General features: G+C 41.6%; 3 protein-coding genes across 4 annotated transcripts in view; 1 reads left to right on the plus strand and 2 right to left on the minus strand.

The window, feature by feature from the left end:
- The first annotated feature begins 1,866 nt into the window (after positions 1-1,866).
- On the plus strand, positions 1,867-23,689 carry LOC137274790 (protein mono-ADP-ribosyltransferase PARP15-like). The gene is made up of 14 exons (XM_067808124.1): positions 1,867-2,113; positions 3,010-3,270; positions 3,487-3,539; positions 4,616-4,852; positions 5,249-5,464; positions 5,725-5,776; positions 6,383-6,478; positions 12,731-12,877; positions 13,376-13,570; positions 15,948-16,120; positions 17,152-17,515; positions 18,239-18,384; positions 19,015-19,192; positions 22,529-23,689. The coding sequence occupies exons 1-14, from the start codon at positions 1,867-1,869 to the stop codon at positions 22,819-22,821; spliced, it is 2,658 nt and encodes an 885-aa protein (XP_067664225.1). The 3' UTR covers positions 22,822-23,689.
- Positions 23,690-30,227: 6,538 nt separating this feature from the next.
- Positions 30,228-47,074, minus strand: LOC137273194 (dipeptidase 1-like). The gene is made up of 11 exons (XM_067805692.1): positions 46,800-47,074; positions 42,811-42,922; positions 42,351-42,507; positions 40,971-41,103; positions 40,530-40,680; positions 39,818-39,884; positions 37,867-38,043; positions 37,009-37,120; positions 34,195-34,267; positions 31,057-31,192; positions 30,228-30,372 (listed from the first exon to the last, which is right to left on the minus strand). The coding sequence occupies exons 1-11, from the start codon at positions 46,834-46,836 to the stop codon at positions 30,271-30,273; spliced, it is 1,257 nt and encodes a 418-aa protein (XP_067661793.1). The 5' UTR covers positions 46,837-47,074; the 3' UTR covers positions 30,228-30,270.
- Positions 47,075-48,705: 1,631 nt separating this feature from the next.
- LOC137273195 (ADAMTS-like protein 2) overlaps positions 48,706-72,089 on the minus strand; it is a 27,779-nt gene continuing 4,395 nt past the window's right edge. The window contains exons 3-18 of one of the 2 annotated variants that reach the window (XM_067805693.1): positions 67,943-68,015; positions 65,250-65,352; positions 63,536-63,684; positions 63,188-63,308; positions 62,625-62,705; positions 62,173-62,339; positions 60,882-61,938; positions 60,579-60,644; positions 59,957-60,055; positions 58,752-58,878; positions 58,196-58,406; positions 57,906-58,061; positions 56,865-57,023; positions 51,967-52,146; positions 51,225-51,360; positions 48,706-49,215 (exon numbers count right to left, since the gene is read on the minus strand). In XM_067805693.1, coding sequence (XP_067661794.1) covers positions 49,100-49,215; positions 51,225-51,360; positions 51,967-52,146; positions 56,865-57,023; positions 57,906-58,061; positions 58,196-58,406; positions 58,752-58,878; positions 59,957-60,055; positions 60,579-60,644; positions 60,882-61,938; positions 62,173-62,339; positions 62,625-62,705; positions 63,188-63,308; positions 63,536-63,684; positions 65,250-65,352; positions 67,943-68,015 — 3,001 coding nt within the window. In that variant the 3' untranslated portion in view covers positions 48,706-49,099. The remainder of the gene's footprint in view (positions 49,216-51,224; positions 51,361-51,966; positions 52,147-56,864; positions 57,024-57,905; positions 58,062-58,195; positions 58,407-58,751; positions 58,879-59,956; positions 60,056-60,578; positions 60,645-60,881; positions 61,939-62,172; positions 62,340-62,624; positions 62,706-63,187; positions 63,309-63,535; positions 63,685-65,249; positions 65,353-67,942; positions 68,016-72,089) is intronic. The other variant, XM_067805694.1, reaches the window with a different exon arrangement.

Here is a 72,089-nt window from a genome sequence, read left to right on the forward strand (position 1 = left end):
CCACATGCCTCCTATGGATAGTAACTTTTGAACCCTAATCACAACACACTGGCATCCTACGTCAAGTTAATACCAAATGTAACTGGTACACGGACAAACTTATTCATTACGGTAAGGCAATCAATGTTCATACCAAAACACAGTCTGGATTCCCTGTAGAAAAATGCACAGTCGTAATGGCAAAACAATAATGAATGAATATCACCACAAATCAACGGCTTCCCACGAAAAGTGGGTGGTGGAGTAGAGTAGTGCTTAAAACGTTCGTTCCTCGTCTTACCGATGACCCGAGTTCGATTCCCCACATGGGTACAATGAGTGAAACCCATTTGAGGTATCCCCCGCCGTGATATTGCTGAAATATCGCTAAAAACGGTGTAAAAGTATACTCAGTCACACTGAGAAATATGAACGCATGTCCCGTTTTACTGAGAGCACAAGTTGCTTTAAATGAGTTAATGGTTGTTGCCAAATGCTGCACAGCAATGCTCGTGCTTTAAGACAAAACCCTGTGAACAATCGATTCTAGACGAGACCATAGTTGAAGCTAAAAACATTTATTTTTTTTACAAGTGAAGAGATTCTGAGAAACTATGTGCGTGTGTGTTAATGCTTAGGAAACGTCTGAGATACAAATGTATCATCACAAAATCCGAAACAACAGCTTATAGCAGCATTCGAAATACACGCCTGCCCAACTGTCCGGGATGGGTTATTTTCAACGCGGACTGCCAGACTCACCTCCCGGGGTACGGGTTAACATTTAGTCATGTATATAAAGATAATCATCATATTTCAGGGTAAACCTCATTTTAATTCACTCGTAAAAATAAATAATAAGTCCAGTTTAAGGATAAACTACGTTGTTTATCAAACCTAAATTATTAACGGGCAGGTAAGGTTTGGTCAGGACTGGCAAATTTTACATCTAACCAAGTATGGCTGAAATTTTTGGGAGTTTCATATCCTGCCACCTTTACCCAGGGAATCTATTAATGGCGGGAGATATCACTGTCTCTGCCTCCCCCATATACTGACTAAAATTATATCTGAAATTGACGTAACTAAGTACACAAGTATAAACAAGTTTGATATCGTGCTTCCTATTTGCTGACTCAAATAATCGTTAGTGGGAATTCCTGCGATAACACCATGAGATAACACTAGATATGTAGTTGAACGGTGCGTTGGCAATAAATAGTTATAGTTTCGCATCGTCAGCCCCAATATATTGAATTCAACCATGATTTAAACAGTAGAAATGGCAACTCATTATTAAGTTACCCATAATCATATTATTATACTGATATACACATCGACTATCATTGAGATCACTAGATCACTGAGAAAGCTTCAAAGGAAAACAAGAACCAGCTGTGCCTGTCTGTGAGGGGTGTGTGGGGGTGTGTGGGGTGGGGTGTGTGGGGTGAGTGTTTGTGCTTTGGTTTGGTTTTTTGGGGTTTTTTTGGTATTTACTTTTTGTGGTCGACACACTATCGATCGAGCAGTTAATCTGAACGGACATCTCATTATGAACTAATTGATCTGTGTCATAAATTGTAACTGATTACATGGTGTATGTGTATGACAAATTTGGCATACTGACGTTTTTAGATGTAAATAATATTATATTGATGAAATCTGTTCATACAAAAGAATCTCTCTTTTTTGTACTTAAGATCAATCTATGTAAATGTGTCGCCTTGGTCTCGTCGATATGTGGCTGATATGAATTTTAACTCACTCACTCACCAAAATAGCAAGTAAAGGAGTACATTGCTGCTAACACATAACATGAATAATCATATTTCAGACAACGTTTCCCCCGTGTGTTGAATCATGATACAGCAACCTATCCATTCCAAGATGGCAGCCGGAAGTAGTAGAACCGTCCACGAGCATGACCCTGGAGATGAAACTGAGTTCCTACTGCTGTCTCGGCTGACCTCACCTGAAGACCACAAATTCCCCTCTCGTTGTGCAACTGGCCCTTTTGATTGTTCCAATGATTGTCACACGTGGCTCAACCAGCATGACACTCTTCCGAGGGTTCAAACCAACACTGCAGCAACATCAAGGCTGTATCCAGACTTACAGCTTCTCAGCAGAAACGGTTGGTGTTCATATCATCATGTGGTACTTTATATGAACGGTGTTTCAGTATATTATTGATATATATTGCTGGAAGAGTGTGACAGAATGAAACAGAATACCCCATATAGTACAAATAAATATGGATCATCCACAATAGCCACAAACAGTCTTGCCGTGGTGAAACTAGGACGATATATGCATCAGAGAGCCTCGGTAAATTATGTAACAGCGATAACGGATTGGTCTGTAAGAAAGTGCTTGTGCATAGAATTTGTCAGTAAAGACAGACTTCATCACTGGAGAAAGCGGGATATAGCAAGTCATCGCCAAATCTTCCACATGGTTAATCTTGTAACAATGTATCAGTGTACATTTGCGCAACTATGTAAACCAGTTATACTCCTTGGCGAAGGCTGAGTGGTCTGTACTGGTTACAGAAAGAATACTTCAAACTGAGGAAGCATATGTTGCTATTGTGACGATATCAAGACTTAATCCTGAAAGATATCTCACTATAAGATATCCTAAAATGTTCACACTCTGGTCTGCATGTTATGAAATGCCAGAATGTTTGTGTAATAATCAACGGAACTTAACGAAGATAATGGGGTTGACAAACCTTCACAAATGTTTAGGGCGTTGTTGGGATTTGAAGTACGATCCCGGGCTTTTGGCACTCAAATCTATACAGCACACTGTAGCCTTTTTAACGACCGTGCTATCCGCGGCCCTTCGATCATAAACTGGCCATAAAAGTCGAATACTACAAGATAAACTTTGTAAGACTTTAGTACATATAAAGGCTTTCTTTTGAACACCCTTTTCTAGCTAGCATCTTGATTTACGTTCCATTTGGTGGAACGTGAATCAGATACATGTATTCATTTTTGGGCAATATCAACCTTTACCCACCAGGAATTAAACCAGCTGAACTACGACAGGTGCCAACAGCACCCCCTTATCATATGGCAGAAGCATCCTCTCAGCAGTTGCCACCGTATATGCCGATGGATGTACTTGATGATAGGATGACGGAAGTACAGACCCATCTGGCCACCTACCCACTCACAGGACCTGGTCTGAGAGACATAGTGAAGTCATCTGAGGTTCATCAGTTTTTTCAAAAGATTCAGCTGGAACACCAATGTCACATCAGTATCGAAGAAGTTGTCAGAGGTTTGTGTCGGTTCACTTGGAGTGTCTCATACTGAGCCCCGTTTTATTCCTGTTTATTCAGGCTATCAGCACACCATTCTTGTGTAGATGATATAGTTGAACTACCGCTGAGTGAGACGTTAAACAACAAGCAATTCAAACTAACCTTACGGTGCATTGTTAAAGAGAAAATAACACAATATGCAGGAATGATATATCAAGAGATTTTCTTTCCAGGTAAACAAAAATTCAAGGTATACTTGCTGAGCGGAAACATCATAAATACAAAGGTATGAAACCAACAATGTGTGATGCATTGAAAATGACTATATATGCAGTTCTGGGTAACGACTGAACATTACTCTTCTTAAATTGAGCCCTTTTGGTGTATATGTCAAACTGCATATATCTCTTTTTACAAGGTAACAATGCTGACATTCAGATGACATTCAGCTAACATATCCTTTTAGTTTTAAAGAAATAAGTAAATGGACTCTCCAGTGAAAGGATGGTCTGGTTATTATCACTTGATTGTTTGGTTCGTACCCCTGTCGCAGTCGTATTGCAGGAGGAATACTGTGTGACGTTCGGCAACAGACATATGTCTTTCTGTGCGAATTGTGATGTTTATTCGAAATGTTTCCAGACGAACAGCTGTTAAAAAAACCACGAATTAATCATTCTTTGAATAAGCTCCAATATTTTTTGTTTTTTAAGATGTTTTCGTGGAGGGTCATATATATTATAACTCCACCCTGGCCAACACTTACCTAATTGGAAATTTCACGTCTCAAGTCAAATTTTGCTTGTTCCATAACTATCAACAAAATGTCTTGTGAATTGTTTCAGATAATTTCGCTTTTATTCAGTTCGATTATTATGTATAGGTGGCCAAACGGCCTATAGAACAATATATTCAAAATTCCACATGTTCCTAGCTGCATAAAATAAATAATAACCATCCTGAGAATTGTCGACAATTCAGTAACACCATATATGGATGACATTGAGCATTATAGCCATGTAACGTTTCTAAATATTCATCATCTATCTTTCGATCAGCTGATATTTCAAGCACAAAAGAATACTTTCTTTATAGTAGTTCCTTAGTTTATCACCTTTCCTGCCTGATTACCTTAATGCAAATGTGGCATATTCTATGAGCATACATGTCCAAGCCTCCAAATGAGTTTGCAATTTCAGCGAATTGTGCAGAGAGCTGCAGAACTCAAACGTAAAAATTCTTCGAAAACTAAAGTATGAACTTCCTGGATTCAAAGCACACAGGAAATTTGTCAAATGATATACGTATTAAGATGTGTTCCTGACTAAATGTATTCTCACCCTTGTCAACTATCATGCAAAGGCGGATGTCGTATTCACATCGGTGTCTCCCGATCTTGATCTGAACAAAGACGCCGTCTCCCGTGTCGTCTCGGCCATGGCGGGGCCTGACCTACAAACAAGCCTAGATGGGCGGTACCCCCGCGGGGCTCGAGTCGGTGATGTCGTAGAGGGCGTTCCGGGACATCTACATTATTCTCTGATCTTGCATGCCTGCCTCTCTCGCTTTGACGGAGATTACGCTGAAAACTGTATATCAGTGAGAACGTGTTTTATCATCTTATTTTCACAGTTTCCGTTTATTATTTATTGACAGACATAATGATTGAAACCTGTCTGTGGTTTCCCTTTCCATTTAATTCCAGTATATATATATATTCACTTCTCGTGTAATTACTCCTTAAGAATCAAAGTAAGCAAAACTTAGGTTTGGATAGGTTCCTTTGTTTTGAAAGAGGTGACACACTGGCAAAATGATGGAAAATGATGGATGTTACGACTTGGTATCTATCTATCTATCTATCTATCTATCTATCTATCTATCTATCTATCTATCTAACTAACTAACTAACTCCTAACTAACTAACTAACTCTGTGTATGTGTCAGTATGCAAAGTAGGGCAGGTAATTGAAAAATCACTCTTACTTTCAACAGATACTAAGGACAGTTCTCCTGAAAGGTCTCCAGATGACTTTACAGCGCGGCTTCAAGTCTATAGCACTTCCAGCCCTATGTACCGGTCAGCTGAGTTACCCCCCTTCCACGATGGCGGAGCTGTTGATGGAGGTGTACACGGAGATCGCCTCTGACACAAACTCAGATCTTGAGCTGTTTGTTGTTGTTGAACCGTCCAAACACCGCATCTTTCAGGTAAGTATATCAGCAGAATTGACAATCTAACACTCAGATTCAAAATACGGAAATGTTTGCTGAAGAAGAAATGGGTTACAAAGTTCCCTAGAAGTCCAAATTGCATATTTAACCAGAAGTCATGTAGTAGAAGTTATATATAGGTGTTCCTCAGTACCTTGCACATTACTCGAAGGTCATCGGCTCATACTGAGGGTACGTACTTCCTGTTATTGAGAAGGGCAAATACCCTAATCGTAGATTATGCACTCTACTTGCAGACAATTAAAGAAAAAATGCAAGACATGGATCACATTTTCATCGGACGTGAAGGTAAATGCATTTTTCTCACAGTTCTCAGAATGTATATCTGGATTCACTGCTTAAACTGAGAAGACGTAGATAAATTGTAGCGCATGCATGATTGTTCACAAGTTTTAAAATGATAGCGCATAGTTTGCAAATCAGCGTCTTTGACCCATCCCATTTGTTCTGGTTGACGCTCATACTGTCAGTAACTGGATTGTCTGGTCCAGACTCGATTATCAACAGTCTGCCGTCATTTATGCAGATTCGGATTTATTCGTGCAGCGTTAAAGAACAAACGGCCATGGGAATGAAGAAGTGAATTTGGCTTGTGCCCTAACATGCCATTAATAGCACGGTGGGGGACACCAGAAATGGGCTTCACATATTGTACCTATCTAGGAATTCGAGCCTGGACCTTTGGAGTGACGAAAGAACGTTTTAACTTTTATGCTTCCCCACTGCCCCGTATGTGCTTAAGGCAATATATGCGGAGTATTGGTTCATTGCTGACCATTGTCTCTTAAGAGACGCTTTCTATCAGGTTGTCGTCATCGAGAGGGAATATTGTTAAGTGTATCGTTAAACAACAAACCAATGTAGAATGAAGTGTCCTTCTCATTTCGTTCACAGCTGTCCTGATAGGAACTATTCAGCTGCAGGTTGTACTCGGTGAGGCGAAACTGGAAGATGTTGACGTGATTGTCTACATCACACAGCCACAACCAGGTGAGTCTGATGTCTGAAACTGGAAGGTGTTGACGTGATTGTCTACATCACACAGCCACGACCAGGTGAGTCCGATGTCTCACACTGGAAGATGTTGACGTGATTGTCTACATCACACAGCCACGACCAGGTGAGTCTGCTGTCTGAAAGTGGAAGATGTTGACGTGATTGTCTACATCACACAGCCACGACCAGGTGAGTCCGATGTCTCAACCTGGAAGACGTTAATGTGATTGTCTACATCACACAGCCACGACCAGGTGAGTCCGATGTCTCAACCTGGAAGACGTTAATGTGATTGTCTACATCACACAGCCACGACCAGGTGAGTCCGATGTCTCACACTGGAAGATGTTGACGTGATTGTCTACATCACACAGCCACGACCAGGTGAGTCTGATGTCTGAAACTGGAAGGTGTTGACGTGATTGTCTACATCACACAGCCACGACCAGGTGAGTCCGATGTCTCAACCTGGAAGACGTTAATGTGATTGTCTACATCACACAGCCACGACCAGGTGAGTCCGATGTCTCACACTGGAAGATGTTGACGTGATTGTCTACATCACACAGCCACGACCAGGTGAGTCTGCTGTCTGAAAGTGGAAGATGTTGACGTGATTGTCTACATCACACAGCCACGACCAGGTGAGTCCGATGTCTCAACCTGGAAGACGTTAATGTGATTGTCTACATCACACAGCCACGACCAGGTGAGTCCGATGTCTCAACCTGGAAGACGTTAATGTGATTGTCTACATCACACAGCCACGACCAGGTGAGTCCGATGTCTCACACTGGAAGATGTTGACGTGATTGTCTACATCACACAGCCACGACCAGGTGAGTCTGATGTCTGAAACTGGAAGGTGTTGACGTGATTGTCTACATCACACAGCCACGACCAGGTGAGTCCGATGTCTGAAACTGGAAGATGTTGACGTGATTGTCTACATCACACAGCCACGACCAGGTGAGTCCGATGTCTGAAACTGGAAGATGTTGACGTGATTGTCTACATCACACAGTCACGACCAGGTGAGTCTGCTGTCTGAAACTGGAAGATGTTGACGTGATTGTCTACATCAGACAACCACGACCAGGTGAGTCTGCTGTCTGAAACTGGAAGATGTTGACGTGATTGTCTACATCACACAGCCACGACCAGGTGAGTCTGATGTCTCAACCTGGAAGACGTTGACGTGATTGTCTACATCACACAGCCACGACCAGGTGAGTCCGATGTCTCAACCTGGAAGACGTTGACGTGATTGTCTACATCACACAGCCACGACCAGGTGAGTCCGATGTCTCAACCTGGAAGACGTTAATGTGATTGTCTACATCACACAGCCACGACCAGGTGAGTCCGATGTCTCACACTGGAAGATGTTGACGTGATTGTCTACATCACACAGCCACGACCAGGTGAGTCTGATGTCTGAAACTGGAAGATGTTGACGTGATTGTCTACATCACACAGCCACGACCAGGTGAGTCTGCTGTCTGAAACTGGAAGATGTTGACGTGATTGTCTACATCACACAGTCACGACCAGGTGAGTCTGATGTCTGAAACTGGAAGATGTTGACGTGATTGTCTACATCAGACAACCACGACCAGGTGAGTCTGCTGTCTGAAACTGGAAGATGTTGACGTGATTGTCTACATCACACAGCCACGACCAGGTGAGTCTGATGTCTCAACCTGGAAGACGTTGACGTGATTGTCTACATCACACAGCCACGACCAGGTGAGTCCGATGTCTCAACCTGGAAGACGTTAATGTGATTGTCTATATCACACAGCCACGACCAGGTGAGTCTGATGTCTGAAACTGGAAGATGTTGACGTGATTGTCTACATCAGACAACCACGACCAGGTGAGTCTGCTGTCTGAAACTGGAAGATGTTGACGTGATTGTCTACATCACACAGCCACGACCAGGTGAGTCCGATGTCTCACACTGGAAGACGTTAATGTGATTGTCTACATCACACAGCCACGACCAGGTGACTCCGATGTCTCACACTGGAAGACGTTGACGTGATTGTCTACATCACACAGCCACGACCAGGTGAGTCCGATGTCTCAAACTGGAAGACGTTGACGTGATTGTCTACATCACACAGCCACGACCAGGTGAGTCCGATGTCTCAAACTGGAAGACGTTAATGTGATTGTCTACATCACACAGCCACGACCAGGTGAGTCCGATGTCTCACACTGGAAGATGTTGACGTGATTGTCTACATCACACAGCCACGACCAGGTGAGTCCGATGTCTGAAACTGGAAGATGTTGGTCAACGTGATTGTCTACATCACACAGCCACGACCAGGTGTGTCCGATGTCTGAAACTGGAAGATGTTGACGTGATTGTCTACATCACACAGCCACGACCAGGTGACTCCGATGTCTCACACTGGAAGACGTTAATGTGATTGTCTACATCACACAGCCACGACCAGGTGAGTCCGATGTCTCAAACTGGAAGACGTTAATGTGATTGTCTACATCACACAGCCACGACCAGGTGAGTCCGATGTCTCAACCTGGAAGACGTTAATGTGATTGTCTACATCACACAGCCACGACCAGGTGAGTCCGATGTCTCACACTGGAAGATGTTGACGTGATTGTCTACATCACACAGCCACGACCAGGTGAGTCCGATGTCTGAAACTGGAAGATGTTGGTCAACGTGATTGTCTACATCACACAGCCACGACCAGGTGAGTCCGATGTCTGAAACTGGAAGATGTTGACGTGATTGTCTACATCACACAGCCACACACCAGAAATGGGCTTCACATATTGTACCTATCTAGGAATTAATCAGCCCATATATACAAATACACGCACAAGTGAACACATGGAATTTATATATGTCCGTATGATGTGTTCAACTGTAAGATACACCCAACCAATATTTCACAAAGAAAATATAGACTAAGTGCATATGTACTTTCACTACCACTTTTCAAGTTTTATCTCAGGTAAGATACAGAAGACAGTGATGATACAATTAATAACGTGATACCTGCAGCACGTGTTGCCATGTATATCGGTTGCCAGTTACCCGGTCTCGTGACCTCTTTCTGTTGTCATTCTAACGTTTGTCTCTGATGCACTCCGCGATGGAGGTAAAGATCTTGTTTTATTGATATTGGATACAGTTCATAACCCAAAAGAAAAAGTTAAGTCGATGGCTTGAGTCCTTGTTAAGTCAATTACATAGAGTCAGTGCAAAATAATTTAGTATCCAGTTTAAAGTGTCCTCCCACAGCCTGCTTCAGGTGGAATTGTTGCCCAATCTAGTCGAGAAGTCGAGAAGTTACTGAACATTCGTTAAGGGTAATGTAGCAAGCGAAAGTACAATTTATCAACAGATAAAAAAAAGACATAAATATGCAACACGGGAATATCAAGCAGTACATTCAGAATACATGGGATTATCTGGCGTCGTGCTTCCGTTTTTATGCTGAATTATCTTGCCCGCAAGCTCGTACTCCACACAATCTGGGCAGTTGTAAGAACTAACTTACAATGGTCTTGTCAAAAGTAGGTCCTTATACTGTCAGTTGTGACATCTTTCAGGATCACTGTCTTGGTTGACCAGTGTCATCGTATCCCTATTTCGTAGATCGATGCCCATGCAGTTGATCACTGGACATTCTAGTCCAGTCTGGATTATTAACAGACCGCCGTCATATAGCTGGAATATTGCTGAGTGCGGCGTTAAACTAAACTCACTCACTGAGGATGATTTCAGACGTTGCTCTGATGTTGACATTCCTTTAGTTGAACAACAGATAGGTGAACGTTAATGCATCATTTTGATCTTTCGGTCTTCACTTCTGCCTTACCCACAGTCCCCATCAAGCCATTGCCCTCTAGTTCGTGTACCAGAACTACTACTACCGATTTCAACCCGGAAACACCCCGCAGCTTGTTTATAGTGCTTGTAAATAAATCTACATTTTCATTAGTATTGATCATTTCCTTTATTAAATATTTCTTGCTTAAGATTAAGGAACATACCTATATGTGACAACTATAACCGCAGTATCACCAGCATGCCGGCCTTTCTGGTTGTCTGATGACAGTTTATCAACGTCTTTACATTAAAACGAGAAATCTGTAAAATACGTTGCGTTGTTACCTCAGACTGACGAAGCCATGTCAACAAACCAGACAATCAGACAAACCAGAAACCCAGCTTTCTCGCTCACTAAATGACTCACTCATCCACTCGAGTGACTCCATTACATACAGACAAGCGTCACACAGCTGGACTATTTCTGTGAGAGGCGTTAAACAAGTGACGTATTTTTTAATAAAGTCTTCCCAATATCAGAATAACTTAACTGTATCTATTCAGTAATCAGACCTTCGAACGCCTACTTTTTCATTGTTGGAATGAGCACGCAACGTCTCAGCCGAGTTAGGGTTTCTGTGAACAACGTGCCTGAGTAAAAAATATAGACATTGTATTAAAGGTATCACGTTACTACGTTAATGTAGGAATAAAAACTAGACTTTGTGCTTTGCGTTATTTTAAACAGAACTATATAAGTGAAGTTAAATAGAACCAAAGTCCCGGTTAGATATTTTCAGGAAACATTTCACCGTCCAGTTTCCAACCTCAAACCTCACTTGGACACTTCCTGTATCGGTGATCATCAAGCGGACGTCCTTCACAACAATTATATCATGCAGCCATCAGTTTGTTCCTGATCGTCATAGTATGCAGTTGACAATGTAGACGTCACACTGATAACACACTTTGTGATATACAATTTTGTATTGTGTTCCGTGATAACAGGTGACCTCCTTGACTAATTACTTAGTGTCTACAGTGCATGTACTGAAGTGATCGTGATGGTTTGGTCCCTCTATCACTTGGTCGTCACGTTTGTTCACAAGCTGCCAGTATCATGTCAAATATCGCCCTCACTGACTTCAGTTTTCAAATTGTGTTAATTGCAGACTCTGTCTGTAAAGGTTGGGTAGGTTTCCTCACCATTTAGTCAATGCCTGATTTTCGATGATCTGTTACTACTATTTTCATACTTGCTGTGCCATTTACACCAAACTGAATCTGTTTCTAGGGAAAATCAAGACTTGCCATCATTTAAAGAGCTGCTGCGTTATTTTCATCTGTTATAATGACCTATGGTAGGACAGGGATGCAAGGATAATTTACAATCAAGAAACAGAATGAACATTATATTTTCCATAATCATAAAATAACCTCAACTAAATGCAGAATTCATTGTACGATTCCGTCTATATCATTAGCATGGATATGTGTTCGACAATCGCTATCGAATGTTGAAGGCAACGTGACTAAAACTCTCTACTGTTTCACTGCAGTTGATTGCAGGTTCCCTAGTAGGAGTTCCCTGTCGTGTTTCACTGACTAAATAGTGACTGAGTATGGTTTTACGCCGATTTTAACAATGTTCCAGCAACATCCAGGCGGGGGACACCTGAAATCAGATTGTAATCAGATTGTAAATATGTCTGAAGAACATTGGTTCCCTTGTGCTCTAAACCGCCAGTTCGCAGTGCACAATTTCATCTCTCGGGCATGCCAATAAATAATTATCCTGACTCCGATATCCACATTATCCTGCTATATACAGTGTTATATCTAATATGTCACAAGATACGCGTCTTAACATCATAGCTTTAACATCAGGTGAATAACATCATTATGACACATCATATTGTCTATATCGATATGTCTGGCCTATCATGTATATTGCATAATGTCCAAACATATCTTATTGTATGTTGCATTACATCTGATCTATCATGTTCTATAAACCATAATGCATCACAGCCAGCATATGTTATACATAATTGCAAATACAACTGACATATTATGTTGTTGATATCGCCTCCTGTAACATGTCATGTTGTATATTGCAAAAGCATCTGATATATTGCGTTGCTTTATACAGCACTACACCCAACATACCATGTGCACTTAGTATCACATCTGACATATCATGTTGTATATAGCACAACATCCGACACACCAAGTAGTATATACAGTCACGTCCAAGCAACCATGTTATACATCGTGTATTATCTGACAGATATTACTTATAGGTCTTATGAAACATATGTTATATATAGTACCACATCTGATATATCATGTTGTATAGAGCATATAAGTTGATACCTCGTACATTTTATCGGAAATACTGACTCTGCCTTGCATTACATCTGTAAAAGGTACCGACAGAAAAATACAGTTTGAACGTATTCCTGGAGGCAAGTCTACACAGATCTATCTTGATGATCCTGAGAGTATCTGGTCCTGTCTCGTAGAGGCAAAGAAAAGGAAGGCACAGACAGTTGTGATATCGTATACCAGACCAGGTAGGGGAGAGCATTGCGATGGCGATCAGTTAGGGACCGTTCGTATTTGACGGCTGGGGTAGGGTGACTTGTACATTCACATTGTACGTTTGTACGTGCTTCTCCATAACATCACCATTGCCCCTACATTGGTTTAGCATCAAAGGTATTCATAAACACAAGCTCGTATCAAATCGAGCACATACTTCACACAATTGTACAATTATTTGCGTTTCGTTTCTGGGGTGTTGTTGTAGTTGTTGTAGTTGCTGCTGTTCAGACCGTGGTTGGTGGGTTCTAGCGGTAGAGCACGACTGGCTAACGCCGTGGGCAACTGTTGTCACCAATGATCATCAGTGGACCAGTCGTTGTTCCACAACTAGTTTACCATTCACTCTCAGATCAGTTTGTGTCGGCAGATAATCGGGACTCGTTAGTCTCTGGCATTGACGTCTTATGATCTTGCGTGGCAAATGTATTTACACCCTCCTGATGTATTCCCATGTAATACCGTTGCAGCTGACAGACGTGCCGTAGACTTGTGGGCCAAGTCCCTGTATCATGGTATAGTGAAGTACGCAGACGAAAGGGGAAGGGCAGGTCCTCCACTTAATGACATCAGACTGGCTGTAGAGGACATAGAGGACTTTGTCCAGGTCCTGCTTCATCTGAAGACAATGGAGCAGATGGGCGAGACAGATGAACTCATCTCATGTGAGTCGACATATGGAAAAAACTAAATCATCATCATCGTCATCGTCGTCACCATCATCATCATCATCATCATCATCATCATCATTTTATATCACTATTCATCCTCTTTTACTGGAAACACACCATTTCTTATTTGTGAACGTGACTAACGCCCGTTTTGGTCAATCGTCTAGCTCGCCTCATATCCCTGTCCAGGAATACATCCATGTAATGTGTCAGAGTTCGAATCCACAATTCTACTCATATTGGGGTTTGTCAGCACCATATCCGTACTCGTCAGTTTCAATATATAACTGAGGGAGTCTAGTTTTGTGCCACTTTTAGTAATGTTCCATTAAGATCAAGGAGAGGGATACCAGAAATGTGCTTCACACATTGCACCCACGTGAGGAATCGAACCCGGACGCGCGAAAGCTCTAACCACTAGGCTACCCAACATCCCTTCGATAAATAAGACATGCATTACTTCAGGTTTACCTACCACGTCAGACTGATACACGGGGATGTGACAAAGATTCAAATATAAACTCCTCTAAATACCTGACTCACTTTCAACTAGTTATTACCTATATTGACAAGCATAATATCTTCATTCGGGTACACCGATGTTAGAGTATTTTTGCAGTGTGATAATCACAACAATAGACAGTCTGACGCCATCGCGGTATTGCACTTTCTCATTCAATTAGCGGCCACCCCAGTTGTTCATAGTTGACACTGATGCAATGCAGATTGGACAAGGATGTTGATATTCACGTACGGGGAAGTTTATTATCTAAAGCATGTAAAGGCCGAGCGGGTTAGTGCTTGGCAGACAGGGAAGTCTGAATGATCTCGAGGGTGTGAACAAAGTTCAAATTCTATATGAACAAAGGCTATCAAGACAGTCATCGAAGAATATTTAGACCGACAGTTTTGAAACTATATATCAGCAAATATGACAGGTAAGCATGATCACCCATTGACACAAATAAGATATGATAGCATGCATCAACCACGTCCACGGACCTGAGAACTTCATCCTTGTCATGTGTCTAACAACAGGCATAGATTGCTCAATATCAATTCTAACCTCAATCCCCACTGGTTCATATTGAAAGGCTGGTATAATGCAAACCCATATCTGCACTAGGTATTGTTAAAACGCATCACGCTAAACAAGCAGCATATCAGATTTTCCATCCTAAATTGGGTTACCAAAAGCGAATACCAATGCCCTTCTGAAATGGCACCTGGAGCGTATGTTGTCCGTTACGAGCAAGACCATTACACAGTGGACCAGATGATGGTCAACAGCGGAACACATTTTCCTAACGAGCTATATGGAAACGCAACACCGATCTACATGGAGCCACAAGTACGGAATAAAAGGGACCTTTTCTTTCTGGAATCTCCTTAGTTAGACAGGCGTGGGATACCGGGGACCTTTTCTTTCTGGCATCTCCTTAATTAGACAGGCGTGGGATACCGGGGACCTTTTCTTTCTGGAATCTCCTTAGTTAGACAGGCGTGGGATACCGGGGACCTTTTCTTTCTGGAATCTCCTTAGTTAGACAGGCGTGGGATACCGGGGACCTTTTCTTTCTGGAATCTCCTTAGTTAGACAGGCGTGGGATACCGGCGACCTTTTCTTTCTGAAATCTCCTTAGTTAGACAGGCGTGGGATACCGGGGACCTTTTCTTTCTGGAATCTCCTTAGTTAGACAGGCGTGGGATACCGGCGACCTTTTCTTTCTGAAATCTCCTTAGTTAGACAGGCGTGGGATACCGGGGACCTTTTCTTTCTGGCATCTCCTTAGTTAGACAGGCGTGGGATACCGCGGACCTTTTCTTTCTGAAATCTCCTTAGGGAGACAAGCCTGGGATACTGGGGACCTTTTCTGTCTGAAATCTCCTTATGGAGACAGGCATGGGATACTTTGGACCTTTTTTTCTTTTGAATCTCGTTAGGGAAACACTCATGGGATACTGGGGACCTGTTCTTTCTGAAATCTCCTCAGGGAGACAAGCCTGGGATACTGGGGACCTGTTCTTTCTGAAATCTCCCTATTCAGACAAGCCTGGGATACTTTGGGCCTTTTCTTCTGAAATCTCCACAGGGAGACCGGCATTGGATACTGGGGACCTCTTTTTTCTGGAATCTCCTCATAGTGACGGGCATGGGATAGTGGGGTCTCTTTTTCTGAAATATCCTCAGGGAGACTGGCATTCGTTACTGGGGACATATTCTTTGTGGGATATTCTCAGGGAGACAAGCATGGGACACTGGACAATATTCCTCCTCGTATAATTCTCTGGTGGTGGAAGTTTGCTTCAGATGAGGCAACACAATAAACACCAACAGCCTAGAGCTTCACTCTGTTGTGTGTTATTCCAGTGAGGAACCGACTACAGACACCAGAGGACGAGACCCAAGAGTTCACTGTGTCTGTTACGTCACCTGATCAGGACGATGTTGATCGATGCATCGAACATCTACAGTCCACGTGGAATTTCCTGATCACAAGAAGAACGCTCAAGCTATGTCCGAGTGATATCACTTACGATCAGGTGAGATCCATAGCATACGAATTCGCTTTTCCAAACTGAATTCTTAAACGTATGAATATAAGCAAGTTATATCATAAGTGTATATCGTCTACCAAATATGTAGTGGCGTCCTTGTTAATGCTGGACGATAAACCCGGTGTAAACTCCATTCACTCAGTCAGTCTCCAAATGATAATTATGAGACACGACTTATTAATATTCCCGATCTGATTCTATAGAAAATGCCATTCCTCGTGTTCTATTGTGTTCTATAAGTTTTATTGAAACACAATCGACTTTTCACAAACATCGGGCGTTGTTGCTGATATGGAGTGGTTCACTTTTCACAGCTATTGCACCCTTTTTGACAAATGGAATCGGTCCAGGCTAGTTCTTAACACGTGTTTCCCAGGCAACAATTTCACATTCTCACAACGTTATGCTGTCGGTGTTACAACGTTATTCTCCCATTTAGTTGTCACGTTGTGGCCTGACGTTGTGATACGTCATTTTAGGGTTTTGTTAATTGATGCTAGCTTTTTTTATATTGTCTTAACGTTTAGCTGACTCAATAGTTGAATAGTTTTTCCAGTAGAGAACACTACATAAGAAACAAAGCAAAAATTCACTTCAATGTTTATCCGTCAAATTGTTTGTTGTGTATTTTCTAACGCTGTAGCTGAATAGTGAAGAAATATCTCTAAAACGGTTTACAGAAATCTTTATCGTGACGTCAAGTTATAAGAAACGCTGTTATGACGTTGTGAGGATCCCAACGGTTCATCAACGTAAATTTGCTAACGTTGTGACAACGTTGTGTCTTGACGTTTCCAATCTACCACCTTCCCACAACTTTGCAAAAACGTTGTTTAGATGTACATGGGAACCTTTTTCACGTCCATTAGAAATCTTCGCTAAGAGCAGATTCTTTTGTACAATTGTGACGATATCATGAGCATATTAATTTGTTGTAGCAATATTACAGCTGTGCGATGTTGTCAACAAATCGAGTCCAGACAATTCAGTGATTACGAAACGACCTGTGATTTCAGAAACAAGACCTCAAAGAACTGGCGGCCATGCATAACGTGTGTCTTAGCACCAGCAAAAGACACTTGACCATCACTGGAACAGAGAACTGCGTGCTGAAAGCTGAAGCGGCTGTATTCGACCGATTGACCAACTTCAAGTCTGGCAGAACCGGATGTACGTGGTTCTGGCATAAGTCCTCCAGGCTGGTTCCTTGTGGCGAGTCCTGCAGCAGAATGTTAGAAGCAGCTTCGCGAGCATCACTCTCTTTAGCCGTGGTCAAGGACGACTCGGGCAAGTGCTTCACAGCAAATCTGGCAGCAGTCCCTCCAGTAATTTACCTGTTTGGCCAACCAGAAAGCAAAGCAGAGCTCGTCCGTTCAAGAGGCAAGTAAACAGAATACTCACAGCAATGTGTAACAAGAGAATAGGTAGCACAAACATCCTTATACAAGAATATTCTTCTTTTAATCACCTTAATTCCAAAGGTTCTGCAACTTCTTATCCGCACCAGAGCTTTTGATTGATAAGGATATGTGGAATAGCGGCATCTTACCTGTGATCTAGTTAATAGTCCTTCGCTGCTTGTGATGGCAATCGCTGGGTTGTGTGGTCCAAACTGTAATGTCTACAGACTATCATGCAGACTGAGAGGCTGTAACAGGGAGATGCTGTAACATGGAAATACTGTAACAGGGAGACGCTGCAACATGGAGACGTTGTAACAAGGAGACGCTGTAACATGGAGACGTTGTAACAGGGAGGCGCTGTAACAGAGAGACGCTGTAACCAACTTACCTTACTTTGGTTGCATCTCAACACACTTTGTTCTACCGAAAGTCATCGAGTAAAGGCAAGAGATTGGAAGACCTGAAGTAACGTGATCTGAGTATATAAAATGGAATTGTCTTTGGTTTGATGACTGTCTTTAAAACTACTGTGGGTAGCATAGTGGTTAAAGAGTTCGGTTATCATGCCAAAGACCCGGGTTCGTGCCTGACGGGTACAATGTGTGAAGTCCTATTCGGATGTCCCTCGCGGTGATACTGCTGGAATATTGTTAAAAGCAACGTTAAACCATACTCACTCACTTTAAAACTATATTCGCAGATAGCCGAGGGAGCAAACTGCCTGCATTCTGGAGCCACCCACATCGTGAAGATGGTTGCTGTGTGAGGCTTGTGAAAGGATTTGAATATGACAATGTTGTGGACAACTTTAAACGTACCCTCGGACATAACTGTAAAGTGAAAAAGGTAATGTGGTGTATTAAGAAATATCGTAATAAATTATTAGTCATTTGCATCGCAAGCGATTTATTTATTTATTTATTTATTTATTTATTTATTTATTTATTTATTTATTTATTTATTTATTTATTTATTTATTTATTTATTTATTTATTTATTTATTTTCTTTTGATATTCGTTGAATCCCTCTGTATGTTGACAATGCATTCATCATCGGTCATGGCGTTTCTGTATGATTATCAGGGAAATATTTCTCACTCTATTAAACAAAAAACAAAAATCACCAAAGAGAGTTGATTATAGGTGGCTTGTTGAATTGTTCACTTGACTTGCTATTGATGATAAACAATATCGACGCTTATGCGTTACTGAATTTGCTCTAAGGTTTATACATAAAAAAAACAGAACATTGTGTAGTTACCATTAAAGAAACAAATCCGGACTTACACGCGATTGTTCCTAAAAAGGCTGGACAAACTATCTCCATATAAACCTTTGCAACCTACCAAAAATGGCTTGCTACGAGATTGGAAGATTTAGATACAGGCTTAGCATTGATTATGTTAAGTGATTAGTTTTTATTTAAAATAATTACATCTCTCCTCCAGGTTTCTAAGTTGTGCTTGTGGTATTCAGATAGACAGGATCCAGAACAAGACTCTGTTCAGGCAGTACACGACCAAGGCAGAACAACTTCAGAAACGAAATGGCGCACTCTTCACGAACGAAAGAACGTTGTGGCATGGCACCAGTGATCATAATACAGCTCAAATCAACCTAAGAGGCTTCAGTAGAAGTTCCAGCGTAAACACAGGTACAGGCGTGTTTCCTGGGTATTACTGGGTATTCCTTGGTAGTCGTTTCTGCTCGCTTCCGCATCATTAGTTAGTTAATGCACGTTTAACGATGTCATTTTCATCCTGCTACGGTTAATAAATTGTTGTGACAAAAGGTATAAGAATCCCCTTCAAACCAGCAAAACATAACACACACAAGTCTAAACTATTCAATACTACGTTGAGCAACAATGAGCAAGTTACAATGAATCACAATACAATGCAACTGTGTCACAAGTCTAAGGTTATGGATCACAAATATCAAATATTAACTCACCAGAATCTTGGTTTTACAGTGAGTTCAGATATACTAACTGAAGGTAGGTTACAAAGTCAGTGGTCAGGCACAAAGCGTCAATCTTCTGGGTCAGATGACTGGACAGACAGATGTAGGCAGATGCACACAACGCCAGTATAATCGCGAGTGTGTGATCGTCAACATAACAACCAACCTTTATATGAGCTGACAGAGTGTTGGGAACATTTCCAGCTATATGTGGCTGTAGCAGTATTCAGTCAGAACGTTGACAAACAGGAGTACACAATAGATTGCCAAGGATTGGTAACTGGAGCGCTGTCAAAACGGCCTGTCGCTAAAAAGACTATTACATACATGATACCAAATGTGACCCATAATAACTATCACCTAATCAATGATTATACAAATTACGAAAAACCCACCTAACAATCCTTACTGTACATGTGTCCAGCTGGCAAATCTACATATTACATCTATCACCATTACATTTCTACTATAATGGTCGTTTCCGCTTTCCTGGTCAGTGACTGTACTGTAAATATATCATCAAATGAGTTCTAATAGTGCTATACATCAGGATATCGTTTAGTATTCTTGATCATCTTTTCTTTAACACTTCAGCATCTCGTGAAGGTACGGAGTAACATCGGTCTTCAGTAACCCTTGTTTGTCAACTAACGGGATTGGGTGGTTAGGCTCGCAGACTTGGTTGACACATGTTATCGTATCCCAGTTGCGCAGCTCGATGCTCATGTTTTTGATTACGTGTTTGTCTGCTCCAGACTCGATAAGTCCGTTTTAGTCCGCTGCCATGGAATATTGCTGAGTGCGGCGTAAAACTAAGCACTCACGCACTCGCTTATCAAGGCACGGATTGCCTAAGAAAGGCGTGGCACAATCAGTCAATCAGTTTATGGCCTGAAGGCCAGTGGCCCATATACAACATATATATATATATGTATAGTATGTACAACATATACAATATATGACACATGTTACAGTGAATCTCCTCTCAATATGAGCGCATGATGAATAAATAGAGCTGTCTCATGTTGTAATAGGAATGCTTTACTTGAAAGTATTGAATTAAGCTTTGTAGCATTCTTGTGTGATCGTAGCCATGGCGGGAAATACATCTGCCTTAAATTATTACATACAGGACAGTTAAATAAAAAGTGAAATTCATTCTCAACAGTGTTACAGAATGGACAGAGCCTTTGTGATTTTATAACGGATGAACATCTTCCTTCATTGATACATAACTCATTTAGACCTAGTCTCAGGCGTATAAAAGTATTACGAACGTTTGTATTACGTAGGTTGTATAGATACGGCTCAGGTTCAAGTAGAGATGTAAACTCACGATAACAGTCATATCTTGAACTTTCATATAGTGATGAATGCCAGTCCTGCTTAAAGATATCGACAGCCCTGGTACGAAAATGTTTGATAAATGCATTAACATCGCCCAGGGTTTGGGATAACCAGACGAATCCAAAGCCGCATCTAAACAAAAGACTGCGATTATGGGTTGTCCAAGTGTTTTTACCAATATTATCAAGATGAACAATCATATTGTAGGGTTTTTTGGGCAGACGATGTTCGGGCATATTTATTATTTTACCCCAGTACTTTAAAAAGCGAGAGTAAGAAATTATGTACAAAGGGTATCTCCCACATTCACCGTACACCATACTATTAGGGGTACACATACCAACATTTAAAAACCTTTTACATGCAAGAAGGTGAACCTTTTCGATGACATAAAATTCCTTGGAGCCCCAGATTTCAGATCCATAGAGGAGAAAAGGCTTCACTTGGGAATCAAACAACCTGAAAAATATACTGGGACCAACAACCCCCAACTTCGGTATAACAGAGAGCAATTGTAGTAAAGCCTTTTCCCCTCTACTTGCCAAATTAATGATAGATTTATTCAGGTTTAGTGTATGTGTAAATAATATCCCTAGATATTTATATTCGTTGACAACGGACATACGTTCACCTTTAAAGTACCATTTCTCTACAGCTGCCGTTGGGCCACCCTTACGAAAAACAACAATTTTGGTCTTTTCAAGATTAAGGTCAAGTCGCCAGTTATCTGAATAATGTGAATGTCTATTAATTGGCCTCTGAAGGCCAACAACAGTGCTTGACATTAGGATCACATCGTCAGCAAAAAGAAAAATAAAGAGTTCAGCAAGATCAGGAGATAATTAATTGGATGCCATGCCTGCCAGAGAGTATAATGTCAAAATATAGTTCGTTAATAAAGAATGCAAAATGTATGGGGCGTCGTACACCAAGAGGGCAATCAAAACAGTCGCTGAAAACATTATCGCATCGAACGCAAGACTTTACATTTGAATACATTGATCTGATAATATCAAACATTTTGCCTTTAAGACCCCTGTTTCTAAGGCATTTCCACAGTTTATTTCTATCTACAGAATCAAAAGCCTTTCTAAAATCAACAAAAGCTACATACAGTTTTCTTTTACTAAAAGTTAAACATCGCTCGACTACTGAGTATAGAGTAAAAATATGATCAAAGGTTGAATATTCTTTTCTAAACCCAGCTTGTGAATCTGGAATCGGGTCTCTCATATTTGACCACTGGGTCAGCCTACTATTGATAAAAGATACAAACGTTTGGCCAACGACACTTGTCAGAGAGATGCCCCGATGATTGTTAGAGTTATTTGTGTTTCCATTTTTAAATATTGGAACAATTATTGATTTAGCCCATTCAGACGGGAAACATCTGGAGTCAAATACCAAGTTAAAGCTTTTAACAAGGAGCGTCATTATCTCAGGCAAGGCAGTTTTGATCATCTCTGGAATAACACTAAATGCCCCAGCAGACTTTCCAGCTTTAAGACGAGATACAGCGTTAACTATTTCTAATTGTGTAATAGGAGACTCAAGTAGAGACTTATCAACATCACTAAACTCGTCACATCCATTATCTGTATCTATTGTATCATCATGTGCATCATAGGTTCACTCTCCAGTGTCCTCAGGATCGGAGTATGATTGAGTTTGTCTGTTACAGCTACCCAGTACGGGGAAGGTTGTTACTTTGCTGTCAAGTCCAGCTACACCGTCAACCCCCTGTACTCTCCTCCAGACAGGGGTGGGTGGAAGAGGGTGTACCAGTGCCGCGTCCTCACCGGGAAGTTCACATTGGGGAGGCCCCGGATGAAGGACACGCCCTTCAGAGACTCTGAGAAAACGGTCAAGTACGACTCCGTCGTTGATGATGTTAAGAAACCGAGTTTATTCGTTGTGTTCAACGATACACAGGCATACCCTGAGTATCTCATTACCTTCAGACTAGTAAAGTGATGTCATTACTTTCAGACTAGTAAAGTGATGTCATTACCTTCAGACTAGCAGAGTGATGGCATTCAATTGATATTCATGACCGCCTAATATGGAGTTCTTCGGAGCTAAAGGTGATATTCTGTAGAGCTTAAAGTTATGTCCTTCAATGCCAAAGAAGATGTTCTGGAGAGCCTAAAGTGACATTCGTCATGGTCTAATATGGTGCTCAGAGCTAAACGTCATGTTCTGTGGAGCCTGAAGTCATGTTCTTCTATGGCAAAGATTATGTTCTAGAGAGCTTAAAGTGATGTTCTTTAGAGCTAAAATGATTTTCGTCACGGCGTAATATGGTGTTCTTCAGAGCTAAAAGTAAAGTTCTGTAGAGCCTAAAATTATTATCTTCGTAGCCAGTTGTTGTACTGAGGCGCCTACTTTGATGTTGCATAGTGCCTGAGGTAACATTCCTCGTAACCTAAAGTGATGCTCTTGGGTTATGCTATGGAATGGTCTGGCTCGGGTATCATCAAGTTCCCGATATTCAATAATGTCCAGTCACATGTACTGGAACCACACCAGTATACTCGTCTTCGTCTGTTTATAGGAACCACTGCAGGTACCACGATATTTCCGTTGTCCAGTTAGATTATAACAGTTGACTGTGTATTTTGGGAGAGTTCATTCAAGTGTGAGTCGAAGACCTGATATGCTAAAGGTTGTCAGATTCCGCCAACATTCAACTCTCAGCGCAATCAAAACTGTGATACATGTTCACGTAAACGTGCCCCCATGATGCTGAATATTTTTATGAGTTAAAAAAAACATGATTACATTGTAGATTTCCTTTCATCCGTTCTTTGACTTAATGAGCTAATAAAACATTGGACACATACCAACCATATTTTCGTAGTTGTGGGCAATATGACAGTGTGGACAAACAGGATTGGTCTGGAACCGTTCATCTGTCGAGAAGTCTGTTGTCCGGTACCACGGGCCTTATGGAACCACGAACCTTGGCAACACAAGGGATGAAGGAATGCTTCTGTAATATACACGGCCCAACTATGTAGACGCCTGTAGACGCCTGTAGACGCCGTCGAAAAACGTTTTATCATCTACGTATAGGATACTTTACGTCAACGAAGGATTCTTTACTTCTACGTATAGGATATTTACTTCTATGTAAACATGATACGTACGTTTACGTTTACTATTTAATAACTTAAGACCGGTTGTTTGGCTTAATTATTAAAGATTTGTTTGTCTCGCAATGTGTTTACTCAGGTACCAAGAGAACGACATTTACAGTAAGTGTACATTTAAATGTGTTAACGTTTGAAATTGAAATTATCTCAGTGCTTACATCGTGTTAATGCTGAAAGTTAAAATATACGGAGGGAAAGAAATAAGGGATCACATGAAAGCACAAGTGTCTCTTTGTATTTATCAATATTTCCTATGAAACATGTGTGGCATTGTGAAACCTTGAATCCGAGCACAACGTCTTGTTCTACAACTTACGACTAGCTGAAACGGAACCGCTCGCCTCGTAGTTTCAGTTATTGATTTCAGGTAGGCTGTGATGGAGAGTGCATGTGCCACAACATGTATAAGCAAAAATACTGTCGACAATGTGTGGCATTGAGCCTTTGAATATGTTTCCCCACCTAATGAAATTTCCATGTGTCCAACTCCAGTAAACTTAGATCGAAATCGGAAGGTTCAACACCAAATGCAATTAAAGGAAATGTATTGGAAATACCCTATGGTCACGCTTTTTCTGATGGGATATCGGTTTTGTAATCCATACTTGGAAACAAATGAAAATCTAGTCATAGCATACATGAAGGAGGTACTTGTGTATTTGACAATATGCGATGAGCGTGTTTTTCAAAACGTATAGCATTGCATGCAATATATCCCCGAAGTTAAGAAATATCTATAAACATACGTAAATCTGGTCATATGTTGCTTTTCCTACAGTGTTTGTGAATATTCCAATGGTGGACAATCCTGCCTTTGGTCCTGTGATGTATGCCGTGTAATCTAACCATCACAGCCTATCGTTGTCCTGGTGACCGCTGAGACGATCTCTTTCTGTGCATAGTTTCTGGTTGAAATATCCTTACCTCTGAGCGACCTTGACACAAACATAGCTTTTTCATAAACGTAAAATAACAGCCATTTAGTCTACTCGCGTATCACCATATTGTGATGGGCAGCACATATTGATAAGTCAGTTTAATCATATACGAATGGTATTCAGAAGTTCACCTTGGACCAGATACGCAAATACAAGAGGCGAAAGTAACGGTGCTGAATATTGTTCAAAAGTGTGAAATATCTTTCCTGTGATGAAGAAGACACATCTGCTGCTGACAGTGATGCCAAACGTTTAAGAAATCGTTATTGTAAGCGACCGTGTCATCCGAGTCAAATGTTGAACCCAGCTGTAGTTGTATGCCACATTATTTCTTCCGGAAATGATCAGTTTTTGCGTGATGAAGTAACTCACTAAAAGAATCTAAATCAATGCTCGATCGTTCTGATATAATTACGAATAACCTGGACTTGAGTTATGGTTCTAGATTCTCCCAAATTAGCAACTGTTTCCTCTGACTTGGCTGCAGTGACTTACAGTATTCCCAGAAATTATTGAGAAAGATGATTTGGCAAATCTAATACATGTATATGCACTATAAACGTTTTACTGATATGAATATGTTGAGCCTAAGTGTCCTTTCAGTACTTAGTGAGACCTCCTTGCCCAGCAATACACGAGCCTAGGTACACTGCAGATCAAATAGGGCATTCTCTGGAAGACGAAGGGTGACATCCAGGGCGGTGTATATATTACACAAGCAGTCTTGGCGTGATGGAAGACAGAGAGTAGACAAGAAGGTAAACTTAAAGCTGGTTATTGTCACATAAGGGTTGGTGACTAAATTCCTGATCCCCTGACGCGTTTCAACTGCCTGAAGTGTGACCACGGATCAAACTTATGCCAAAATCCAGCTGCTTGCCATCCAGGTGGTGGTGGCACATGTGAAGACAGAAATATCTGTGATAAATCACCTGTCAGCGTAGTCTATATGCTTCGGCGTGACGAGCGAACACCTTAACCACTAGGCTACCAGATCGCCCCATGTGCGTACATTTCAGAGTTTCAAACTGGCATGGCAAATTTTAGCAAGAAATGCTTATTGAAGCTGGTATAGCATGATCAATATGACCACCGCAACAACGGTCATTCATGCAAAGTATCAGTGTCCAAGGCTTTCAATTGAGAAAGTAAGACCGGACGGACAAAGCCCTGTCAGATGCCCACACTCGACCCTCTGCTGATATGAACAAAAATTGCCTTATTTTCCTAATTTTAATAGGCTGCTTGAAAAGTGTCCGAACAATTAAGGTGGCCTATATAAATGGGGGCCGTTTTGGTACGATATATCCATATTTTTACAATGGGCTTAGCTATGTCGTTCAAAGTTACATTAAAACCAGCTGCCGGCCAAACAAACAGGAGTGAAAAAGAATTCATTTTGTCACTAAATGGAAGCAACTGTTGCAACATTGTGTACAGAAATGCAAGTCTGTATATTGCATTTTACATATATATATATACGATTTATTGTATTTACTAGTATACTAGTGGTGATCTGATGTGGATAGACTCGGAAGAGCCATGGGATGTATAGCAGTGAGCAAAAGAAAGGGAACACCTTCATTAATGATCGATAAAAAAACATAGTCATTATGGAACATGGTAAATCGAACACCAAAACAGTACTGGAATTTTGTGCTTTGCTTAGAAAATGTGATCCAAAATATAAATCTGACAGCTACCTAAAACATATATATTGTATGCTTATTACATCTTTTGTCTGATTTAGGACGACCCTTCCAAATGCCTACACAATACGTTCGCGAATGGAATCTAGACAATTAATCTGTTTACTGGCATACCTGACTGGCAGGGCCCACCTACCACACATCAGCATATTGAGTCACGACAGGCAGTTGTTGAGAAACTGTGACAGACCAGTAGATGACACTGACCGGCATTAGCACAGATGTCGCTGTGGATCACAGCTGATGCATGCAAAGAAAGAAACAAGATAATAACATTTGGGCCACGTGATCCTCTGTGGAGCATGTGAGTTACACCTTTACAACTTTTTGTAATATCCCAAAGCGAGCTAAATTCGACGTTCTGGTGATTTCACCGATTGCATTGCAAGTGCTATATCGTGAAAGTACGTGCGCGATCGGAGTGCACAAGCAGTTTCATTGGTAGGGCGGATGCCCGGTTCCTGTCGTGAGACGTTTCATTGACAATTGAAATCAGGAAGTTATAAGTTATGTAAAGAGCAAATAAATATCAATATTATTTACCACAGATCGTTAATACCACGTGTCAGATGCAAAATCATTTACCTGTATAACAAAAAATAGCGAGCGACATTCAGCACGATCAGTCGTCTGCTAGTGACAGTTTATATATGAAACAGGAAGCCACGTGATCAAAACACTCTCTCGCAAAGCGGAGGGTAAAGTATGGCTCATCGTCCAAAACACATACAAAATACCGGAATGTGGCAAGCGGCTACAGTTTCGCCGATACGGTGTCATCAACGCATTTTTTGTTGGAAACACATGATACTTTTGTGTGAAATAGATGAATATACCTTTATCACTCAAGGTTAGAAAAATCAAAACTTAAAATAACATTAAAGATACAAAATTACGTGTTCGTCTTGTATCGTCGAAAACCCCTGACACTGGGATACGAAAGTGAATGCATGGACAGAAATGGTCTTTTTTTTGCCTACGGTCTTCTTTCAAACAGCAGAACATGGAGGACATGCAGTGTTTCGTTCGGCAAGTTCCTTTGTTTAGAATATGTCTCCGTTCACTCTGTTTTGACGGATGGGTACTCGCTATTCTAAACAGTCATGTTGTCTAGTCAATGTTGATACAATGATAATAGATGTTTTGAGAATTCATAACCACACGGATTTCATTTAAAGCAAAGATCAGCTATCCCCCTTGTTAGGTGACTGGAGTATGACATGAAATTTTCAGGTTTACAATTTTCAGTCAGTAGTGTGGGATTTGACCCTGAAAACCCTGACCATGCACGACCGTGAAATGATGCTGCATACACAAGATAAATGTCACTGTAACGTTCCTCATTGGGTTTTCTTTCTACCAGACTTCAAAGTTCAGGTTCCCCTACTTTTTTAAGAGTATATATGACGAGTCGGTACGTTCTCGGGTCAAGTTTCCGCTGTTGGAAGGAAAGAAATGGGTCGGTCGATGGCAAACACAGAAAATAAAAATGCTGCCCTATCTTGTACTTGTACTGTGAAGCATTCAAACTCGGGATGATCATCACAAACGTTTTTTCATAATCTTTAATACATCCAAAGACAACTTCACACCTGATAATGGCTGGTAATGGCCGTCTGCTCCTTGTGATAGAAGGCCAAGAAGCTGAAGTTTCTTCGATGAAGTGAAACTGTTCAGGTGAATTATGCCTTCAAAACTGACGTTTCTGCATGTACTTTCCCCAGAAATCCACGTTTCCTGGAGTGGACATAGCGATGAAGGAATTGGACAGAGTGGGTTAGCTTTCTATTGATTGACACTGGATCTTGTTATCTGGGGTTCTGGTTACAAGGACATCTAGTAAGGGAAGATGACCATTCGCTTCTGTTTCTATGGTCACATCATTACCACCATCGATATCCGTTGTTGTTTTTGTTAATCCCTTTGATTATACCTACATGCTGTTATTGCTTTATCCCTGTCCATGTATATGTCTGTTCTGTGCCGTCTTATTTCGGTCCCATTATTTCACTCTTGCTTGACAGTGGAATAAGGATCCATACCGAAAGGTCGCATCGTATGTAATAAAGTTGTTATCTATAAAGAATGTTACTTTCTTATTACTTATCAACGTCTAATAATGCCAATCAAACAAATCAGTTGTAGAATGATGTTTTGGATAAAGTCGGTTTTCGTGATGGAGAGTGTTTTTTTAGCTTGTGCAGCTGTTGTATGGCACTTGCTGAGACGGATGAGATGAGAAAATGTTGTTGCTACAGGGAATTAATTAGGTTCGCTATTCCAGGAACAGTGGGGAGTTCTGCTGTGTTGATAGTAGTGTGGTTGGTATAGAGCAGGTTGGTTAAGGATGGATTCTGTTGGTTATGTATACCATTGGTTTTATTTGTGTTGATTGATGAGCGAGTGACTTTAATTTTACGCCGCACTCAGCAATATTCCAGCTATATGGCGGCGGTCTGTAAATAATCCAGTCATGTTCAGACAATCGAGTGATCAACAGCATGAGCATCAATATGCGCCACTGAGAACCAATGACATATACCAAGTCCGCCAGTCTGACCACCCGATCCTACTAGTCGTCTCTGACATCAGAAATGGATTTCTGCCATGATCAATTCTAACCCGGATCTTCACGGGTAGTTGATTGATGCGACAGTATAGATGTGTGGAGAGTTTAGCTGGAGTTTATGTGTGTGTTTATTTGATTTGATGGGTGTGTCAATAGTATCTGTGTTGGGTGGATTAGCCTTGTCATTAATGTAGCATGTAATGGTAAGTATGTGTGGTATGTAGTTCAACTGTTGTGCATGTAGCAGACTGCTGAGTTAGGCGAGACAGGGTGCATTGTTTGGTCAAGTTCTTAATGTTACTGCATTTTGATGTGATGAGTTTAAATATAGGGCTGCGTTGGGCCTCAGCTCAATAACTGAGAGTAGTTTGGTTTATTCTATGCTTGACTGAAGAGATGCCTGTGGAAAGAATGTTGTGGGAGGTAACATTCCTCGTGTCCAGGCAAGTCTAAGTGCTTTATGTATAAAAGAATTAAGCTTTTTAATAATACATGAGGATCAGTTTTGACATAACCAGGGTTGTATATATGCCGGAAAGTGAAATGATCTTTTTTTAGCCAGTGAGTTTAATTATTGGTCTTCTGTACACATTACTAATGGTGTATTCTTGGTTGTTGAGCTTGCTTTTAATGGTCAAGACTAGATCTTAGTTGGAATTATATCATATCATATTATATCATAGTTTAGTTTATCTATTATGAAGATTCACAGGCTCACGTGAGGGGGACCTGGGTTGTTTAGTGAGCGGGGCCCATCTTGACGAATGAAATTGTAGCCTGGTATTCAAAGGCGGAATTTGGTGACAATTTAACTTCTTGAAGAGCAAGTATTTGGGCTATGAGTGACTTAAGCTGATGGCCCATTGCTAGGGAGTGGGGGGTAGAGATATTAAAGTAAAAGGGGATTAAAGTGCGGTTCACAAGAGATCTTGGTGGTAGTGGCAAATAGGTTTCTTGTCATACGTATTGTGACTGCATCAGCTTCATCGACAAAACATTGACCACACGCCAAGCCTGTCGTAGTTGCTTTATTTATGAACCAGTTCTGCGTGTTATGGCCAATAAGGCTGTGTGGATAAACAGGATTGGTCTGGAACTGCCGATCTGTCGATAAGTGTGCTGTCCGGTGCCACCGACCTCATAGCATCACGAACCTGGGCAACAGAGGATGAGTTAGTGAGTGAGTAAGGTTTTACGCCGCTCTTAGCAACATCACGGCATGGGACACCAGTAGTTAAAGCGTTCGCTGGTCACGTCGAAGAGGCAAGTTCGATTCCCCACAGAGGCAAATTGTGTGATGCCCATTTCTGGTGTCCCCTGCCGTGATATTGCTGGCATATTGCTATATTCGGCGTAAAACCAAACTCACTCACTTATACCGACGAAAGTAAATGGTTCAGGACCAAACAACTACCGATGTATCAGGTAAAAGCAGTTGAGATATATCTCTCTTGTTGGTACCGAGAAACAAACAAAATTAAGAACTCCTTCAGTGAGAGGCCTGTTTTAACTCACGTGTACCTATAGAGCAGCTTAGCTTGTTCATGGCAAAACCGAACTCACGCACTCGCTCACTCACTCACTCAAGAAACACAAAGAAAACGTTTAGCATTGGCAAACTTTGAATCTGAGCACTGGCCTCTTTCCAAGCACAAAACGAAGTTAGCATAATTGTGATTCGTCACTAAGCTTTACAACCCAGGACGATATGGATACGAGAGATGTTATGGGTTGTATGTGAGTCAAACAGAATGAATTCCACAGTGAACACTATAACGACACGTGATACTCATGGTCGCTAGCCATTGGCTAACGATCGACGGCGTCCTCGTACTCACCGTTTCCACTTGTTTAAACACTCTGTGGAAATTTCTAAAAGCCACATTCTCCAGCTCCGCCTCGGACCAGCCCCTCCGGAGAAGCTCGGCGAATAATAGAGGGTAGCGGGACACATCAGCCATCTCTCCATTCACCCTGAAGGTAAAACACATCACTGGGTGGAATAGAACCACTTGGTACAGCATTTCCACAAGCATTTCCACAACTACATGGTTGTGTCTCCAGTAGGTATACAGGATTCGAAATACAACCTATGAGGAGACTAAATAAGTCAACTTTGGATTTCTGTATAGCAAGGCTGTAGTCTGGTGAGTGTCTAGTCAGTCAGGTGTTGATTTTTTTGTAGGTACAAGGTTGTGGTACGGAGTGTCTGGTAAGTCAGGTGTCGTCGTGTTGTGGCAAGGTTATGGTACTGACACCGAGTGCCTGGTCAGTCAGGTGTCGCTGTGTTGAAAGGTTATAGTACTGACACCGAGTGTCTGGTCAGTCAGGTATCGTGATGTGGCAAGGTTATGGTACTGACACCGAGTGTCTGGTCAGTCAGGTGTCGCTGTGTTGAAAGGTTACAGTACTGACACCGAGTGTCTGGTCAGTCAGGTGTCGTGATGTGGCAATGTTATGGTACAGACACCGAGTGTCTAGTCAGTCAGGTGTCGGCTTGGTGTGGCAAGGTTATGGTTCTGACACCGAGTGTCTGTTCAGTCAGGTGTCAGCGTGGTGTAGCAAGGTTATGGTACTGACACCGAGTGTCTGTTCAGTCAGGTGTCAGCGTGGTGTGGGAAGGTTATGGTATTAACACCGAGTGTCTGGTCAGTCAGGTGTCGCCCTGTTACGGCAATGTTATGGTACTGACACCGGGTGTCTGGTCAGGTGAGTCAGGGGTCGCCGTGTTAAAGGAAGGTGATGGTACTGACACTGAGTGTCTGTTCAGTCAGGTGTCGTCGTGATGTGGTACGGACACCAAAACAGTGCTTGTACCTTGTGGCGGGGACGCGTTGAAGTTCAGATATATACCTCAATGCTCATGTAACGCTCTTTCAATTTAATTCTTTAAAAATGGATAACACCCTCAACATCATGCACTAATGCCCCCTCAGGCATTCCCTCAGGCAGAGGCCTCTGTTTACAAGTCGAGGTGTTGTACTTAACCCTACACATACAGATGAGTGGACCACTGCCTGCTTTCACTTGTAGCATATGTTCCCGTGTCGGTTTATTTTAGGTAACCACTTGACATGCCTTTTGAAGTGCTTGTGATGAGCGCCTTTTCATGAAACTATGTGCCTGCTTTCACTAATGTCATCGTAGGTCACTAATGGTAAAGAATGGGAGTTCAGGTTCAGCATAGTTGTGGTTGCTTCATGACTAGCTCCTGGTATCTTAACTACATGGGTTTCTTTATCACATACTCATTATATTGAAAAATCGTGTGACCGACACTGCTTTTAGCAGTGATTTGTTACAACAACGACAGTTCTGCTGTGCGTTACATATTGTGTGCATGTATACAGAGCTCCTCTTAGGTTAAGAATCAAATGTCTAGACTGCAGTGTTATAGGCGTCACTATATATACTCTTTAAAAAAGTATGGGAACCTGGACTTTCAGTTTAGATAGGAGTTGACTACATTTTTAAACAAATATCTAATGACTCTACCACCAGTTTTCTTAAACACCGCCCCTTATGAGAAGCACGTGCAGTAGCCCCTTGCACGTGTATGGGGTGTAATTTGGTTGATTCTGTTGATCAAACACTTGTTTGATTGAATCACAAACTACTGAATGAAAATTCTACAATGCAAATTTCACGTCACACATCACTCATCTTCCGAGGGCGATTACTGCACAAACAACCATGGTCATAAGGAAGTGCATCTCCCAGTTATTTTTCCTATTGTTTCTATTCTCCTGAGTGTAGTGAGATAATAACCGGATATCATGCACCAAATTTGTCATCGTGATAACGGGTTTTACCATGCACGTCATAGATACGATCACTATCAACATGTGGCAATATATCCACCTAGGTTACGTGTGCAGATAAGCCCCAGTGGGATATACCGGCTCGGATGTAGGTCTCGGTATATAATTTTAGTAACATTTGTATAGCGCTGATGTCCACTTCACCGGTATCCAGTTCAAATGCTCAAAGAAACTCTGTTTTCCTTCAATCACTGCATGTTCATCGAAGCAGCGAGTCGTATTTTCGATCTCAACTCCCCGGGGATCAATCAATTTTTGCTGCCTACCAGCTAATGTGGCTTACCCCTCCTTACGAGGTACCCATTCACAGCTGGGTGGACTGGGACACATAGTCACAGTATTTTGTCCAAGTTTAATGCACGTTGCTGTACCCGCAACTAGATATTTTGCACGTATTTTTGTGGCCAATATATGGCCATCTACGAGCGGATTCGTGTGTGAACAGGGTTGTGTACTATACCCTAGGGGTTGTGACAACACTGAAAGAGTCTGCATTGTGAATGCATGTTTTTTACACCCAGTCACAGGTGGACTCGATCCCGGTGCCTGGTGCCTTAGCTTGCCTACCGCGTATATGTCATAGTAGGAGGATTGCTGACTTGCGCTAAACAACGAACAAACAAACATTATCTTACCTGACACATGAATGTCGCTTTCTGATTGGCTAAGTGCTATTATATAATTTTCAATGTATCCCACTTACATATGATGTATTATTTTCAATGTACACTGCTGGGAATTCCGAACTCATCTGGTGCTTCTTGGTAGTACTTTTTTACCTCGAATAACATTGAATCACGCATCAAGCACGGAAATTACCGATGTTTTGCGACTGAAAATCAATGGATGGGAGATAACTCTAAATCTGTTTACCTTGTGTCGTCTGCAAAGTGGTGATTGCCTCGCATTCAACAGAAGTGCTTCAAACAGCTCAAAATTAAAATTCAGGTTTTCGGTAAGATAAATACGTTGTTCACTGGTCCCTCGGGAGCCATGGGCTCATGTACCCAAGAGGTTTGTTTATGTTTGTTTATGTTCCCTTGCGGGCTCGGTGAACATATAACAAACCTCGAGGGTACATGAGCCCATGGCCCCCTCGCGACCAGTGAACAACTTATATTGTGTCGATACATGTAGGTACCCCATGATACTTACTCCGAACCGTCGAAGTCACAACCAATACCAAGATACTGGGAGCCTATCAGCTTGCGGAAATAGTCAAAGTGGTCTGAAAATGAAGCGTCATGCTGAAAATATTCACAATAACAAGAAAACAGTTGTCTTCCCGTTGTGGGTGTTTGCTGAACCTCAGGAGTCCCACCTGAGGGTGGGATATTCTCATCTTGTCGAGAATCGATTTGTATGACTTAACATGCTTGTTATCGCACTCATCAATTGCCTAGTATATTATGGGTGGCTGTGTAGTCGAGGGTGAATCAGACAACAAGCAGACAACAAACAGACAACAAACAGTGATAGCATTAGGATCGACCTTTGCAGCTGTAGTCGGACTAGTAGATCCAGTTACTGGGCCCTTACAAATATGGGCTGTACTAGAACAGTTCTAACTCGGATCCTCTGGATTCAGGTATCACTTGATTGTCAAGTTCATTTATGATCTGGCTGAGAGTAGCGTGAAATGAACAAGCTCAAGTTTTCCACGCACAGTATTTCTCATCTGACAACATGTAACTTCCCCCATGACAAATACCCATCTGACCACATGTAACTTCCCCCATGACAAATACCCATCTGACAACATGTAACTTCCCCCATGACAAATACTCATCTGACAACATGTAACTTCCCCCATGACAAATACTCATCTGACCACATGTAACTTCCCCCATGACAAATACTCATCTGACAACATGTAACTTCCCCCATGACAAATACTCATCTGACCACATGTAACTTCCCCCATGACAAATACCCATCTGACAACATGTAACTTCCCCCATGACAAATACTCATCTGACCACATGTAACTTCCCCCATGACAAATACCCATCTGACCACATGTAACTTCCCCCATGACAAATACTCATCTGACAACATGTAACTTCCCCCATGACAAATACTCATCTGACCACATGTAACTTCCCCCATGACAAATACTCATCTGACCACATGTAACTTCCCCCATGACAAATACTCATCTGACAACATGTAACTTCCCCCATGACAAATACTCATCTGACCACATGTAACTTCCCCCATGACAAATACCCATCTGACAACATGTAACTTCCCCCATGACAAATACTCATCTGACCACATGTAACTTCCCCCATGACAAATACTCATCTGACCACATGTAACTTCCCCCATGACAAATACTCATCTGACCACATGTAACTTCCCCCATGACAAATACTCATCTGACCACATGTAACTTCCCCCATGACAAATACCCATCTGACAACATGTAACTTCCCCCATGACAAATACTCATCTGACCACATGTAACTTCCCCCATGACAAATACCCATCTGACCACATGTAACTTCCCCCATGACAAATACTCATCTGACCACATGTAACTTCCCCCATGACAAATACTCATCTGACCACATGTAACTTCCCCCATGACAAATACCCATCTGACCACATGTAACTTCCCCCATGACAAATACTCATCTGACCACATGTAACTTCCCCCATGACAAATACTCATCTGACCACATGTAACTTCCCCCATGACAAATACCCATCTGACCACATGTAACTTCCCCCATGACAAATACCCATCTGACCACATGTAACTTCCCCCATGACAAATACCCATCTGACCACATGTAACTTCCCCCATGACAAATACCCATCTGACCACATGTAACTTCCCCCATGACAAATACCCATCTGACCACATGTAACTTCCCCCATGACAAATACCCATCTGACCACATGTAACTTCCCCCATGACAAATACCCATCTGACCACATGTAACTTCCCCCATGACAAATACCCATCTGACCACATGTAACTTCCCCCATGACAAATACCCATCTGACCACATGTAACTTCCCCCATGACAAATACCCATCTGACAACATGTAACTTCCCCCATGACAAATACTCATCTGACCACATGTAACTTCCCCCATGACAAATACCCATCTGACCACATGTAACTTCCCCCATGACAAATACCCATCTGACCACATGTAACTTCCCCCATGACAAATACCCATCATGAAAACAACATATTACTGAATCATGTGTGAAATAATTAGTTAATTTCTCTTACATCAATTGCTTCTGCTCAAAAACACAAATTGTTTCACGACTAGAAATGCTGCGCATATGTTGCAAAATCATGTAAGATATATAAAACGTAATTATAATATATGTACTCAACAGACTTCCTATATGGATATCAAAGAACAGACTGGAAGAGATTTGGGGATCCACAGATCATTTTACGTCACTTCAATAATATTGTGACCACTTTCTGAACGTGAATGAATAACTTGTCGAAACACGTAGTGTTGGAACCCATGGAACCCACGTGAAAGTTATAGAATGTTATTAGTGGGTTTATAAATTTGTTTCTTACACCAGTAAGTACTTGTTCATGTAATATTTTTCATTCTGTGTCAGAGTATACGCAAACCACACAGCTAAAAGTCCTCAATATTGATGGACGGTTGTTGTTTTGTTTGTTTGGGATTTTTTTGTTTTACGTCGCACTGAGCAATATTCCAGCTATATGGCGGCGGTCTATAAATAATCGAGTCTGTACCGCACAATCCAGTTATCAACAGCATGAGGATCTATCTACACAATTGGGACGCGATGACATGTGTCAATCAGTTGAACCAGTGTGACCACCCGATCCCATTAGCCTTTTCTGAAGGTAAGTATGGGTGACTGAGGATCAATTCAAACCCGGATCTTTACGGGTACCAATATTGACTAATTTCCAAATCCTGTAGAAAGGTGATTTAGGTTACATGAGCTGGTACCTGCGACTTGGGCCACGGATGCAGTTCTGTTGTCATCCCCATGCTTATTCTCCATAGTACAGTTGATAAACCGAGGGTACACGTTAATCATGATGATGCCGTTATTGGCAGCCTGAGACAAACAAACACACACTGTCAGTGCATAATGCGGTATAATATATATCTTTCTCGAGTGTCGGACTGGCATGGTGCCTTTCATTAAACAAATATAGTGGAATCTGTCATAACCGGTATCTGTCCGGCAAGTTGTCATCACAGGCATAAAATCTCAGTTCCAACCTTGTCATGTGCATTTATCATCAGCTCTACAATTCAGCACAATGTTATTTCTGGTTATTTCTTCAGTCCCATAGAGGTCCCTGATAAATTGCGTATTTAGGACTGACTGTAACATAGATAAATCCATGAACTCAGTCCCTTCACATGTAGTGAAGTCATGTTATCTTAGAACGCTAAAACCGGAACCTTTACCTGATCACTTTGTCGGTAGACATCGTGAAACACAGAGACTTTTGTCCTTTATGTGGTCAGTGTGACAGTGAAGATAGATATGAATGTGTATCCTTTATTCTGCCCAATGATTCAGCCTATACCGAGTTGATAACAATGCCGACATACATTTGGAACCGACGGCGTCAGGTGTTTATCTCCTAATTTAACAATTGGGCTTTCTTTGTGGTTTTTAATAACGCGTTGTTTTGAGGAAACTGAAATAACATTACAGCTTTCAGAATATCCAACACTGTCAGCCTAAAACTACGGATCCTAAAGTCTGAAAATGTGTATTAAACAAAATAGTTCCGACATTAACGCAGTTGTTTCTGGTTGTAACATATCGTGAGCAGAAGGAATACCTACAAGGAGCTTAGCGACGTCGTCGGGGACGTTCCTCTCATGTGGACAGATGTGGTAGGATGACGAGTGGCTGAAGATGACGGGGGCGACCGACACATTGAGGGCGTCGTACATGGTGTCGACAGCCGTGTGGGAGAGGTCCACCATCATACCTAGCCGGTTCATTTCAAGTACCACTCTCTGAAACCAAGACTAACACTGCTAATGCCACTATCTATACTATTACTACTGCTCCTGTGGCTGCTGCTGCTGCTACTACTACTACTACTACTACTACTACTGCTTCTACTAATACAGCTTCTACTAATACTGTCTCTACTCCTACTACTACTACTAGAACTACCACGACTAATACTACTACTACGACTACTACTACTACTTTTACTACTACTACTACTACTACTGCTGCTGCTGCTGCTGCTGCTGCTGCTACTATTACTACTAAAATGAAGTCCAAAAGAAAGAACACTTTCTACTTTTGGACCACCGGTCTGACTGAAACGTCTCATTAAAGTCAGATGATGCTCCACCTTGTATAGTCAAATGTTCTGGCATTATGGCGGTTCGAAGCCCTAATCTGCGACACTGTAATTGCTCGCTGTCGCTACGCTGGTGATAATCTGAGAATTTTGATGTGTTCTCATACCACCGTTGGCGCCCTGCATGCACGTGCGATTCAAAAAGGTATGATGTTCATGCTGCGCCACTCACTGTTTTGAGGATGGTGTCTCTGGGCTTTTGTCAACATGTTCTCAATGTTTGTGACTTTATGCCACAATCAAACTACTTAGACAATGACATATTACACAATTATCGAAATAGTATAGAAAACCGCCTGCAAATTTCCAAGGAAAACCAAATGTACATCCACATCTAGTCTACAGCGGTGGGGCTTTTCCCCACTGGGTGTACCTCCAATGAAAATTATAATAAGTACATAGTACTTAACCAAACTATCATGTGAAGCTTATGCTGAGGTCAGATCAAGTAATTCATCCATTCGGGAAGCAAAGAAAAAATATCACATATCACAAGCTGGATATATGAAAATTCGAGGGGCCTCAGACGAGCAACTAACGACCCCGTTGGAAACAAGCATTGTGTTTTATGGAAAAATAAAGATACAGGCTACGCACCTCATAGCCGCCTCCTACTTGAGGTTCCAGAATGCCTAATCATATATGGGGTTATCCAAAATATAGAAAATTTATATGATAGTGCCTGTGTTGGATGGGCCCTACGATATACAAAACTCGTTAGAAATTTAGCAAAGAATTGCAAGTGTAAAAATGATCAATGCATTTTCCGGCTACTATCAGGTGAATCAGAACCCACTCAAAGGTTTAATTTGCAAATTTGCAGACGGTTATGCTCTCTGAGTTAGAACCCCCATTACCTATACTACTGACCTACTTTGCAGCCGATCAAAATTTTCTCCTGTGTACGTGAAAACACTCTACAAACAACTATGGTTGCACTAAATTTCACTTACTTGTTTCATAATGAAATGTTATTTGCAAAATTAATGGATTTTACTTTTAAATATAAATTTCACAACGCATCTGGCTAACTGGTTACACCGGTTACAAGGGTTTTTTTGCGCTTAATAAATGTATTTTTGTAACATACCATGTGCCTTATATAATACCAAGTGCGTACCATACCGCCAAACCTTTCAAACGGCCGAGACTCGCTTTCAGATTTCCACGATTTCCAAATTTTCGTTTGTAACTGACAGGGACGGGTTTCAGACCCAACTGATTGTCATCGCTATTGCCGCGTTGACCCCGTCCAATATTGATTTCGAACTCTAGATGAAAGTGAAAATTTCAAAAGGTTTTCTCAAAGGATCCCATTATCAGTTCGTGCGAACTCATTTTAGACAACAAGTAGTTCGATAATATTCGAAAACTGACGCGGAGCGATAATCGCTATCTAAAACTGTGACCATGACCTTTCCAAAGTCTGTTAAGCCGTGGTGGTTGGGAGTGTTGTGCCGGGTATCGTTACAGGAATCTGACCTGAAATGTTCAACCTACATGTATACACACTAGTGCTGGTATTGGCATACATCAAGATACATCAAGATACATCAAGATACTAAAATGTTTGTCACGAAGATAGATTGTCAAATTATTATAAACTAGAGCTGCGAAATAATACAAAATCCAGATATGAATCGTATCACGATACTAAAATCTTTAATTATAACGCCAACTACAAAAACAACTTAAAACAAAACCCTTTTCAAGTATTTCGTCAAATTCCAAGAGCAGTTTCCAATGATTATACGTGATAATCAAGTTTCTATTCGGACTTAGTGAATGTTGATAACATGCGAGCGATATGTCTGACACAGTTCGTGAAAACGTTTAACAAACTTAGCTTATGAAGGGAAACTATATAAGTATATATTTAATCATCAAACAAAGGTCTTTTCTCTTGACAGAAGGCGCGATTTGGCAATATTCAAAGTTAAACATCGATGCATCGGGGCACATTTGAGGTATCGCATCGGAATACACGAGAATGTAAAACTTTGTATCAATTCACTGTATCGATGGTCCATTGGATCGATGCATATCGATGAATCGTCTCACGACTTGTATATACACTTTAATATGACACATTCTATATTTGAAAACTGATAGAAACACACACGTTACCATGGTGTGTCACAGCTCCAGGTCAATGTCAAATACCTCACTCCAAGGTCATAGTACATGCGCAGTATAGCGAGGTTACTGTCTATCATTTCGCCCCCTTCTAAGCCAATCATTGAAGCTACTTTACCGTCTCGAAAAGAGGGCATGATATCTGAAATGTGATACGAATTTGACAGAATGGTGTGTTCACTGGGCCAACATGTTCATGCTTTCAAATATATTACGTCATGAAGCTGAATCTGGTGGAAACGTCCGCTCGTCACACTGAAAACCTGGGTTCGATTTCCCACATGGGTACAATGTGTGAAGCGAATTTCTGGTGTTCTCCGGCGTTATATTGCTAGAATACCGCTAAAATGACGTAAAAAACTAAACTCACTCATTCACTCTCTCAAGCGAGTCACCGTTAAGGTGTGTGCTAGGAACGACTGGATGACTCACCGTCCACAGCTGTGACAAAACGGAAGGTGTCGGAGTATTTGTGGACGAACTGCTTGATGATGTCTATGGTGGAGAGAGCCCATGAGACGCTGTCCTTGTACTGGAACCTACACGGAGTCCACGCAGACCAAATCTACGACGTAGGGAGAAAAGGGTGAGGCGTTACCCCTGCAGACATTATGAACTGCTTCCGCGCCAACCAGTTAAAGCTGTATTAATTTTATACCAAGCTCAAGGCAGGGGAACAACAAGTTCCATCTTTTAATGTATTTTGTATGAAGTTGTCGACCTCCTTCTCAGACGATCCACTGAACCCCAAAGGTGCTTGTACTTTATCACATTGTCCTTTGACCCTGTTACTGAGTGATCTTCTGAACATATAATGGGGCTGTTTAAATAAGGTAACGAGTTTGCGTATTTAAGTGTACGTTCAGTGAGGTCATGAGTATAAACCAAGGGCATAAGCTCACGTATATAAGATCAAACCATAATAACTGAAAGCCACTGAAGTGAGTGAGTGAGTTAAGATTTATAGTCACATCTGCAATACTTCAGACACTGTGACTAAACTTGACATTTGAACTTTGCAGGAACGAATCCTGGGAACTAAATGAAACGAATCTGTCACGTTCCGATACTTTGGTCCAACCAGGATAAAGTTGCTTAAGAACATAAGACCATTTTTCATGCCACGTGAGTAGGTATCATTTTGCGTTGACTATGTAATGTGTAATATGACGAGAACACTTTGACATATCGCCTGCACGTCATATCAGTGAAAGTGATTGGACATGAGAAGACGAGTCGTCTCCCCTGGCACCACTATAACCCACACTAGAATGTCCCACATTTTCGATGCATATGACAGAAAGCCATCCTGTCAGTGTGATGCACGTGGAATGTGTTCAAGAACAGCGTGGAAACATGAAGGAACACCTCAAACAGGAATACGTCTTTTGTGATATGCGTTCATCTTTTCATGTATTTCTCTCTACATGTGCAATTGCTTTGTTCAATTTCTTGTTGCAGGGATACCAAATTTAAATATATTAGCACTGAATCATAGGCGATTTATCATTGTGTCTGTCAGCACAACTGATCACCTCTCCGTACGTAGATATGACGAAGCAATTGCGTCAGGTTGAGAACTTTGGCTAAACAATGCCTCTGTAATACTTCTGATTGTTGACAGTGTGTATACGGGAATAGTTAAATTAGAAATAGTGTCATAGTGACAGAGAGACGAAACTCAAAAAGTAATTATGATTGTGTCAGGACGTTAACACTTATAATTGTGCTATGTTCGTTTGAAGAAAGACTGAGCCCAGTTCTTACAATGACCTAAGGAGCGGGAACAACACCAGCGTTGAGAAGATTTACCTGGGCCCCGAGTTGTCCTTGTCGTATACGGGGGATATCTGTCTGCGCCAGAAATTTGGGGTCAGCAGGAAACTGAGTCCGAGCGTCCTTCATCAGGTCAACCTTCGACAGATCTCCCTTGAAGTTCTCTATGATGTGCCAGCCGAGATCATTATGTCTGTACAAGCACCGAATGAATACACAATGTCTCTTAGAAAGCTGCAACGTGTGTTATATTGTAGATTACACTTTCTCTGTAGAGTATAGATTCTGAGTATAGTACTGTAATCTCACTTGGGATTCGAATCCATACTCGGCACCTTTACAAACACCACCACGCAACTGAGATAGTAAAGTCTGCACAACTGTCATCGCACATTACATATGCTCATTTGGAAATCTTATGGTCAATAAAGTTGTTATTGTCCGTTGTAAATCGTGAATACGGCATTACAGCAAAATAGACAAAAATACACCTTACCCGTCCACAAGTGGCACTCGTTTCAGAATATTCCTGGCCTGTATGTCGTAATTATCTCCTTTCCTGCTGTCAGGGGGCAGAACCAGGAATGTCGCCACGCCGCTGATGACGACTGCAATCATGTTTAAGATATATCGGCATGAGAGAACATGATACCAAATTGCGTGAACTTTCTAATAATGAAATTCCAAATTAATTATCTGGAAATAAAGGCACAATGTCACGCTATATATCTCTAAAAATGCATAACATTTCTTTCAATAGTACAAACTATCAGCCCCCAGGAAAGCTGCCATATAATTTATACCTCCCACTTAAAATACGTATTTAGATTACAATATCAAATTAGAAAGTCCGACGTTGTATTGCGCTGTCTATCGACGTTATTTTAAACGAACCCCATAGAGTTATGTCCCTTGGAGCGCTCTCTCCGAATATCCAAGGCACAACGTATGATTGAAACCAGTCCGACAAACGCTAACAACACCGCGTGCGACAGTTTTCTATGTAATGAGTGAGTTTTACGCCAAACTTAGTCATATTCCATCAATATGGCGGCCGTCTATAAATAATCGATTATGAATTACACAATCCAATGATCAACACCATGAACACCGATCTACACATGTGGGATACGATGACGGGTGTCAACCAAGTCAGCGAGGCTGAGAACCCGATCCCGTTAGTCGCCTCTTACTACAAGCAGTGGTGACTGAAGTCCAGTTCTAACCCGAATCTTCATGAGTAGTTTTCGACGTACGGAGCAATTGTTTACATGCCGTCTATGGCAACTGTTATCTATTTAGAGGCTGTTTCAATTATCGATTACAGGCAAGTCGTAATGAATACTATTGCATCAATGGGAAACTAAAGTGAGAGCATATTCCCCAGTATATCAAATATAGGTCAAAGTATTGTCAGAAATGTGGGACATTGTGCCTTTCAGCTACTATGTATGTCTAAGTAAATTTGAAGAGGCCTCTCATTGAAGGACTGTACTCTTCCTTCTGAAGGAACTAGATCTATTTCGAGAGTCTCGTTGATTCAAGCCGATGTTTCTCTTCCACAATACTAATTTAACATAGGCTGTATGGCACGGAAATCGTTGGCACTTATATCGATATTTCTTTGGTCCTGAAACATTTTCTTTGGTTGCTGTAATTTTTGGCAAAAGACCATTGTACGTTGGCCATTATACTGATAACTTACGATTTCATATTTTTGTGGTTGACAAACACAAGAGCCACATCTGGCTCGTCTCACGAATACCTTCTGATAGTACTCATAATGTCCTGAACGCCCACCACTGAAGTAGTGATAGGGGCAGTTAAAGCAATACTAATAGTTATTAAAGCTACCAAACACTACCGCGACTTTTAGTTAATAAAAGAAAATACAGGGCGTGACCTTAGTCCTCGTCTCAATCTCACGTTCATGGTTTAGGACCTTAACAGAAGACAGGGAGAAGTGTTTCAAGTTCCCATGATAGCACCTGCACGGAGACAGGGAGAAGTGTTTCAAGTTCCCATGATAGCACCTGCACGGAGACAGGGAGAAGTGTTTCAAGTTCCCATGATAGCACCTGCACGGAGACAGGGAGAAGTGTTTCAAGTTCCCATGACAGCATCTGCACGGAGACAGGGAGAAGTATTTCAAGTTCCCATAATAGCACCTGCACGGAGACAGGGAGAAGTGTTTCAAGTTCCCATGATAGCACCTGCACGGAGACAGGGAGAAGTGTTTCAAGTTCCCATGATAGCACCTGCACGGAGACAGGGAGAAGTGTTTCAAGTTCCCATGATAGCACCTGCACGGAGACAGGGAGAAGTGTTTCAAGTTCCCATGATAGCACCTGCACGGAGACAGGGAGAAGTGTTTCAAGTTCCCATGATAGCACCTGCACGGAGACAGGGAGAAGTGTTTCAAGTTCCCATGATAGCACCTGCACGGAGACAGGGAGAAGTGTTTCAAGTTCCCATGACAGCATCTGCACGGAGACAGGGAGAAGTATTTCAAGTTCCCATAATAGCACCTGCACGGAGACAGGGAGAAGTGTTTCAAGTTCCCATGATAGCACCTGCACGGAGACAGGGAGAAGTGTTTCAAGTTCCCATAATAGCACCTGCACGGAGACGCAGGGCCTACCCAGTTATGCTAAACTGTTTAACGTTTTGGTTTCTGGAAACCTAAGCACTCGATTATGTCGTGACCTAAAACTGGGCTCTGAAACTTCGAACCTTCGCTTTCGTGTTCTATCAGAACAAACATGGTGGAAACGATATGAAAGGTCAGGTAAGCAAACATCTATTGTTCTGAGAACTAGGAAAATATTATTTAATACCCCAATCTAATTAACATGACTATTTTATGTAACTTGAATACATATAATTACTTGTAACAGTATAATTCTATACACACAGATAACATATTTACCCCCAAAAGCATGTCATCTCTTTAATAGTTGTTAATTCTCTGATTAAACGACAAAGAAATATTACCTGCGGCATTGCTGTCATCCAATTATCAATATATAGTAGTTGAGACACGTGTTTGGTATTCACTTTGAAAGCGAATGGTGAAACCATCCACTCGTTTATTAGACTACAATCTCTCGATCTAAATGTGTGGTTCACCTGGCAAAATCTGAGGGTCTGCAGGTATGTATGTATCCTCCACAATCTCTAGGGTATACGTTGCGATCAATCTCACCTAAACCCTGAAAGCATCTGCGGCTCCGATAATTTCATTTCTTACCTTTGCTCCGCTAAGCCGCCGTTACAACCGGCGTCAACAAAAAATAATGGTCTCAGTCGCAAACGTTTGCTCGTAGTACGATTGGGAATTTGGGGGAAATCGTACAGACTAATTGAAAGGTCCGAAACTTTATAAATATGTGTGCAAGAACTCCTACCTCATTCAGAGTACTTCTGAATCAGTTGTGCTGCGAAGTTTAAGCGGTTAAGATTTGATTTAAAAAGCGAAAGTGAAAGCGATTGGTACGCTCAACTTTCCAGCTTAGACACCTGATTGGATAAAAAGCCAGCCAAGGGAGGTAATGAAATCGTCCAGCCGCGCCGAAAATGCATCCAGGGTAGAGTAGAGATTTATCATAACCTATACCCGGGGATTATAGAGGATGGTATGTGTAATCCGACATATCCCGTATTTATCCTCATTTACGTAGTTTACCAAGGCAACCTGAAAATATCTCCGGTTTGAATGGGCGAAGACTGTGCGTCCGTGATTCAATACTATCATATATACTACCCATCAAAAGTTTAGCTCCACTTAAAGCACACACTATATGTTATGTATACATATTTGGTTTCACCGAAAATGAATTTCTCCACTATCCTCGTGACTTCAACTGCAAACTTTCTGCAGACGAATTGCATGAGGATCAAGCATCCAATTGCTAACAAGCATGTTCAAATATCGTGCATAACAACAGTTGCATTTGGGTGTAAAACTTTGTTAAGAATTTAACAATTTTCACTGCTTTTCATCATTTACTGATCTCGTGACAATAATCTTTTCAAAGGTATGAATGTGTTTTACAATAGAAGAGTTCATGTGTAAACATTATCTTAAAACAGTATGGAAAAAATTTGCAAAATGTAATTTAGAACAGCTGACAGAAGTACTTGGCTACATTTGTACTAGTGTGTCTAATCTTTTGATGGGTTGTATGTATCAGTGTTGATTCGCTTCAAACTGAGATACAAATACTGACACTGACATAATCATAACAACGTTTTACAAATATTGGAATTGTTGAACATATCCTTAGCAAAGATAGGTTCATTACAGTAAACATTTGAAGAGGTTTTGTCTGTCTACTTCTCAATGTAGCAAATGTTATCCTTTTTATTTAGAATTTCATGCTTTGTTATATATGTCCTGAACACTGTTAAATTTCAAAGTCGCAAAAAATCAAAATAATAGTAAAATAGGTTATTAAACAGTATTTTTTCTAGAGAAATATTTACCGTTAAGCAACACAAATCCTATCCATGATGTCGCCATTGGTGACAGGTGATTGGTCACTGACACATATATTCACCGAACAACTGATAGATATATATAAGACGCTATGTCCTCCTCGGCCTGACGCTCTCTAGTGTATGGCGAAGACGATCACGAGTGTCCCTGTAATCAGTCAGAACAAAGTTGCCTTTATCTTGTCAGATAGTTTTCCGTTTATCTAGTGGTCTTTTCGTCTTGGCCAAGAGGTCGTTTTAGCGTGAGCGGTGGCCGTTTTCTCGAATTATCTCTTTGCCGTTTTACTGGGGTCCGTTTCTGACCACCCGATAATGTTACTCGCCTCTTAAGACAAGCATGATTTACTGAATATCAATTCTAAACCAGATCTTCACGGGTTGACTGAAACGTACATTTAGCCACGTTACCAATAAAGCAGCTTAATACATGTACCTTAAACTGTTACACTTCTGTTTTATGTTTAAAATGTAATATTGTGTTAAGAAGACTGCTACGTTAAGAATAGAGACTATACCTTGATATGAGTGGAAATCACCTTTCAGAGTATACCTTCCCTTCACTCAGGGTATACTTCCCTTCACTCAGAGCATCCGTTCCCTTCACTCTGAGCAGTATTTCTTCAGTCTCTACACATGTTGTTTATATTTCATCATTGCTGATGCAGTAGAGAATGCTCGACACCCAGAAAATGCCGGCCTTGCTCAGAGGCTGTTTCAACAAGGCCATCCTAATTTAGACCTCATTAAATGTTTCGAACGGCAGCAATGTGTGTGTGTGTGTGTGTGTGTGTGTGTGTGTGTGTGTGTGTGTGTGTGTGTGTGTGTGTGTGTGTGTGTGTGTGTGTGTGTGTGGTGGGTGGGTGTGTGTGGTGTGTGTGTGTGTGTGTGTGTAGTTTCGTCAGGTAAACAACCGATTTCAATGATCCAGGAACACGAATATATGATATTGTCGGAAAGCTTTCACTGATGATGTTGCCGTCTCATCAACTGTGTCACTAACAATGACATGTTTTAGCTGCATTACTTTTAACATTCACTTTGAAAAACGAAAACCATCGTCATATATGATGGCGAAATTTACTATTTTGCAAGAAGCACCTGTAATTAGGAGATAAACATACTGTGTTGGAAAATCAGAAATATATATCGAAATTACAATATCTCTAAATTTGATTTATAACCGAACGCGTAGCGTTTATCTCCATTCTCCATAACCAGAAACAAATACTTAAAGTGTTGGAAAATCAGAGGTATATAACATGATTATATTCCTCTAAGTGACTTTGATTAACCAATCACAATGCAGTATTTACTGAAGTCCTGGTAGAATGTGGCTTCTGTCATGTTTCATGCATTCCGTTACGCCTAATCCCAAAGACTGAGGTGGCGATGGAGTAGCTTAGTGGTTAAACCGTCAGCTCTTTACGCCGAAGACCAGGCTTCGATTCCCCACAATGTGAAGCCCATTCCCGGTGCTCCCCTCCGTGATTGCTGGAATATTGCTTAAGATGACGTAAAGCCATACTCAATCCCCAAAAGACTGAGAAAAGGACATGAACGGCCAATGAAGTGTTTGATTTATGGCAAATGATTGGCCGTTGATAGAGAATGGTTAGATATGCTGGAAACACTCTTACTAAACCGATCATCCCGGTAAAGGTTAACCTGTGGGTCAGGCATGTCGTGGTTTGAAAGATCAAACCTAAATCTATGGCTCTTTTCAGTCGAATCTTACAAGCACTCGTTACCGACACTCAACACAAACATAAACGCGCGCATACGCACGCACACGCACACGCACACGCACACGCACACACACACGCACTACCACCACTTCCCGCGTCCAGCCATACGTTTCAGGAGCGTAGGTTCACACGTACCTGCCACAAACACATTGATTATTCAATTGTTTTATTTCTATTTGTTACAAAGCTCAGAGTGAAACCTCTTATCGTCACTTCTACTTGCGTCATGGCTACGTTATACACCATATACAGAAGATATAGTCCGCTAACAATATACCGTAAAAACTGAATTGTGTTTAATTCTGACCATAGATTAGACGTGCGGATTTCAACTTTCTCATTCTTTCAATTTGCTTTTTCCTTATGAAGCAAGTTTATGCACGTAAAATATGAGTGAGCATCTGCTCTGCAACATTACATTGAACGTACAATGATATGACCAGTTCTGAGTTACAAAGTGTGACTTCAAAATAGTGTGTTCAGCCGGTGTGCGGTGGTATAAATGATTTTCTCCAGTATCTGAAACGCGCCCTCCTTTACTATCTAATGGTGAGAGGAGCAAGTTTGGCAGCAAGCTGTTCTGTAGTACTTGTGGGAACAGAGTTTGGCTGACACCACCAGGTGGCACTGAGTCTCACCGTCATCCTCACAACGCATCTCTGAAACAGAAAATCGTGTAACATTAAATGATTAACTATTTCTATTAGCTATTGCTCTTCTTTTTTTCGTGTTACATTTTATTCCCCCTACTCGCTGCTTTAGTGTGTACCTACATGGGTGAAATTCCACCAACGCAATTATCAAAATTCTTAATGTGCTCTTAAGTCATTTTCAAAAGCGGTGGTGGGATCCGCACATTACTTATGAAGAAGGCTTAACTCAGTCCCCTTTGCATAAGTTCAAAGATCATTCAGAAAGGAGACTGCAGCAGATCGACGAGAATTTGGAAAAAATGATCGGTTCTTGAACATATTGTCTGAGAATAGTTGGTTAATTCATAATATTTTAAAGCTTCTGATGTAAAAGCTTAACGGTAGGCATATATCAGGATATTTTACAGATGAAAGTCCTCCTATAGTGTCTAGTGATGGAAGGAGCATGTTCAGAAGCACTTATGGGAACAAAGTTTGGCAGACACCATTTTTGATACGGATAAGAATCACGTTGATTGGATCATTATTCTTCTGGCCGAATCCGAAGAATATTTGTTCTCTAGTGAGCTTTAAGTTTACATCCAGATTATTAATCCAGTTTTCAAGATTTGCCACATAGGAGTGACCGTGCTACAGTCATGACATAGACGTGTCTCTTAACAACCAGACCACTAGCTGAGTATTTGTTGGTAAAAGAATTTGTATTGAAACTATTGCAGACTGGTGTCTTTGAAACAACGGAACGGGATATGGTTAGATTGTTGCCAATAGTTTGTATCGATTTCATTCTCTAGTATCCAATTACATTTTACACAATTCTGATTTTTCATTAATTTTATTTCATGAAGAACCCTGTAAAATATTTGACTTCAGTGTTTTTGTCTGGTCAACAACATATATGGTTGCAAAAAGGTTTTGTTTGGGTTTTTTTTCTTGATGATTTCTAAGTTGATATTATGTCTTTTGAGGAATGCATTAATTGAGTTAATGACTCCTGAATATTCTAGACATTTAGTTCCAACATGGTATTATTTTCAAACGTATCAAGAGACATGGATTTTCCAGAGTCATTCAGAAGATAATTTTTTTAATATGATACGTTTTGCATTCTAGTTTCAATAGAATGTAGTTTTCCTGTGGATTAGGATGCTTCGATTATCCCAGATAAATTGAGAGGTGATATTTTGTGAATCTGGTGTCCTATGAATAGATAGTAGATCCCACCAGACATTCAGAAGATCACAGTAGAAATTGTTGGTAACAAGTGGAATGATAACTTTTGATGTGGCCGGTTATATTTAAAAATAGTTGCAGAACCCAGTTTAGGTAGATTTTCAGAAAAAAACGATTACACCGTTTGGTGTAGTTATTAATTTGAAGCACTGCTTGTAGACCGAGTTCTTATCCAGCTGGGATGCAGGTAGTATCATCAGCGAACAGACTTAGAAGATATTCTACATTGCCTACATGCATCCCTTCTATTTCAGCACTATTACGTATCATTATTGCGAGAATTGCAGTATAAATCCATATGGTGATACTGGATCACCTTGACAACACCCCCTGTATATTTCAAAGCTTTGTGAGGCAAAGGCATTTACCAGTACACTTGACTTATTTATTTTAGAAAACCTTTACATGCTTCGCTCGCACATAAGAAGACTGGTCATTTTCTCTCGGTTGCGCAACCCTATTTGCGCTACACGTTGCCTTTGAGAACCATTGTTTTACGATAGAGGCGGTTTGGTTAATAACTAAAATGTGTTACATATGTCACACTTTGTTGGCAGATATTTAATTATAAGTAACCTGTTCTCATTGCCCTGTTGCCGCAATACTGTCGATGCAGTGTAAATGTTTAACTCACTCACTCACTCACTCACTCACTCACTCACTCACTCACTCACCCACCCACTCACTCACTCACTCACTCACTCACTCACTCACTCTAAGGGCGTCCCATATAACGGACCACATCGGTTTAGCGCCACATGTATATGCATAAACACTCTTACCCTTTTTACATGGCGGGAGCTGACATCGTTCGCGTTCCTCGGGTCGACTGTTAGCGTCGCACATTTCCGTCTCCGGTCCACCGTAGCATCTGACGTCACGGTACCGGAAACCAGTGGTGCCACATGATTCAGAGCACTGACAGAGAGGAATTGGATAGTAAGGATAGAAAACAGTGGTGTATCATCAGAAAATAGCTTTATTCAACAAATGGTGATTCGGGGTGGAAACTGGTTCTGCAGTACAAGTTGTTGCTGAACTAAAACGAAGGATGGGGTCAGAACTTGATTTGGGTTGATGGAATGTCATCGAATACGAACGGTATTTCTCTTGGAGAACTGTTGTATGCACTTATCCACACTATGTAAAGTTGACGTGATACAGATGTAGGTTATGTCGGAGCTATGAAAAGGTAACTTTTGTATCCCTACTTGTACTTCCTTACGAGTCTAAGTGAACATTTAGACATTAATCAGTCATTTTCCTTTCAACGTTGAAATGTTGTACACGTGTAACCACCTGCAAGACAGGCATGAAAAGAAATTTGGCTGATCCACGTCATCGTATCCCAGTTATATAGGTTGATGCTCATGACGCCAATCACTGGAGTGTCTGGTCCAGACTCGATTATTTACAAACCACCATCATGGAATACTTCTTTGTCAATATTTCTCAATACCCTTAAGAAACATAACCATCTAAACACATGTATTGTGCTAATAATTCAGTTCTCAAAGACCTCACCTCGGACCACTCTGTGGTATACCAGGCGGCCCCACACGGCGCAGTACGACACCTGGTGGTTGTGGGAGGTCTGGCTTCCTCTATACAGTACGAGTCCGGTCGAATGTGGAAGCTGCCTCTGCTTGTTGCGCCGCACACAACGCGTCTCGTGGTGACCCCACCCCCACAGGTCACAGAACACTGCAAACAATACTTGTATTAGTGCTCAGGGAACTGCAGTCAAGAGAAGTGGTTCTTCATACATAAAGCTGGCCAAATGTGACTCCAAATTTATGCCAGAACAAAAGATTCAATGTGTCCACTTTATACCTGATTTATGGCCTACAGAAATGTTATATATGAGGGGTGACGACATTATATCTGAATCACAGCCCAGTGGTTAATGCGCTCACTCGTCACCCGGGTTTGAATCCCCATTATAGTTATAGTTATAGAAGGTATAGAAGCCCATTATCTAGTTATAGAAGGTATAGAAGCCCATTATCTAGTTATAGAAGGTACAGAAGCCCATTATCTAGTTATAGGAGGTACAGAAGCCCATTATCTAGTTATAGGAGGTATAGAAGCCCATTATCTACTTATAGAAGGTATAGAAGCCCATTATCTAGTTATAGAAGGTATAGAAGCCCATTATCTACTTATAGTAGGTACAGAAGCCCATTATCTAGTTATAGAAGGTATAGAAGCCCATTATCTAGTTATAGAAGGTACAGAAGCCCATTATCTAGTTATAGAAGGTACAGAAGCCCATTATCTAGTTATAGAAGGTACAGAAGCCCATTATCTACTTATAGAAGGTATAGAAGCCCATTATCTAGTCACAGAAGGTATAGAAGCCCATTATCTACTTATAGTAGGTACAGAAGCCCATTATCTAGTCATAGAATGGATAGAAGCCCATTATCTAGTTATAGAAGGTATAGAAGCCCATTATCTAGTTATAGGAGGTATAGAAGCCCATTATTTACTTATAGAAGGTATAGAAGCCCATTATCTACTTATAGAAGGTATAGAAGCCCAGTATCTAGTTATAGAAGGTATAGAAGCCCATTATCTAATTATAGTAGGTACAGAAGCCCATTATCTAGTTATAGAAGGTATAGAAGCCCATTATCTAGTTATAGAAGGTACAGAAGCCCATTATCTAGTCATAGAAGGTACAGAAGCCCATTATCTAGTTACAGAAGGTACAGAAGCCCATTATCTACTTACAGAAGGTATAGAAGCCCAATATCTAGTTATAGAAGGTATAGAAGCCCATTATCTACTTATAGAAGGTACAGAAGCCCATTATCTAGTTATAGAAGGTATAGAAGCCCATTATCTAGTTATAGAAGGTATAGAAGCCCATTATCTAGTTAGAAGGTACAGAAGCCCATTATCTGGTTATAGAAGGCATAGAAGCCCATTATCTAGTTATAGAAGGTATAGAAGCCCATTATCTAGTTATAGAAGGTAAAGAAGCCCATTATCTACTTATAGAAGGTATAAAAGCCCATTATCTACTTATAGAAGGTATAGAAGTCCATTATCTACTTATAGAAGGTATAGAAGCCCATTATCTAGTTATAGAAGGTATAGAAGCCCAATATCTAGCTATAGAAGGTATAGAAGCCCATTATCTACTTATAGAAGGTACAGAAGCCCATTATCTAGTTATAGAAGGTACAGAAGCCCATTATCTAGCTATAGAAGGTACAGAAGCCCATTATCTAGTTATAGGAGGTATAGAAGCCCATTATCTACTTATAGAAGGTACAGAAGCCCATTATCTACTTATAGAAGGTACAGAAGCCCATTATCTAGTTATAGAAGGTATAGAAGCCCATTATCTAGTTATAGTAGGTACAGAAGCCCATTATCTAGTTATAGAAGGTATAGAAGCCCATTATCTAGTTATAGAAGGTACAGAAGCCCATTATCTACTTATAGAAGGAACAGAAGCCCATTATCTAGTTATAGAAGGTATAGAAGCCCATTATCTAGTTATAGAAGGTACAGAAGCCCATTATCTAGTTATAGAAGGTACATAAGCCCATTATCTAGTTATAGAAGGTACAGAAGCCCATTATCTACTTATAGAAGGTATAGAAGCCCATTATCTAGTCATAGAAGGTATAGAAGCCCATTATCTACCTATAGTAGGTACAGAAGCACATTATCTAGTCATAGAATGTATAGAAGCCCATTATCTAGTTATAGAAGGTGTAGAAGCCCATTATCTAGTTATAGGAGGTAATAAAGCCCATTATCTAGTTATAGGAGGTATGGAAGCCCATTATCTACTTATAGAAGGTATAGAAGCCCATTATCTACTTATAGAAGGTATAGAAGCCCATTATCTAGTTATAGAAGGTATAGAAGCCCATTATCTACTTATAGTAGGTACAGAAGCCTATTATCTAGTTATAGAAGGTATAGAAGCCCATTATCTAGTTATAGAAGGTACAGAAGCCCATTATCTAGTTATAGAAGGTACAGAAGCCCATTATCTAGTTATAGAAGGTACAGAAGCCCATTATCTACTTATAGAAGGTATAGAAGCCCATTATCTAGTTATAGAAGGTATAGAAGCCCACTATGTAGTTATAGAAGGTACAGAAGCCCATTATCTAGTTATAGAAGGTATAGAAGCCCATTATCTAGTTATAGAAGGTATAGAAGCCCATTATCTAGTTAGAAGGTACAGAAGCCCATTATCTGGTTACAGAAGGCATAGAAGCCCATTATCTAGTTATAGAAGGTACAGAAGCCCATTATCTAGTTATAGAAGGTATAGAAGCCCATTATCTAGTTATAGAAGGTACAGAAGCCCATTATCTAGTTATAGAATGTATAGAAGCCCATTATCTAGTTATAGGAGGTATAGAAGCCCATTATCTAGTTATAGAAGGTACTGAAGCCCATTATCTACTTATAGAAGGTACAGAAGCCCATTATCTACTTAAAGAAGGTATAGAAGCCCATTATCTAGTTATAGAAGGTATAGAAGCCCATTATCTAGTTATAGAAGGTATAGAAGCCCATTGTCTACTTATAGAAGCTACAGAAGCCCATTATCTAGTTATAGAAGGTACAGAAGCCCATTATCTAGTTATAGAAGGTATAGAAGCCCATTATCTAGTTATAGAAGGTACAGAAGCCCATTATCTAGTTATAGAAGGTACAGAAGCCCATTATCTAGCTATAGAAGGTACAGAAGCCCATTATCTAGTTATAGGAGGTATAGAAGCCCATTATCTACTTATAGAAGGTACAGAAGCCCATTATCTACTTATAGAAGGTACAGAAGCCCATTATCTAGTTATAGAAGGTATAGAAGCCCATTATCTAGTTATAGTAGGTACAGAAGCCCATTATCTAGTTATAGAAGGTATAGAAGCCCATTATCTAGTTATAGAAGGTACAGAAGCCCATTATCTACTTATAGAAGGAACAGAAGCCCAGTATCTAGTTATAGAATGTATAGAAGCCCATTATCTAGTTATAGAAGGTACAGAAGCCCATTATCTAGTTATAGAAGGTACATAAGCCCATTATCTAGTTATAGAAGGTACAGAAGCCCATTATCTACTTATAGAAGGTATAGAAGCCCATTATCTAGTCATAGAAGGTATAGAAGCCCATTATCTACCTATAGTAGGTACAGAAGCACATTATCTAGTCATAGAATGTATAGAAGCCCATTATCTAGTTATAGAAGGTGTAGAAGCCCATTATCTAGTTATAGGAGGTAATAAAGCCCATTATCTAGTTATAGGAGGTATGGAAGCCCATTATCTACTTATAGAAGGTATAGAAGCCCATTATCTACTTATAGAAGGTATAGAAGCCCATTATCTAGTTATAGAAGGTATAGAAGCCCATTATCTAGTTATAGAAGGTACAGAAGCCCATTATCTAGTTATAGAAGGTATAGAAGCCCATTATCTAGTTATAGAAGGTACAGAAGCCCATTATCTAGTTATAGAAGGTACATAAGCCCATTATCTAGTTATAGAAGGTACAGAAGCCCATTATCTAGTTATAGAATTTATAGAAGCCCATTATCTAGCTATAGAAGGTATAGAAGCCCATTATCTACTTATAGAAGGTACAGAAGCCCATTATCTACTTATAGAAAGTATAGAAGCCCATTATCTACTTATAGAAAGTATAGAAGCCCATTATCTAGTTATAGAAGGTATAGAAGCCCATTATCTAGTTATAGAAGGTATAGAAGCCCATTATCTACTTATAGAAGGTATAAAAGCCCATTATCTAGTCATAGAAGGTATAGAAGCCCATTATCTAGTTATAGAAGGTACAGAAGCCCATTATCTAGTTATAGAAGGTATAGAAGCCCATTTTCTAGCTATAGAAGGTATAGAAGCTCATTTTCTACTTATAGAAAGTATAGAAGCCCATTATCTAGTTATAGAAGGTACAGAAGCCCATTATCTACTTATAGAAAGTATAGAAACCCATTATCTACTTATAGAAAGTATAGAAGCCCATTATCTAGTTATAGAAGGTATAGAAGCGCATTATCTAATTATAGAAGGTATAGAAGCCCATTATCTAGTTATAGAAGGTATAGAAGCCCATTATCTAGTTATAGACGGTATAGAAGCCCATTATCTAGTTATAGACGGTATAGAAGCCCATTATCTAGATGATACTGATGGAGTATAGCTACAAGTGACCCCAAATCCGTTTCACCCTTCCACTAGTTATCAATTCGAACACCAGGTTCGCACTGATTCCTTTTCAATCAACATTATTACCATGGGTTTTACACAAGTGATTAATGAACTTAATGAGCTTGAACTCATTTCTCCTACCAGGCTGTAACTGAAAAGTTGTTTGAAGCTATTCCACTAAACCCACTCCGTATTACAATAACACCTCCAGCTCACCTCTCCCCAATCCTGGGGCACCCACTTGTTCTGGCAGTGACCACACGCATGGACAGTGAGAGGTTTGGTATTGTAGTCACATTTCCTGTCGTCGACCACCCGGCCTTGATTGTCCCTGCAATACACCTTCCGCTTCCGGATGCCGCACATTCCCGAACACTGGAACACGGACATTAATGACATGACGTATAATCGCCATGTCAACACTTATAGTCCCGTCCTTGACTACCGTGTTGACTATACAAGGAACTTTTAAACAAATTCCGGAATTGTCAGCTCCACCAGCAGACTTTAAATTATGCATATTATCACATATTACCTTCTTCTACAAACACTGGACAAGGACACACTTTCAAACCAGGTTGGTGGACAACGAATTTTCAATCACACGTTTTAGTTCTATGTTTAGATTTTACATCTCCCCCACAGACGGTTACTTCTTGTGAACAATGAGGTACCTTTTCCTGATCACATTGATAATGAATGAGTTCTTGAGCCATTCAGATCACATAAGAAACATACCGCTTAACTCCGTTTAATGCATACAGAAATTGTAGATGTTAGCTTCACTCAGTCGGGGACCAATGGGGTAACTTAGTGTATAGCGTTTGATCGTAGAGGGCCCTGTTTCCACCATGGGTACAATTTGTGAAACCACTTTCTGGTGTTCCCTGCCATGATATTGCTGGAATATTGCTAAAAGCGGCGTAAACCTCACTCACTCACTCAGAAAACTAAGCACCTTCGAGGCTAATTAATATGCTGTGGACTCTCATGGAGGGACTCACAGATCTTTTATGGAGAGAGGCGGAGAGCAGAACGTTTTCCTAAATGTAGAGCGAGAATGCTACCTCTGAAGGAGGTTTACTATTGTTACTGTAATAAAAGAGTTTACCGACATTCCCGTTTTCCTTATTAGTATAGCCGTGTCGAGTCCAGAGAAGATACAGACTCTCCAAACATGATTTAATCACCATATGAATACTGGCAGATAAAACAACGTATTTAATTCGCGGCACACGGGTCGCATGTGTAACTCACAGAAGACCAGGGCAGTGTGAACCAATGGTTTATACACGGCTTGTTTCTGCAGGGTCGTCTGTCGGGGGGCTTTCGGCGTGTGCTGCACGTAGCCTCGTTTTCATTACTGCACCGGACGTGACGTAATTGAACACCATAGCCGCACTCTGTTGAACACTTTAAAGCATGAACCAAATTGAGAATAAATATCAAATACATGTATTCACAGAAAACAGAAATCTATACAGATGGGCGAGCCGTGGTAGTAGATTATGCCGTGAATGTATGTAGTAAATATAATAATCCCATACCTCTTCCCATGCTGATATCTCCCACTGTGGAACACAACTTCTCAGTCTGTGACAGGAACGAACTGTCTGGGGCTTATCATCCGGGTTACACGCGAAGTCTCGTACAGTACTGTCAAATCCCGGAGCCATCATCTGCCAACATCGCGCTGTCCTCTCCTGTCGGCCCTCCCCACAACTCTCCGAGCATTCGCTCCACAGCCCTGCCACCCATCTGAAACAGCCATTAAAACGGTGTCAATCGCTATCCCAACATCAGTGGATTTCTTTGTCTACAGTGTTATGCGCTGTGGAATGCTTACTCATAGTTATACGAAATAAAAAATAGTCAAATATTTTCGAACTTTTTTTTGAGTGCTATGACAAGCAATCGCTTTGCTTCTTTACCCATACGACCTTTACCAATGTGACGATCTGTTGTTCCCATCCACAGAGGCTTGGATGCATGTTTCGAAGGAGAGGTGACTCTATTTTAGAGGCGCTTCGGCCAATTGCTACAGTGTCTCGAACTTCTTTACAGTCAGTGTTTCTGTTGTGACAATCCGAAAAGACCGTTTACCTGGGTTTACAGGTTCTGCCTGAGCATGTGTGGTGGGACGGTGGTGGCTTCGTTTGGCTGTTACAGAACCTGTCATCCACTCTCTCTCCTGTGCGCTGATAACAGCTGAAAAACGTCACCGTGGTCCCTGCAAAACGGAGTTATACGTAGTGAGCCCCTCTAGATGAATAATTATACATCAACTACATTGTTAATTTATACATAGTTATACATACTAGGCCTTGTTACATGAATAATTATACATAGTGGGCCTTGCCACCTGGATAGTTAAACATAGCGGGCCTTGCTACAGTGTTAGGTATACACTGAAGGACCTTCCTACCTGAATAGTTGCAATGGAAGCTGTCGAAACCGGCATCTGTCCAATCTGGCCAGCGTAAAACCTCAGTTCAGTCCTTGACTTGTACACTATAAGTAATCCCGAGTAACGTTGTATTCCCCCTTTCGAGGGACTGATAAAACCCCGTACATGTATTTCCCTCGACACAATGTGATAACGCATTTATCTAGCTGAATGTTTTCACTAAATCAAAACAAAACAACACACATCGAATCGACGTGTGTTTATATACGTGAGATGCCACTGTTTGGCCTCAATGCACCGCACGTTACTAAAGTCGATGCACGCTTTTTTCACTTCGCGTCGTCACCGAGGCGTAGCGGGGTGATATGACTTTCGTGGCGGGAGTACACGTCTTTTATACTTCCTGCTCGCGGGTCGTGAAGGATGTACATGCTATTTTATCAGTCACGTGGACGAATCAAAACTCGACATTCTTACATGACTCTAGATAATTATCATTAGCTGTACAATCTGGCACATTGCCTAAACTGGATTCTTTCTTCAGTCCCGATGACTGCCGGTTTAGACAGCTTCCACTGTATACATAGTGGGGTCCAACTTGACGAGTAGCTATAGACTCTAGGCATTGTTATAAACATAGGTCTTGACTCTTGACAAAGCCTTGATAAGCATTACGTTTGGTCCCATATGGGACTGTCGCCGATATATTTTTCTCAGATGATACTGCGTTAATTATCATTATTGCCCACTGGAATATATCACCCCTACGAAGTGTAGATAAGATGAACATTTAAACTAATTTGGGGCTTGCTCAATGTTATGACATCCATCATTCGCACAACCGGAAGCTTTGGTCGGCTCCCTGCTTATTCCGGGTTTATCATATAGATGAAAACTATACCAATTTCGCACGTAGAGGTGCAGGGCGTGACATCATTGGCTCGCCACAGAAATCTGTCTTCTTTCTTTCTCTTCCTTCCTCGACCTCGACGTCTTCTTTCTGGTAACAGTTTTAATAAAAATCTATAGCCTCTAACCACTGCCGTAATCCCCTATTACTGATAACTAGACTTGGTACTCATCAGGCATGCTGTCATAAGTCTCGCCGAAATTCATATCTGGGATAATGACTGACTTATTTGGCAACTTGTAACCAATTGTAACCAAAGAATCATATAGACAAGACAAAAGGTTTAGTCACGATTTTGTAACCGCTGTAGCAAATGTAAACATTTACAAATCATTGTAAATTATTCCCTTTTAAGACAATGTTTTGCAACGCCAAATTCAGCAATAGTCCAGCTATAGTACGGCTGATGTTTGACTGTATATCAGGCATCCCAGTGGTTGACGTAATGAGCACCAATCAGCGCCGTTGTGGCACGATCACACACAGTCTGCCACATCATTAACCACCGTCCAATCGTAGTTGACTCTTACGACAAGCGTTGAGTTCTGGGGACCAGTTCTAACATGGCGACATTCGTTATGCTCCCTCATACTAGACAATAGGTGGCAATTACCTGCCTTCTCGGGTTTTCTGGTTGCGACTTGAATTGACAGGCCAACCTGAAGCTCAGGGTTGTCCCCTGAAAACAGTCCCATTAAACCAAGCAGTGTCTAATTTTCAAGAGTTATGAAAGAACATCCCCAAACTAAGACAATATCTCTATCTTGTAGCTGTAATCCCTCTACTGAGCAGTGCCACCTAGACTCTACATTGTGTCATGTGCTGAGTCTTTTATTAAATATATCATATATCCAATGCAATCAAATGCAAAAACAAGTAAGTGCACACATGTCAAGACATCAATAAGCCGGCATACCTCCTACGTGGGATCCTGGGGTTCTGCTGGCAATACTGAGGTCCTCTTTCGACGCCCCTGATATTTTGTCTGGCATGAAGGTGGGGAAAGCTGCCTCTACTGGGGAGCGCTTTGAAGGACTCGCAACAGACGCGTTTTCAAATGGGGCTGACACCTCAGTTGGTTGTGGTGTAGTTGATGTGGTTGTTGTAGTAACGTTGCCATACCTTTGGGTTGTAGTGGCTGCTGTGAGGCTGCCGTTCCAGGTGGTTCCAACAGCGATCGGCGTTGATGTGACTGGCGCCGTATACTGTGTCGTCTTGGCAATCGACTTCATACTCGCTTTGGTACTCCTTTCAACAGTCGTATAACGCTGTGAAGGTTCTGTGGTAGTTTGCTTGCTGACCATAATACCCTGGTGACTACCTTTGGTACCTTTCTTTTGAACATTGTTTGGAAACGGGCGCGGTTTCTTTGCACCATTTCTGGAAGAACGTGAAACGTTTTTAATTATCCCTCCCTTTGAATACACAGTCTTGATACTTCCCTTATTTCTCGACGACATCTTTCTTCTGCCGGATGACTTATGTACCCGACGGCGATGCGATCTTGAAAATGATTTCCGTCGACCAGATTTCGAGGGACCCCGTCCTCTCAGTCTATGAAACGTTTCAAATGTCTTGCCTCCTCGTCTTTTCTTGCCGTGAGCCATCTTGCCTTGGATACCATGAGAGACTTTGCCTTGGATACCATGAGAGACTTTGCCTTGGATATCATGAGCCACCTTGCCTTGGATATCATGAGCCACCTTGCCTCGGATGACAGCATGTCTCCTTTGGCAAGACGGTTGAACTGTAGAGGTAGCGAGAGCAACAATAGGCATGGAATTGGCGAGTGATTTGGTGCCAGCCACGCCCCTCCCCGAAACCACGTGGTTGTACAGGAGAGATTGCCATGGATAACTGGGGTCAGGATTGTCGGGACCACCCTGGTCGACCCCCTGTGTGGGTTTTGTTTTGGTATTATGGATAGTGTATTCATACCACAAGGACACCCTGCTCGGATGTCTGGTGTGACCCTGAAAGGAAAGGCAAATACATGTACCGTAATCTACACCTACAGGAACCGAAAGAGACCATTCTGGTTAATCTAAAGCATGTGACCGCGACAAAAACAGTTATATACATCCGTCTGTAAGTTATAAAAGCTGTCGTTATTTATTCATTTATTGTAATTCAAGGTCAACTTCTCAGATACTGTAAAACACGTAGACTTAAGCAAACCGTAGTTATGAGCTTTCTACTATGCGTACCATGACAATAAGAGTATCGTTCAGAGGTCCTTCAGCTCTGATATTCTTCAGTCCCCTCCTAGGGTGGTAGTAGTACACGACAGTGCCGGCCACCAGCTTCGTGTCTGTGGAGTGACCACGCCCAGTGCGACCGTTTATGGACACCGTGCCCTGTGCGTTCTTTAGAGCTGTACATAGAAATGGGGGAGTGAGATGATTACGTGCATCCATTTCAGCTACACTACCATATCCTGAACAACATAACTAAGTCTTCGCCGGGCAACAATGAAACCAATGTTCTGAACTTCCCATTAAATATCAGATCTACATACTGACACAAGACTCGGAGGAACCACACACCGAAAAATTCAGCCTAGAACATATCCCCACGTAACGATTACGTGCTCTGGAAATAATTATTTTATTTGTGGTGGTAGTGTTGGTGGTGGTGCTGGTGTAGATGCGAGACGTACACAAGATGACACCATTTCGGGGGCGTTCCGTAACCTTGACATATCGGGCACCGACTGGAATCCTCAACAGTTCAGTAGTACCTGCAACCACAAATATAACACATTGGGTGGCCAACTGGTTAATGCGTTCGCTGGTCACGCAGAAAATCCGGGTTCGATTTCCACGTGGGTACAGTGTGTGAAGACCCATATCTGGTGTCCCCTGTCGTGATCTTTGATTTTTCAGAAAGTGGGCAAAAATGATGGGCCACACCCTAAAATATGTTTTATCATGATAATCCCTGGCACTGGGCAACTGTGCAATGTTTTCGGCTGTAGTCCAGCAAGGGGAAAGTCAAATGGTGTTAGAATTGGACATCTTTGTTTTTTGGCGGCAATCTTAGACGCCATTTGAATGTTTCGGAAAGTGGGACCCACAAATTGAGCACACCCAGAAGATATGTTTCATCATGATATTCCCAGCTCTTCGCAAAGCTTCATGATTTAGTCCGGGATGTAACGATCAAACCCAAAATCGAACCTAAGCCACATCTCAAAAAACGGTGCTCACATATACCGCTCACCTGAAGGTAACCTATAGGAAATCGTCTTCGTCACCGTGTGACATGTGTCGTTCCTGCCGCCGCACACACCACAATGATCTTCCGTCTTGTTAGAATACGGACGGCTGTCACATCCTATAGGCTTAAGGACAGAATTCATATTGATAATTTGTTGTTATGTAACCAATATTCAGCTGCAAACAGACTAAGGATATATGATCAGTAGTCGATGATAATAACCTCTAATGTATCGATGGTCTTGTCTTTTGGTTAAAGAAAGTTTAAAAGTAACCTCATGAAGTTGAACATTCAAATCATGATACACACGACACCATAAATGATACAAAAATATATGTATATTTTCCTTACCACGCAAATCCCGGCGACACAGACTCTCCAGGGGCTTCTTCCACACTCGGTGCCATCCACAACTCGCTGGGAAAACTTAACCACGATACCGCTGTGTCCCTCCGCCTCGCACATCAGTGCGCAAGGATCACTCACCTGGTCCCTCCCACCTGTAGAAATAAACTTTCCTCTATAGTAATAACTGAACGGGAAGTGGATAAATATAACTTTCTTAATAAAATTTCATTCTCAAAAGGAGATATCTTGACGTTTTCTTTACACCAAGTGATCAAAACGTTCGCTCGTCACGCCGAAGACCCGGGTTCGAATTCGCATGTGGGTGCAAGTTGTGAAGGCCATTTCTGGTTTCTCCCAACGTGATATTGCTGGTATATTGCTGGTATATTCTCACTCATTGATGACACCAAGTGTCAGCCAACAGCCAAGAGTGATTATTCTCTATTTCTAAAGTTTTACACTACATAGATTTTTCCCTTCTGTTGTTAATAACCGTTTACGAAGTTTTGAAACACTGCGGCTGACAAAATATTCTGTGAATATTTGATATTTATTCTCAATTTGGTTCATGCTTTAAAGTGTTCAACAGAGTGCGGCTATGGCGTTCAATTACGTCACGTCCGGTGCAGTAATGAAAACGAGGCTACGTGCAGCACACGCCGAAAGCCCCCCCGACAGACGACCCTGCAGAAACAAGCCGTGTATAAACCATTGGTTCACACTGCCCTGGTCTTCTGTGAGTTACACATGGGACCCGTGTGCCGCGAATTAAATACGTTGCTTTATCTGCCAGTATTTATTTGTTGATTAAATCATGTTTGGAGAGTCTGTATCTTCTCTGGACTCGACACGGCTATACTAATAAGGAAAACGGGAATGTCGGTAAACTTTATTACAGTAACAATAGTAAACCTCCTTCAGAGGTAGCATTCTCGCTCTACATTTAGGAAAACGTTCTGCTCTCCGCCTCTCTCCATAAAAGATCTGTGAGTCCCTCCATGAGAGTCCACAGCATATTAATTAGCCTCGAAGGTGCTTAGTTTTCTGAGTGAGTGAGTGAGATTTTAAGCCGCTTTCAGCAATAACATATTGTACACGATGGGTCTTCGGCGTGACGAGCGAACATTACCTCACCGCCCCACAATTGACAAATATACTGAAAGCCATTAAAAACGCAATTTGACATTCATACTTTCTTTACTCACACAAATGTCAACATATATAGATGTAATTGGCACACATGTTTTGAATAAACATCTGTGGATAACATAATCGGAAAGTGTCCAATCAACAACAACGTCAGTGACGCAACAACGACATCAACCAAAGGAGGCAGTTGCAGTCAGTATCGTGTGTGTCCACCGTGCACTGCAAGGCTGTCTCCGGGGGCACTGGAAGAGACAGATTTCTCAGAAACTGCTGTGGGGTGGTCTGCCAGTGATGCTGAAGGGTCGGTGTCGATTCAGCACTTGTCCTTGGTCATAGCACAACCATGTTGAAAAACAGTTTTTCTCGACGTCCATACATCCGTTGACATCCACCTGCAAAGGGTGCGTTAAGGTGTCTTGTCCCAGTTGTCCTCTTTGCAGTATCAGCAGCTGTTATGAACCACCATCTGGTGTATGGGTTAATACATACATGCTGGACTTTCAGCAGCTGGCATGTTGTGTGTGTACTGTAACTAACCCCGACTAGTGTACTGTGTTATCTCACTCACGTGCAGTGAAGGCCTTCCATTGGTGAAGTCTCCCTCTGTACGTCTGACCGTTGAAGAAAGAGCACTGGAGTTCTCTGAAGTCGCGTGATCCTGGCGAGCAGGGCTGAAATAAGACGTCAGTGACATATCGGTCGTATGTACACAGATGTTGCTCATGAATGACAAAAACCCGTTGCGAAGGGATGAACAAAAAAACGGTAAAACAAACTTCTGGAATAGCATAATAGTTAGTGAGTATGGTTTTACTCCGCGTTTATCAACATTCCAGCAATACCACTGACAATACCACAATACCACCATAAATGGTCATCATACAATATGTCCACGGGTCCCAGGGTTTTCAGCGTGACGAATGAACACCTTAACCACTAGGCTACCCCACCGCCCGTTTCAGTTGAAACAAGTCTGATGACAGTTGAGTTTGTGTTGCCTTTACCTACAAAAAGCGACGTTAACAGTGTGCTCGCAGCGTCTAATACGAGACCAAGTTACGTCGGAAATTATTTATGCTTCGCAATTGATTTTACATTTGCAAATGATCTAAAACTATCGGTGAGGACTAAAATGTTTCGGCTCTTCCCACGAGCGCTCCTAATAAATCTGACAGCTACAGACGCCGGCCGTAAGTGAGACATCATTAGTGAAAGTCCAATACACTGGGATGTCAATTAACTCTTGCAAGCATAATTTTCATAAATTGAGAAGAAGTCATTGTAGATTGATATTTTGCAAACATCTTGGAAATGATCTTCAGTTACAAGTACATCATTTTCTTTCATCTTTCTTTTAATGATTAGATGTCGAATGACACCCGATTAAACACCATAACTTAATTTTAATCTATCCCATAGGCATTAAACCTGACTGGTATATCTAATATATGTTGGTTAAATAGTTGTTTAAATCGTAATAATCATCCGAAAATTGAATGGAAATAACGAGTGTGTAGCTAAGATTATTTCCCAGCTGGTAGATAACTGTTGAAAGCAATTCCACCGAAACTAAATTTATGAATATTATACTTGCAAGATTTAATTAACATACAAGCCTGTGGGAATTTCACTGATGCTGACTCACGTATGGTCAGCTAAGTCTATACGCTTTCTCTGTCTTCTGCAGTCAGCAACATTCCCTCTGTATTGAGGCTGGGCCACGGGAACTGTTGGTTGACAGCAGGATCAACTGTTTCAGCAGATGGGGTAAGATGGGTGATTGAAATGTTCTAAGCCTCGATCCTGTGGAAACTCTTGACAAGGAGACACTAGAATAAACACACTCCATGTACCATATACATTTGACAAACACATCTAAAGCTGTTATTTAGTTTTCTTCGGCTGCTTTGAAAACTTCTTGAACTTTCTTCGTGTGGATACTTTCTAGCGTTTCTGTGACGGCAACAGGAGAAGACGAGTCAACCCACTCAGCACCATGCTCACACAAACAAGGGCTGATCAAAATGTTCTAAGCCTAACACAGACAACAAACGATTCGGTCAGATATTAATATTTTTCCACATAATCACCCTTGATTGCAATGCACTTATATCGGCGTTTCAGTGGCTCAATTCCATGTGCATAGAACTCTTCTGGAAGTCCTGTCAAATACTCGTTTACAGCAGATTTGAGCTCGCCTTTACCGGCATAGTTTTTTCCACGGAGATGTTCCCTCATATGTTGGAAATTGGTGAAAAGTCACACCGATGTACTGCAGACTTTGCTGATCGAGAGGTGTGAAAGGACATTATCACGTAAAATCCGAACTCCAGTCCTCAACAAACCACGGCGCTTTTCTTTGATACAGGCTCTCTGTCTGTGGAGTAGACCAGCGTAGTAGGCACGAGTCTTCTGACTCTCCAGGTAGTCAACATGGATGATGCCCTTCGCATCCCAGAACACTATGGCCATAACTTTAACTGACCTTGAAGACTTGAACTTCTTGGGTGGAGGAGAAGTGGGGTGATGCCACTGCATGGATTGACGTTTTGATCCGTAACTCCTTTTACTAACCTACTTTTACAATTTTCAAAAATTAATTCAAAATCTTCCTTTGAAATATCACTTCTCTTTTCCTTCAAATCAGCATTGAGAAACTTTGGGCCCATCGCGCAGATACTTTGTTCATGCCCAAATGATCATGGATAATAGTCCGACTGGATCCATGGCATAGACCCGTTTCTTGTCCAACTTCAGCAGTAGTCACACGTCTGTCTGCATGAACACATTTCGCGACAGCATCTACTGTTTCGTCATTAATGAATGTGGAAGACCGTCCACACCGTTTGTCATCATCCAAACTTGTCCTGCCAGACTTGAATAAAGCAACCCATCTCTTAAGTGTGGAGTATAAAGGACAATCGTCCCCATACACCTTCAGCATACGTGGATGCCTTCTGATGAATGAATGCCTTCCAGTGTCGAAAACTTTATAACAGCACGTTGTTCCATCTCTCACGTTGAAGCAGATATGTATACCCCAGTAGGGTTCAAGGACCTGCTGCTTTCGAACTAGTTGATCTATTTAGTAAAATTACTGGAAATGCCGACTGAGTAACACTGTCCAACAACACTCCTAAGATTAGTTGGTGTCACCAGTCTAGAAGTTATGTAGGCTTAGAACTCTTTTACTAGCCCCCGTATGCGAAATATGTCAACTTAACCTGAACATGAAGACAATGTAAGTGATTAAAAAGCTACCTGGGTATTGCATGCTTGTTGGTCCCGCGTCTTGCCCTTGCAGTTCTTGCCATCAACAGGTCTGGGGTCGGGTCTGGAACAGAAACATAGTCAGTATAAGATAAACATTATGCGATTATTCTGGTTTTGATTTTCACATGGCGGTACCCACCATGGCAGTGCCAGTTCCTTATGTCAAAGTGATGGGATGGATTCCACACATGGATACATGGATCACAGGCGCCCAGAAGGGCTGTCAGGTAGAGTAGTTGTAAAGGCGTTCGCTCGTCACGCCGAGGTCCCAGGTTCGTTTCTTCATATGAGTACAATGTTTGAAACCCATTTCTGATGTCCCCCCGCCGTGACATTGCTAAAATGTTGCTAAAAGCGGAAAAAGTATCCTCATTCACTCATGTACATACAAAATGTCAGACACTCATTCTTACACATGTACAATGTTCTGTTCACTTGAACTGACATGCCGTGGAATAACAAGAATTCTGTTCAGAATGTAATACAATTATCTTTACATACGTACCCCGTGAAGGTCCGGGATAGAATTGATCTTTCAGAAACCCATGTTTATCGTAAGAGGCGACTAACGGGATCGGGTGGTCAGGTTCGCTGACTTGGTTGACACATGTCATCGTAACCCAGTTGCTTAGACAGATGTTCACTGTCTTGATCATTGGATTGTCTGGTCCAGACCCGATTATTTACAGACCGCCGCCATATAGCCTGAATATTGCTGAGTGCGGCATAAAACTAAACCCACTCGCACCCTACCACATGTCCAGTGTTGTGTTCACCTACACCAACTATGACCTCACAGCACGACTGCGAGTTTGTTTCTATGTTTCCCCGATACAAAAGCGTGTCAGGCTAATGTTGGACGCCTGACGCGATCGTAGGTCTTCGTTAACCACTGTCACACACAAGTCACAACCCCCTGCACGTTATAGTGATGCACCGATGTCACCTTGAATCATTGAGGCCCTGTTTCACCCCCTGACGAGCACCTGTAATGCATATTGAATCCGTGGGTGTCGCAGCAGGTGTGATTATACGCCACTGGTGTGCAACTATTGTCTCTCTCACTCACTAACTTCACATAAGGGCCTATTGTCCGTCAGACATAACCGCAGATCCTGGGGGTTCAGAAAGAGTACAGCAACCTGTTATTTGTCAGTCAACTCATTTTGACTGTGCCATCTTCCCAATACCTACTCCATTGTCTAAACATCAAAGGCAGTCGTACTTTTTCATGACGCGAACCAAACACCCAGCCACTTTCGCGGTTCGTTAACTTACAAAGATAACGCAAGGGTTGTGCTGTATCAGAGTTAGTGCCTGTGATTACAGACGGTGGTTAAGCCATGGGAAACCAAGGGTGTTGAAACCAGAGCCTTCAAAGGCGCCTGTCTACCTGGGACCCTGTGAGTCCCGAGGGTGTGTCTCTTGTTTTAACACTCCCGTAATCTGCAGGATATACGCCCGTCTGCACCCACTGACCCGCGGAAACAACGCAGTGATGCTGCGGTTTGAGTCTGTCTGGGGTTAAGCTATTTGGGGCGCAGACAAAATTTCACCTTGAAGGACAAAAACATTCTCCATATCAATCATGACGAGATGTGCCGCGCGTTATTAAACTTCCACATAGATTTGTCTGTCTGTTAAGCCGTGGGGTTCTCGGCAGTCTGCACCTCTCGATTACACGTTATATTTTTTAAAAGTTGTCAAATTTTCCTCTTTATATTCATGCTTTTCTGTGTCATCGCATTTCACATTTGTTTGACGGGACAGCGTGGACGCGTCGTTGGAGACGCCCCAATTTGAGTGAGGTTAGATTTACGTCGCATTCAGCTATATTCCAGCCATATGGCGGCGGTCTGTAAATAATGGACCAGACAATCCAGTGATCAACAACATGAGCATCGACCTACGAACTGGCAAGTCAGTGAAGTCGCCTCATACGACAAGCATTATCGCCTTTTATTGCAAGCATGGGTTGCTGAAGACCTATTCTATCCCGGAATCTTCACGGGTCCGTTGCAGCTGTTGAATGATACTACGTCAAAAGATTTCTGAGTGGAAGAGAGACAGTGCCGCAGTCGGACGGGTCTACATTCCATCAGATAACATCTCGGATGGAACATATCCCGGTATTAAGGTATCAGAATTCCTGTTCTGAATCAGTGACGGTGAATATAAGTGTCATAGCTGTCCCAGCTGGGGCGATATAGGACTGACTGCACCTTTTGGCCGGGAGGACATGCTCGGACCAGGTCAAGTGGAAACTAGATTAAACAGTTTAACAGTTTTCCTTTACAAAAATCAGTATTTGTTGTACGTGACATTAACAATATATGAGAAACGATAAATAAATTTGAGAAACAGTAAACGTAGCTCTTCGACTCTTTGGGATAATATACAGCAGCTGGTCAAATATCTTGGAAATCATCCTCAGCTACATGTACATAATTTTCATTCACATGATAAAGCCCTATGTATAAGCACAACTATTAATCTGTCCAACAGATACTCATGTTAAACTCGATTGGTGTTGTTTACATAAACTAGCCGTTAAAAGAAACGTCACCAAAATAAAATCGACTGTAAATAATTGTCAAAATAATTGTCAGTCCGTTTGAAATTAGCGAAACACACATCTCCCAGAAAGCACTTACAGTTGCATTTTCGTATTTTATGAAAAACAAACGAATTCACACGAATATATCGGAATATGTGCGCAAAGTTACCCAAAGCAAGGGTATAAAAGCTAACGAGCTTTATTCTCTTACATCATTGTAATCGATTGACAACCAGGAACATGCCTCGATCAACACCAGAGCAGAGGGAGAGAGCAATCGGTATATTACAGATGGAACAGAGTCAAAAGCATGTAGCTAGGACGGTGGGACGCTGCAAATCCACCTTTTCACTTGAGGAACCGATACGTCATTGTGACGTGATAAAAAGACCACCGCATTGGGCATCCAGTCAGCAAAGAGACTGTGACCAGACGACTCCGCATTAATGGTCTCCGTGCCAATCGACGTTTCAAGGGCATGGCGTTGACGTACCAACGCCGACGTGCCAGACTGAGATGAACCAATACTGTGCGACACTGGCAGCAGCGAAACTGGCGAAGAGTGAACTTAGGTGACGAACGCAAGTTCCATCTCAAGTAAGTTCCATCTCTTCAAGATGTCCTTTGAGCACCTTTGGGAATAACTGGGACGTCATGTTAGTAAACGCTAAAATCAGCCTTCAGCCAAATGAAGGCTTCCAGCTTGTCATAAATCACACTGAAACTTCATAGGCGTGACAGTGGCATCGGTCTCTACTGTATGTTTTTGGTTCAGGATATACTACCCGCCAAAAGTTTAGATTCACTTTGCATACCTATCTCCGATTACGTCTGCAGTTAAGTAGGCTCCTTCCAGAATCGTGTCGACATCTGCTGTAACTTTGCAATGATCATTTTTCTAAACCCAGATTTTGAAGTACATTTCAATCCTCACATAATTTTAAATTTTGAAATGACCATTATTTATGATTCATACAACTTTGTCTTGCTATCACTTTCCTTAAAACATTAGATCACTAAAACTTGTATTGTACAGTGGCGATGACTGACTTGTGTCGAACCCGCAACCCTTCGCTCCCTAGTTTGGTGGCTTTATTCACTAGGCTACGAAGGATCGTTGCGAAGAACGAGACTGCTAGAATGAACAATGTGTTCCTCACAAGACAGGTACTGCGGGCAGCACAGGTGCAGACCACGGGTAGCGAGTGCATGGTAAGGCGTTGGCTACCAGTAGCATTCCAGTTGCTACAGGTACTGCGGGCAGCACAGGTGCAGACCACGGGTAGCGAGTGCATGGTAAGGCGTTGGCTACCAGTAGCATTCCAGTTGCTACAGGTACTGCGGGCAGCACAGGTGCAGACCACGGGTAGCGAGTGCATGGTAAGGCGTTGGCTACCAGTAGCATTCCAGTTGCTACAGGTACTGCGGGCAGCACAGGTGCAGACCACGGGTAACGAGTGCATGGTAAGGTGTTGGCTACCAGTAGCATTCCAGTTGCTACAGGTACTGCGGGCAGCACAGGTGCAGACCACGGGTAACGAGTGCATGGTAAGGCGTTGGCTACCAGTAGCATTCCAG

The sequence above is a fragment of the Haliotis asinina genome, chromosome 2, assembly GCF_037392515.1.
Source record: "Haliotis asinina isolate JCU_RB_2024 chromosome 2, JCU_Hal_asi_v2, whole genome shotgun sequence".
NCBI classification, from domain to species: Eukaryota; Metazoa; Mollusca; class Gastropoda; order Lepetellida; family Haliotidae; genus Haliotis; species Haliotis asinina.

Excerpts from the sequence above, each read along its gene's own strand:
- LOC137274790 (XM_067808124.1), top strand. The coding sequence starts at position 1,867 with ATGGCAGCCGGAAGTAGTAGAACCGTCCACGAGCATGACCCTGGAGAT. Across the intron at positions 3,540-4,615 it reads GAAACATCATAAATACAAAG|GCGGATGTCGTATTCACATC; the intron begins GTATGAAACCAA and ends TATCATGCAAAG. Across the intron at positions 13,571-15,947 it reads GACAGATGAACTCATCTCAT|TGAGGAACCGACTACAGACA; the intron begins GTGAGTCGACAT and ends GTGTTATTCCAG.
- LOC137273194 (XM_067805692.1), bottom strand. The coding sequence starts at position 46,836 with ATGGCGACATCATGGATAGGATTTGTGTTGCTTAACG. Across the intron at positions 42,508-42,810 it reads CGAGTGCCACTTGTGGACGG|ACATAATGATCTCGGCTGGC; the intron begins GTAAGGTGTATT and ends GTGCTTGTACAG. Across the intron at positions 38,044-39,817 it reads GCTTAACAGACTTTGGAAAG|AGAGTGGTACTTGAAATGAA; the intron begins GTCATGGTCACA and ends TCTTGGTTTCAG.